This window comes from Chironomus tepperi, unplaced genomic scaffold, assembly GCF_022539635.2.
Source record: "Chironomus tepperi strain 1889 unplaced genomic scaffold, CSIRO-AGI_Ctep_v1 contig_461, whole genome shotgun sequence".
Classification (NCBI taxonomy): domain Eukaryota; kingdom Metazoa; phylum Arthropoda; class Insecta; order Diptera; family Chironomidae; genus Chironomus; species Chironomus tepperi.
Window position 1 is genome coordinate 308,846 of NW_027226583.1, and position 72,089 is coordinate 380,934.

Here is a 72,089-nt window from a genome sequence, read left to right on the forward strand (position 1 = left end):
CCAGTCAGTCAGCCAATCAGCCCAGCCATTCAGTTAGTCAGTTAGTCAGTTACCAAATCAGCTAGTCAGTCAGTCAACAAATCAGCCAGTCAGAAACCCAGTCAGCCAGTTCACCAGTCAGTCATTCAGTCAGTTAATCATTTAGTCAGTTAGTTAGCCAGTCAGTCAGTAAGTCATCCAATCAACCAATTAACCAGTCAGTTAGATAATCAGCCAATCAGCCAGTCAATCAGTTCACCAGTTAGTCAGCCTATCAATCAGCCAGTCAGCCAGCCAACCAGTTAGTCAACTAGTCAGTCAGCGAACCAGTAAGTCAACCAGTTAGTTATTTAGTTAGTAAGTCAGCTAGTCGGCCAGTAAATTAGTCACTCAATCAACCATTCAGCCAGTCAGTTAGTCAGTTAGTCAGTTAATCTCCTTTTATTGAAAAATTCGGCTAGCAAAATATTTATAAAAATAAGTTGAATTAAAAACAAAAGTGTGCGACAGCAAAGATGCGGGATTACCGACGAAAACAGAGAACAGACAACAAAAAAAAAAAAACTTTCGCATTGTTTAAAAAACATTTAATGGAAAATTATATTATTTTTTTTCCGCATACAATTTTTATCTCTTCCACATTGCCATGTATTTTAGAACTCACTTTAAAAAAATGAGAATAAAACATGAAAAAGAATGCCTTGAGGTTTCATTTTACGAGCAGCACAGAGAATGAAAAAAAAATATATAAAAAATTAAGCCACAAAAACACGAAAAGAGTTTAAACAACATCATCTGAACTATACATGGAATGAAAGCAGCAACAAAAAAAATTGTGTGTGTGAAGATTTCAAATGCAAGCTCTTATCTTTTAGATACCCGCAGGCCAAACTATCATCATGCTTTAGTATTTATTGTCATGATTTTTTTCCTCTTTTTCCTTCTTTCATTAATTTTTATACTCTTTTTTTACCCATTTCTTATTCACATTCTTTATTATCAGATTGAATTTGTAATTCAGTAATGTACATGAAAATTGGTATTAAAATTTTAAAGTTGGAAAATTTTTATGGATTTTTTGTGGTTTGAGCGCATTTTTTTGAGCCATTTACTCTGACAAAGGATAAAAAATAAATATCAGACCTTAAGATCCTTAGCTGCGTGTTTATATGAATTTCAAGACTGTTGAGAGTTTGACTAGTGAGGATTCGCCAGATCTCCTGCAACAACAAAGAATAGTGCTCTCAAAAGTAGATTTAAATGAGAACAACGCATATGAACATGCACACCTAGTTCTCAAGAACAAGCTCTCGAAAGCATCCATTTTGTCTGTTGAGGTTAGTGCTGCTGTGCAAGATATAAGCTAAAATTACTTGATAACACAATTAACTATTCCTTGGTAACCTTTGTAAGGTATCATTAGTACAATAATCATGGATTTGAGATTTAAATAGGCTTTTGCTATTCAGTCTTCATCCAATTCAGGAACTATTTGGTCTTCATCGAGTTCTCTTACCATTCGGAAAGTCTGATACTGTTATCCTATTTGACGGAACTACTGTTTACATCTATATACATGTCCTGACCATCTAAACCGATTTAGTCTGAGAACTGTAATGATATTTGCCTCTTGAAACAGTTAATATAGTTCGTCATTGTGTCTAGATCAAAAGTATGCTTTAAATGTCATAATAATAATTAAATCCTTCCTTTATAGTCCACAATTTGTTTACAGCCGTTTACAGTATACGTCTTTCGAAGACACTAAGGTCTTCTTCATCAGTTTTAGTTGAATTCTTGATTTCCGAGCCATACAGTGCATCGTCTTGTGCAACATCACCCTGATTTCTTTTGATAGATTCTTTGACTTAAGTAGATGCTTTAAACAGAAAGCTCCATATGTTGAATGAATTTGCTAGCGAACTCGGATAAATATAGGATATTTTTCAAGCAATAAGTGTGTTTTGACAAAATAAGCAATTGCCGTCAAAGTCCGTGATTTTCAAACAATTTGACAAAATTCAGTAGTTTAATAATTGAGACTTCTTCAAGTCGATGCAGTGAAGCCTTGTCATACAGTTTAAATTTAGATCTGAAAATTTCAAAATGTATCCTGAATCCGTGTATATTCATTTAATGTAAATATTGGATCAATAATAATCTAATAACCCATAATGCTTAATTGCTGTATCATCCATCCAAAATTCTAAAAATCCTAAATCTCGATAGATTTCGTCTAGCAAGTCTCAACACAAATTACATCAATCAACACACATCTACCTCTCGTAGACACGTAAACTCCAAAAATCTCAACTATCATCTATTTTAATGACACCCAGATCCCTAATTACTTCACAACAAATTTTGCAATTTTCCCATCAACATTCCCCTCAATTCTACAAAATCATCATCATCTACTCATCCAAACTGAAGATTTTAATCACATCATGCAAACAAATTATAGCTACAAAAAAAAATTCTACAGTCATGAATTATAACAGCGGGAACAATTTTATACTTTTTTGTGTGTATAAATTCTAACCTGGCACGTTGCAGTCATGGAAGATTAAATCCGATTGAATAAATAGGCTTTTTTTTCGGAATGAATACAAAATTCTCAATTCTACATCCAAAGTCTGACTGATTCAATCTAATTTTTGTATCTTAATAATTTCCTTCCTCTATCTCTCTCTTCCATTTCCATAATTCGTTACTCATTACGTGCATATTAAAAATTTTATACTTCTTTTTTTGTACAAATGAGATTACAGACAACCAACGACGTTGACATCGACGAATGACTTGGAAGAATATGTAAAGCAGTGGTGCACAACCTTCACACGGGATAAGGCTCACACCAGAGTTGCAAAACAGGTGCTTGTGACGACAAAATTCTTGATAATTTATATGGTTTTTCCTACAAATTATCAAGAATTTGTATAGATTTTGTCTGTCACAGGCACCTGCTTTGCAACTCTGGCTCACACTTACTTACTTAATTCCTTGACGAAGATGCACGAGGGTTAATTGCCATATTTAGAGTTTGTCGAAAGCTGGATTTGTGATTGAATAATTTCTGGCAGTTTCTAATTCCCATCAATTTTGCATCATTGTTCATAGAGTAACCCCATGAGCTCTTAGGTCTATCTAGAGATTTGTTTCCATCTATAAATTCAATTGGCTTACCACTTACTTGGCTTGGGCGCACGGAGTCACCATTGCCGTGCGTAGCGAGTGTCTAAAGGCAGCTCTATCCTCCGAAACCTTCTGCCAGTACTCACACGGCACTCAGTAGACCAAGTGTTTATAGTAGGATCAAAATTACATCCTTTAATGAGCCTTTGATGTTATTGTCAGCCTATTGCCTACAGGTAACATATGGAGACTTTGAGCAGCGTTTCTACTGCATAAGATTCTAAAAAGGATAGGTGACAAAGTTTCTCCTGTCGAGGTCGATGCTCGAACAAATGACCACTTGGTTGGTATCACAATAAGTAGATACCGAAGTGCGAAAACATTTCGTCACCAAGCCACCTCGACCTTGGTGGTAAGCCTCGACTAAAACCGCAGCTGGAGGGACTGTGATTAACAATCTAGTCTACCACACCCTTTAAACCTACAGTTTATAGTGGGATCCGAACCATTTACAAGCTCTGCACATTGCAAAGACACAAGTACGTCATAATACCTAATGTAACCTTCAATTTACTTACTTTACTTACTTGCGAAGGCGCACAAGGACCCATTGCCACATTTACAGTTCGTCGGAAGCTTGATCTGTCTTTATACCCTGCAATGTACCTAGTTACAATTCGTGTGCTCAATATTTGGTATAGAAAATCATCCAGAAACTAGTATATTCTTGTATACCAAACAGTGGAGACACATTAAGAGCCAAAGACCTCAAAACTGTGCACAACACACGAAGGCCTGCACACGAGCTTCGTAAAACACAGGTTCCCCAACACTGCCATAAAATAAGGTACGTAAGCACATTTCTTATTTAACTTGACTTGCTTTTAATGGGATTAAAAATAAAAATTTTTAAATTTTAATTGCAGAAATCGGTATTATATGCGAAACCATGTTACATGACAGGGAGAAATAAACATTTTTACACTGCTGAGCTACCATTTCCACTAACGAATGTGACGGCAATGAATGAAGATTATTTAAATTATTTTAAATATAATAAAAATTTTTTTGTTTGATGAGCTCAAACGGCATTTTATAAGCTGATTTTATGGAATGGGATTATGTGACATTTAGTACTGCAAAAAATATTTTAATTAATTCCATTCCGTTCGTTCCTTCTCATATCCATCTATTTTGTGTGATGTGTGTGCTGTGATGATGTTTTATGTTATGATTATGCGTATGGTTGTAAAAATAGAGACGGCAAAATGAGAGGCATGGGAATATCAGATATATGGATATAAATTTATTTTTCAGGGTTTGGCATGATTAGTTATGCTGTTTTTTGGTAATTTGTAAGATGATTTCATTGAATTGTTGATTAGTTCTTAATAATTCTTTAAGGTTGTTTAGAATGTCTTAAGTATTTATGAGTCTTTGTCACCATATCGACAACAGTTTATGATCGGCGTCTGATGGGAATGGAAGCAATATTCTCACAAAAGAGGATTACAGGCTTACTTTGTTGCCAAGGCAACTCGGTTATCAAGGCCTTTCTCTTACACTGACTTATGGTTTGGTACCCAAGATTTCATTATAATTAGACATAAAAAGAAGTGCCTGGTAATGATACCAAAAGGTTTTTAGAAGTTAAAAAACTAGGCTTGGCTGCATCCTCTTATTAGAACTCAAAATCTACTTAACTTCTAAATTGAGATTGTCATTTTTCAGATCAGTATGCCATAAAGACCATAATTTTGAGCCAACTCGACATTCTTTATTAGACCAGGCATATTACGAATCAGAGCTGTCCAAGACGGTAAAAGAGCTCGTGTATCACCAAAGAAATTTGTAAGGAAGCTGCCGATTGAGTATTGCGCTTTGTATTGAAAATTGGCAATTGGAAGCCAGTGCAGTGATAGAGGTCTTGGATCACAATTGATTTGTACGACCAGATTAGATAAGAGCCAGCTTAGTAAGACAAAAATTGACTGATCGGCTTCGCTAATTGGTAATGACCTTATAAGCCATAGAATCATGGCTCAAATACATATTTTCTTGATGTGTAAGTGTTATATGGTGTCAAAAATACGCAAATATGTAAAATTTGCCAAATTCAAGGACAGTCGGAACAAAGACGTAATTTTGTCCTTCGGATATCGTTAAATATTAAATATTTAAGTTAAATCATGTTTAGAGCAAGCCTAGAGTCAAACTAAAGCATGTAGTCCAACTTAGGCTCAGCCTTGGCCGAATGCTGTCAATATAAGACAAGATTTTTACAATTTACTATATCTACCATCTATCCTAATCAATTTCAACAATCTAGAAATGAAATAGTGACAATTAGTGTTAAAAATTGGTTAAAACATATCCCAGTGCACATACCACCTCCCACAAAGCCCATGAAATTTCCAATACCTGACAAATTTTTCATTTCAATTCACACAAAATACCGCATTAAAAATCTTTAATTTTATTTTATTATTTTTCCCAAAAAATAAAAATACTTTAAACACCCCATAAATTCCATATTTATTTTATTTAGACAACAGACGAGCCGAACACAACAGACTGAATGTTTTTATCATTTTTCTCATCCCTTGACATTTAATCAAATCAAATATCAATTCAGTGTATTTACGCCGGCACATCATTAAATATTTGAGCAATTCATGCTCTTTACAATATTTTTTTTCAGTTCCTTTTTCTCCCCCAATCAACATCATATGGTGTCATTTTAAAAATATAATATTTTCGATTTTAACACCAAAATTTCAATTCCAATTCATCTCATCGCCGTATTGGCTTCGTAATAATAAAAATATGTGTATTTTTCTGCATTTTCTATTCCTTGACTCTATTATTATTATGATTTGAAATGGAAGCACATTCGAGCATATTATAGCTGTACAGAAAATTGTTTAGTTCTTCCCTATCATTCCTATTATTTGATGGATGAAAAAATAAGTGTTATTTTTGAGGGGTTCGAAGCATATATAAAGGAAAAAATCTGTATCGTTCGCAAATATCACACACGTCTGATTGTTTGTCGACCCCGAACAGAATGAATTGGATGATGAGGATGAAGAATATAACAAATAGGCATTTTAACTATACAATCATAGGGGATATAAAGGGGGTGATATATAATTGGATAAGCAATTTTGAATGCTGCAATTTTTGGTGATTTTATTTATAGTCCATGTCGAATATTAGTGACACATACTCTGTAAAGAAATGGATTGGGTTAGAATTATTAGGGCGGATGATGGAAATATTCGTGGACAGAATATTTCTTTGGAGAATTTTTTAAAAGGATTGCTTCATTTTTAAAGTGTTGCTTTAATTTTAGATTCATCTTATGACGTACTCGTGTCTTTGCAATTTGAAGACCCTGCAATTGGTTTGGATTCGACTATAAACTGTTGTTCCAAATGATGTCATAGATTCATGAACCTACCTAATTACCTCGCTGGTCGTACAGATCAGTTTTGATCCATGACCTTCTAGATAGATTAATGAAGCTTTGTTTTTTTCAGCTTGTAATGTGGAGTTTTGTGTTGGATTTTAAACTTGAAGATTCGCTATGTTTCGTCAACTTATGCAAACCGACGATTTGTTTTGTCAATTTCATGAAGCTACGCTCTATATTGTGAACTAAACGAAGCGTCACTTTATATTATTAATTGATTAAAGCTTCAATTCAATTTAGCTTCATTTTTATAAATTTTAGATTTCTGTTATACTTACCGAAGCTATGCTTTATTTTGTCGATTGTATTAAGCTTTGCTTTATTTTATTAATCTCCAAAGCTACGCTTTATTATGTCTGTATTAATCGTCTCTGCTTTATTTTGTCAACTACGTGAAGCCTTGCTTTATCTTGTCAATTTAATGAAGCCTTGCTTTATATTGTCAGCTAAATGAAGCTTTGCTTTGTCTTGTCAATTTAATGAGGCTTTGCTTTAGTTTGTCAACTATATGAAGCTTTGCTTCAGTTTACCAACTTCATAAAGCTTCGCTTTATCTTATTAACTGCATGAAGCTTAGCTTTATTTTGTCAATCGAATGAAGTCTTGCTTTATCTTATCAACTATTTAAAGAATTGCTTTATTTTGTCGACTTATTGATGAATTGCTTTATTTTTCAAACTTCATGAAGCTTTGCTTGATCTTGTCTACTACATGAAGCTTTTCTTTATTTTGCTAGCCACATGAAGTCTTGCTTTAGCTTGTCAATTACACGAAGCTTTGCTTTATTTTGGTCAACTCCATTAAGCTTTCATCCGTTTTGTTAAATTAATGACGCTTTGCTTTACATTTCAAACTTCATGAATCTTTGCTCTATTTTCTCAATTTGAAGAAACTGCGCTATACTTCGTAAATTTCTTGAAGCTTCGCTTATTTGTGAAGCTACGATTATTGATGAATCTACGCTCATTCATTAAGCAACGCTCAATACTCTTCCAATTTCATTCATCTTCCCTTCTATTTTCTACAATTTACAATATCTAGATTCTATAAGGTCAATCAATAAAATCAGCAATAGCTAACAATACATAAAAATTCTAAGAACAATCAATAATCAATCCAATATCTAAAATCCATTAACGATTCCCAGAAATAAAATAAAAATCCTAAAAGTCATTCCATTTAATGCCTCACATTCAAAAACACCCTAAACATCAATCAAGAAAATTCACAAAAAAAATTCGCAAATCCCTTTCAATAATAAAACTACATTAAATATTCCACAATATAAATGCCTGCGTAAATGGCCTCAAATTAGATATTAAGATATAGCAACAACATCACATTGTTATGAGATTTGTGGGCGTACATTTGCGGCTTAAAATACCCTCCTTTATTCATAAATATGACACAAAAAAAAATGTTTTGTAGCTTGCTAAAATATCTCCTCATGTCATGCCATAAAGCAGCAGCAGCACATAGAATATATATTTTGAAATATTATCGCAAAAAAAAGAAATAAAAGTTTTTTTGTGGTAAGCCTGTATCTATCTTTATCTCCTCATTCACTCCTCTATCTTCTCACTATATATATATATACACACAAAATTTTATGTATGTCTTATAAACCCATTGTGGTTTTGTACGTTATTTATGACTTTTGAAGGAGATAATCGAAAATGAATGGTCAATAAAGTCATTTATGGTCTTTGAGATTTTGTGTACGTAAAATATATTTCAAAAAAATTTTTAACATATAATGAAGAATTATTGAATGAGTAAAATTTATAATAGATAGATTGTCGGCTCATAAGACCATATTTTATGCTTGCGGTTCTTGCAAGTCTCATTTATTGATAGACTTTACTACTTTATAAACTTAATGGATAGGTGTATTTGGGGGTTGTGTGCAAATGACGTCATGTTGAGGAGTTGAATTGATTTTTATGCCTAAATATGAAACTACAGAGCAGTCTGGACCTTTTGAGATACTTTTTCAGGTTTCAGAGTTCAATCAAGAACTGAAAGTCTGCGTAATATATCCAAGACTGCATGTATATATTTTATAGGATAGCCTTTCATTTTCATTGGGTTCGTTCAAGAACTGCAGGCCTGCGTATTTAAATTGCATGAATTGCAGGTCTACAGTTTTCTGTTGTACATTATAGCTCATCTAAAGCTAGAGGTCTGCAATTCCTGTTATCTAGATGTCCAGACCTGCAGTTTTCAACTGTACCTTGTATGCAGTTCATCCAAGACTGTAGGCCCCTGTTTTCTGTATGCAGGTTTGCAGTTTTAAACGAACCCTACTTTTTCATCATCGATAAGACAGTTATAAGATGGTCTGAACCTTATACGACAATAATTCATAGATGTGCAGGTTTAGGGTTTTACACAAACTCTTCTAATTTATCATTGACAACGGAGTTACAGGATGGGCTGAACACTTTCGGGACACTTATTCATAGGTATGCAGTTGTGCAGTTTGCGAATACACCTCATAACTCATCTAAAGATGCAGGTCTTCATTTTTACACGAACTCTACTAATTTATCAATGAGAAGGCTGTCATAATTTGCTCTGAACTTTTGGTGTGCAGTTTACGGATGTACCCTTTAGCTCACATATCATATCCAATGCTGCAGACTTATAATTTTACATGAACTCTACTAATTTATCATTGATATGGCAGGAGTAGGGATGATCTGAACCCTTTAAAGCACCTATTCAGACCGCTTATTCTCCCTTATCTTCCCCAAAATAGAATATTAGACGTCATTCACCAACAATTACCCAATACAATTTAGAATAATAACTTTTTAATGACATTGAAGATGATTATAGACATGAGTAAACCTCTCGACATTATAGTCATCATACCACTATTGACTAAAGTAAGAGTCCATGACAACTCATCACATGACAATGACTTAACTTCAATATAGAAATATTCATCAGCAACCGGAACTGCATCCATGTTTTGTGTGACATTTGCGCAGTTGAATGTTCCTTTTGTAATTTTACCACTTCTTGCGATGTAAATTCTATCATATTTTGGTCTGTACTGCTTAAATGCATTTTCAGTGACTGTTAAAGTCATGTTATCAAATTTAAAATCAACCATTTTATAGGAACCATCACGATATTTATAGCTTGTCTCGTCATCAATAAAGACATTTCCTGTTGCCTTAAGATCCTTATCGACAGCAACAAAAAGTGTTAATGGATCGTCACGCATATAAAATGATGACTGTCTTGGTTCCATTTTTCTTGGTATGATTGTACCGCCACGTTGAAAAACTGGAACTTTATCTTCACTAGCCTCAATTCCTTGTGTTCCTACTTTATCGTATTTCTTGTAATTATCATAAATGTCATACCAAATGTCTCCTTCGTCGGCGCCATTTGTTGATGGGAAACGGACAATTACGAATGTTGATTTTGGTTCCAATACGGGACTTACAAGAAGTTTATCACTCAACATGTATTGAGTGTCAAGATTAAAGATATTTTTATCATTTGGATATTGAGCCAACATTGGTCTCATAATTGGATATCCTGTCATTTCATGCTCATAAAACAGCGTGTACCAGAATGGAAGGAACTCGTACCGTCGTCGCATAGCATTTATGGCTAAGGTTTTTGTCTTATTTTTCCATACATACGGTTCCCTCATTTTTGTATTCCAACTTGCATGATTTCTAAAGAATGGCTGGAAGGCAGCAGCTTGTGTCCATCGAACAAAGAGGTCATCGTCAGGATCACCGAAAAATCCACCAATATCTGATCCACAGAATGAAATACCTAAAAAAATATTGAATATTTTAATAAAATTTGATCTTTGACTTATTACTGACTTTCATACCTGACACAGATATAGCAAGACATGCCTGAATCGATGCCTTTAAATAAGGCCAATCAGCTGTATTATCTCCCGTCCATACAGATGTATATTTCTGTGATCCAGCAAAGAATGAACGTGTAAGTATGAATGGACGATAATCGGCACTTCTTCTTGACAATCCATCAAATGTAGCCTTTGTATGTAAGAAGCCATATATGTTATGAACTAATCTATGTTCTACTTCTATTTCACCATTTGTATGAATATTATCTCTTGGGAATGTCTTTTCAGGTGAATCAAATACAGCCGGTTCATTCATGTCATTCCATATTCCAGTTTCAACTGAATTATCACTAAAATTATCAAGTAAATATTGATCAGCATAATATTTGCGTGCGACTGGATTTAAATAGTCAAGATATGTCGAATTGCCTGGCCAGCAGCTACCATAATAGTCATTTTTGGTATTAGTCTTTACCAGCATATTTTGGTCACGTGTCTCCTTAAAGAAGAAGTAATTTTCATCAGCCTTGATATGTGGATCAATAATATGAACTAAACGACGACCCGTTTCTTTTAATTTAGCCATAAACTCAAGTGGCTTAGGAAATGTTTTATTATTCCATGTGAAATATCTATATCCATCTGTATAATCAATATCAAGCCACATCGTGTCAAGTGGAATTAAATTTTTATCAAATTCACTAACTATATCGAGGACTTGTGTTGAGTTCATGTAACTCCATCGACATTGATGATAACCGAGTGTGAAAAGTTGTGGTAAATTACCGACGCCGGTGATTTTTGTGTATTGGCTGAATGCGTCATTTGGCGTTGGACCTAAGAAGACGTACACATCAATAATTCCACCTTCTGTGATGAAATGAGCTGTTTGTGTATCGTGGATGTCTACATATGTATCAGCTGAATTGTGCCAGAAAATACCAGATGTACGTCCAATTGCATGTCCATAAATGACAGGAACTGCACCATAATTTGGCATTCGACTGTCAACTTCATAAAATGTTGCATCATTTGTGAATAGATGATAAGGTTCACCATAGCTTGTACGTCTTAATGCGAATGTATCATGATGTTCAGGAATACCAAAAAGTATCTGCGAGTCAGCAAATGTAAAATCAAGTGCAACAGCTTCTGGTCCATTTGGTTTTGTATCAGTCATTCCCATATAAGTCTCTTCCCATGAATCAGGATCATCACCAGCTGCCGGTGTTACTTTGAACTGTAAATGCTCATAAGTCATAAGACCTTTACCATTTGTCGTAACAGTCAAGACACCATCACGATAAAAATCAATTTTAAATGGTGAAATTTGAAGCACTGCTGAATTTTTGTCACAAGTCACGTTCACTAAATTTGAGGCTTGATTAGGCACAACTTGAATGCTTTTTACTGTCGATTGATGATCAATGACTTCATTATTCAGACGGAATCGTCCATTTTTAATTGGAGCCTTCTCGTCAATGTCAAAATGGAAGGTATTGCCATCAAGGCATTCCAATTTCATGTGCAAAACATTTTGAGTATTTTTATTAATTATGTCCATTTTAACTTCATTTTCAGTGTATGAGACGGTGCTGAACACAATATCGAATGGAGACTTATTAGCCTCAATGTTCCTGCATCTCCTACAGAAGCTGCTCTGTTCACATTTTTTTGTCAAATTTTCCGGCACGTTAATAACAAAACTAAAGTTTACAGCACAAAGCAACAAAAACAGTTTAAACTTCATTGTTCAAATGACAATACCTAACTGCTACTATCAATTAATGTGAAATTTGTACTTATAGGCAATTTGGATCTTATCTCATTCTGTTGGTGATGAAACGCTGGGTTTTTAATTGCATGCTATAGCTACCTTTGGATGTATTTATAGCGATTTAAATTTACTCAATTTATCACTACTTTTAAGTCTCAATTTTCACACTCACATTGCGAAGTGTACAGTCAGGAGTGTTTGTGATGATATAAATAAGTCACTTAATTATCTAAGAGATTGTTTTTGTACTTTATTGTTGCATTTTAGTGATTTAATTGTCGATCAGATGACAAAAATAAATATTTTTAACGTTTAATCCATTTTGACAATGTCTAATGGCTATAAGGTGTTGAAAATTAATGGTTTGGTCGGAACCGTGTCAGAACTGGTCGGAACCTTGTCAAAACTGGTCGGAATTCTGTCTGAACTGGTCGGAATTCCATCAGAACTAGCCGGAACCGTTTCAGAGCTGATCGGAATTCTCTCAGAACTGGTTGGAATTCTGTCAGAACTGGTCGGAACCTTGTCTGAACTGGCCGGAACCGTTTCAGAGCTGATCGGAATTCTCTCAAAACTGGTTGGAATTCTGTCAGAACTGGTCGGAACCTTGTCAGAACTGTTCGGAACTCTGTCAGAACTGTTCGGAACCCTGTCAGAACTGATCGGAATCCTATCTGAACTGGGCAGATCCATACCCTTTCTCTGTGATTGACAACCTATATGCTGCGGCACACCAGTGTGTTGTCAAAATTCCTGGAAATGCAATGAACTGTATGCCGTGTGCAGTTTTGATCGAGACTTATCTCAAGGTTGCTCACCACTGCCTTATATAGACCAAAATCAGATTAGAAAGAACGCTTCATAAGCTAAGCTTGAAAATTACTTAAAATCCCTCATTCCTACTCATAACTTTTAAAATAGGTCCGTACATCTCAAGCTATGCTCGCGAGACACTAAAAACCATAACTGCACATCTAATTTGAGTTTCCTAATCTTTCAAGCGTTTGAAAAAGTGTGAGAATCTTCAAATATACCAATAATCTTCCCTACAACATCATACTGTCAGCTTATTATCATCCAAACTCTTCACAAACCAATTTCATCGAAATCATTACAGAATAAAGCTTAATAATAAATTAAACGTTATCATACCTCCTCATTAATCGATTCGTAACTATATTGTATGCAATTTTATTACTTAAAAACAATAATAATACCCACTTGAGTTGAATAGGATTCTTTTAGACATGAAGTTAGACTGCTTATCATTATCACCTAGTGAGTCTTGTTTACAAAAAGAAGTTTTGAACACTTGAAAAGATACAGGTGATATGCCACACTCAAATTTATAGGGTTAGTGACTGAATTGAAGAAGAGTAGATTAATAATTTTAAGTGAGGTGGATTGATTTTAGTTTTAGGCTGACATATATTTTGTATGGAAAAGGAAATTCGACTCCATACGAAATTCAAGTCGACTTCGAGCTCTAGTTTTATGTTGCAACATGCTAATGCGTCCCGAAGGTGTGTGAATGCGTAATATATTCTGAACAGAAACAGAGCATGAGTATACTGGCAAAATTGAGCACGCTCTGTTATATTGATTGAGATTACTCATTAGGTGATTATGCTCATTATCTGTCAGGGTATGTAGCTTCACTTAATCAAACATCTCCATGGACCAACGCCTTCTTCTCATGGTTTAACTACAAATCTAAGAAATTCAGAATCATGTTGGTGTGATTGTGACACAAGATATGTGTTTCCATAGCTATGTTTATAGTCTTAACTGCTCACATCCTATGTTCTTCGTGAAATCAGATCTAGACCTGGAAACTCCAGAATAAAGAGAATATTTCATACAAATTTGGGAACTTTTGTGAATATTAGGAATACTTCATTGAATTATTGGAATATTTGTGAATATATTTCGGAAATTCGAGCATAATATTGCCATTTAAATTAATACACATCATATAGTGATTGAAAGAGAGTCGAACCCACGTCCTCACAAGACAGCGATACAGATTCCCAGTTTGTTGCTTAACCACTCGGCAACAGAGCCATACTTGACCATACTATTGCACTTGCATATTTGACTATATATGCCTCGATACCCTTGATCCCACTCTACTCAGACACAAAAGATACAAAATCCATTTTACCATTTTATTTAAATTATTTATTGTTTTATTAAGTTAATCATGAAATTTAATTTCTACAAAAAATTCAACTAAGGTTTTGAAAATTCATCATGAACACAATTGAAAAAAAAAATTGTCTAAGTATATCTACTAAAAACCTTTAATTCTCCACCATCCTTAAGTCTAAAATAATATTATTAAGTACTTCAACTAGTTCCAAATTACCCAACATACTCTGATGATTTCCAGCAATTTTATGAACATTAATATTTTGAGATGAAAATTTCTTCAATTCATAGTCATCGCTGATGTTCACTAAGGAGCTTTCCGTAGATTTTAAGAGGCTTATTGGCGTTCTGTGTAGAGACGGTAATGAATTTTCGTTCACATCCAATGCTATTTTTGATCTATTAAACATTCCTTCATTGAATTCTTGAATATAATTTTGACTATAATCGAAATTGCTTTTTGATATGTCCTTGAACTTTTCAAATTGTTCCTTAAATGTTCCAAGACTTAGAATGTCTTTAATAACATTTTCCGACATTGACGGTTCCAATGCTTTAATTGACATGATGGAAATTCGTTCACGAATCTTTTCATCATCTTGAATCACATCCGACAGTAAATTTTCAGCCAATTTCTTAACAAAATGCGGCGATCCATCAATCATGACTAAATTTCCAGTTTTATCAAGTGATTCCAATATATTTGCAATTTTTAATGCAATCAACGAACCAAACGAATATCCAATAATCAAAAATTTCTCATTTTCAGAAAATAAGTCGATTATGTCATTCCATATGATGCTGAGTATATCTTGCAATGTTGTCGCATCATAAGATTTACTCAATTGTAAAATATAAGCGGGACATTGAAGCTTCTTACCGATTGAACTAAGCATGTCATTCGACATACCCTCAAATCCGGGAATTATCAATGCTTTTACTTGCTTGTCCTCGACTCTCGATGGAATTGCTACAACAATTTTATCCTTTGTCATCTCATCGCCCAACTGACTTATCATTAAATTTGCTATGTCAACAGTTTCCTTCTTAACATCATCTGTTGTACTTCCTTTCGTCTGTACACGCTTCTCAAGCTCACGTAATGTAAGTGATCTCAATTCTTGTGCTGAATAAAGAATATCGTAATCCCTTTCCAAAACTTGTTGAATCTCAACGGCAATTAATGAATCAATGCCAAGTTTTGACAGTGGTGTATCCATTGACAATGACTTTTTGTCACTAATTCCTAAAATATTTAACATTGTCTCGATAAAATTTCCCTTTTTTCCATCACCAAATTGACTCTTTGCGACAATAATGCTTGATACGATTGGCTCGTCCGATGTTACCAAGGCATCAATTACATCAAGACATGATGAGATTGTTTGTGGCAATGTACCGCCAATATTTAGATTGACATTCTTCTCTAAAAGGTTTGCAAGGATTCCAACAACACCAATTGCTCCCCATTGAATAGCCTTTGCCGGCAATCCTTGTCTATGTCGCTTCTCAATTATCCTTTCCATAATTGAATTGGACATTCCGTAATTACTTTGACTTGCATTACCACGACCGCATGAAATGCTTGAAAATATTACAAAATATCTCAATTTTGGACATAGATGTTGTGATAGTTCATCTAAATGTTTTGTTGCTATTGCCTTCGGTGCCAATGACTTTTCGAATGATTCGACTGTTTGATCTTCAAATTGTGCATCATGTAGATTTACAGCAAGGTTGAAAATTCCACTGACAATGCCCATACTTTTTGCTACACTTATTAACTCTTGACATCCATTTTTGGTTTTGATGTCGGATGTTGAAATGACTACTTTGCATCCATATGACTCCCATGTTCTGTGGATATAAGTATGGTATGAGATATTGAAAATTGGAAGGTATATCAATGTACCTGATTCTATATGCCTGATAGCTATTTACAATTCCTCTACTAGAACTCAACACCAGATTCTTACATCCCCTCAGCACCAATAAATCAGCTAATTCTAATCCAAATCCACCAAGTCCACCGACTATGATACATGATTCATTCTCATAGCAGTGAATTGTCGGAATGCACTTGATAGGCAATGTCTCAATGCTGCTTTCATTCTCACGAACTTTAACAAGAACTTTACCAATATGCTTTCCAGCTGTCAAGAATCTAAATGCATCCTCAATCTCATTTGCATTAAACACTTTATAGTCAATTGGTTTGATTATTCCTGACTTCATATCCTCTGCCATTTTATCGTAGATTCTCTGTAAATCAGAAATTTGTATGTTAGTGAATTTTTAATGGACATGCTACTCACCAGTCCAACTTTTGTATTGAATAGATTCTCAACGAACATCGATCGGAATCCAATGTCCTTTGCAAAGCATCTCATATCAATTTTTGTACGATTTACCATGTCATATTTTCCAATTTCAAGGAAAATTCCTTGCTTAGCAAGGCATTTGATTGATGCTTGAAGCTTATCACCTGATAGTGAATTGAGGACATAATTGACTCCTTTACCATTTGTTCTTGTCATAATCATACGTTCGAATGATGTATCTCTGGAATTTCCAATGTTGTCGGACTTAAGTTGTGGAAATTTATTTAATAAAAATTCTTTCTTCTCATCGGAACTGACAGTTGTAAATACTTCAAGTCCATATGCAAATGCGACCTGAATTGCAGCTTGTCCGACACCACCTGCACCGGAATGAATTAAAATTGATTTTCCAGCTTCTATATTTGCATGTTCAAAGAATGCCAAGTATGCTGTTGTGTATACAATTGGAACTGTTGCTGCTTCTTCCAATGTCCAATTATCTGGAACTTCCCACATGCATCTCATGCCATTATCCATGTATGCACTCAATCCACCAAATGTACCGGCTCCAAAAACTCTCTTGCCGTCACTGGACACGCCTGACCAGTCAATTCCTAAAATCTTCTGCTCATCAATCCTTGAATATTCAACATTTGGTGTGATTTGGCCCAATGCAATCATAAGATCCTTAAAATTCAATGTAGAGTAATGGATACGAACTGATTCTGGCTTGTCAGGCATAATTGAGCCTTGAATCCATGACAATGAGCTTAGATCTCCTTTTGATAAACATTTTACATAACAATCACTAAAATGTGGCTTCTCGACAATGTCATTGACTAAATCTAAATGCTTAAATGTACCCCAATTTCCATTCCTTAATATATTAACTGCAAATCCAAGTTCCAACTGTAAACGATAAAATGAATTTTCTAAACTAAATTTAGGTGCTCTGTCATCGTCAATAAAGACGCATCTTAAATTCTTTCCTATTTGTTCTCGACGTATGCAATTTATGAGACCAAGGATGCCTGATATGTTATCATTTTGTGAATATGCAATGACTTGTGAATTGTCTTTTAGTGCTGATTGTAAAGGTTCAAGCCATTCATTAACATTTGTGGTTATTTTGATGACTTTTGGTGATTCAAGTTTGTTGGACTTGATTTCTTGTAGGATGTAGATGAATGATGATTCTGTTGGATATCTAGCGATGATTTTAAAGCCATTAAAGTTTTTATGCTCATTTTCGAGTTTCTTGACCTCTTCAGCTATCAAAAATCCATCATTTTTCAAGCATGCCTTAACAGTCTCCAAAAACTTCTCATCACCAACGCAGTTCTTCTTTACAATCACATCCATGTCATTAAAATTAGTAATTTCCTTATCATCAACCTCAATATTATCCACATTAACATTATGCTGTGTCAATAAGGTCACATGAAATTTCATCGCCGGAATATCTTTAAATGCTTGATAAATAAACGAGCTAAAAAAGTCATCATGATCATCCTCATTGACCTCAACACATTTTAAATTTGTTGATAAGTTCTTCTCATGCAGCAATTGAACGCAAATTTTAGCAGCGTCACGTCTTGAAAATATTGATTGAGAGAAATTCGAGATGAATTTGTGTGTCTCGAGGACGGGTTTGGCTGTTTCACGTCGTCTTGATATTTCACTTCCATCAAAATTATGAATTTCAACGCCGCCAATTGTGATGGTTTTTGAGGCTTTATCGCCAAGAAATTCAAAAACTTTTTCTTCACTTTCCATTCCGTTAATCAGCTCAAAATGCTTGTCGGGATCGATGAGAATTTTACCGAAATATGTCGGCAGCACTAAAGCTCTCGTATCATCCATCAGGATAAAAACTTGCAGCAATGCATCAAGGAATGTACACCAATTATTATTCCATTGAACTTTACCCCACAAACCATCATCACGAACATCTTTAACGCCTCGAAATATTCCTTGATGATGATAACCACGCAACCTCATTTCCTTATAAAAGTCAGCCTCAGTCAGCACCACAGCATTTTCTCTTTCAATTAATGGCAAATTAATTGAATTAAATTCCGTCAATTTTTTAACATAACCTTGTGCTAAAATTGTTGACTTTTCAGTTACTTCAAAGTATCCTGATCCTCTATTAATACATATACATAATAATATGTCTTGATTCCTCTCCAAAAATGTTATTCTTGTTAGCTTAACATCCTCAAATATTATTTTCATTCGTGTCTTTAGATTACCAAACATTAAATTAAATGACTCCCATACAAGATATACTAATAGTGTACCGGGTATGAGGATACGTCCATCAATTATATGATCTTGTATGAAACTATAATTTTTATCATTTAAATTTATTAAAACATTACGTCGTTGATAATACTGATTTCGTTCCATTATTGGTACTGTAAAATTATCTTTATGATTCCATTTTATGAGTGGTGATATCATTGGAGTTCCACGTGAGACTGGATAATTTATTTTTGGATAAATATTAGCTATATCCATATCAATTCCATTTTCGAATAGATTTCCAAGTGAATTGAGTAGGAAATGTGTAGCATTGTCGTTATCACGTTGTGTAAGACTCACATATGTCGCATCTTTTTGTGAACGTTTAAGGATCGACTTCAGAAGTGCAGACGGTCCAATTTCCATTGTAATGACTTCATTTGGTAGCAATTCAATGACTTCTTGGAATAAGACAGTGTCTGTGAGATTTTTGACATGATAATCTGGTGATGAGTATTGTGACTCATTGTCATCCCATAAGACTTTCGGGTAGCATGTGCTGAGCCATTTTTCAGATCTCTTTTTTGGATCTGTTAGCAAAATATTCAGCCTAGCTTTAAATTTCTTAGCAAAGTCATCAAGGTATCGACTATGAAGTGCAACACCAGAACTTTGGACTTTTTTGACAAAAATTCCTTGACTTGCCAGTTCCTTAACAAAGACATCAACACTAACAGCCGGTCCAGTAATTGTCGTTGAATCAGCACTGTTATGGCATGCAATGTCAATGTCTTTTGGTATAATTTTCAATATCTCTTGATATCCCATTCCAACAGCAGCCATTGCACCATCAATATTATCAGAATTGACACTCGATTGACCGCGCTCATAAGCAACAAGAATTGTCTCTTCAGCTGTAAAACAGCCATCAGCATAAGCACATGCAATTTCACCAAGCGAATGTCCAACAATAAAATCGGGTTTTATGCCAATTGCTTTAAGTACATCAGTAAGGGCAATTTCAATCGCAACAATACCAACGTATGAATTGAGGACATTACTAAAAATATCATCATCATATGTCGTTATGATATGTTTAAGGTCAAGTCCCTTATTTGCCAAAATTTTTGCTGACTTATTGATTGAATTTGCAAAAATTGGAATTTTCATTAAATCAGCACCCATGCCAGGCCATTGACTACCAATTCCATTATAAATCCATACAACTTGTCGACGTTTACCATTAAAATTATGTGTATGTCTATAGATGCACTCAGCATTAATGGATGTACGATTTTGATGAAAAATTCCATAACCACGAATGTTGTTGCCCAAATTTGTTTGAGTTTGTGAATTTTGTAGTAATGCAATAAACTCTGTGTCTAATGGACGTTGAGTAATTTCATCAAAAATGGTATTCACAGCTTCTTCGGTTCTACCTGACCATAATAACAAACGATCGAGATTGTCGGACGGCATTCCGTTATTTAATTTTTCTTTTAAATTACGTTTTAATAAAATATGTGAATTTGCACCGCCAAGTCCAAAATTGTTCATTGATATGTAGTCACCACGTAAGTCCTCAACGTCTGTTACAACTTTAATTCTACCATCTTTAAATGCATCAACATCGGACCTTAATGACTTTAATTTTATATTTGGTGGAATTTGACGTCTTTCGAATGCTAAAACTATTTTTGTAAGTGATGCTATGGCTGAAGCACTCTCGGCATGTCCCATATTTGATTTAATTGAACCAACCAATAATGGCTCTTGTCGATTCTCGCAATAGACAGCATCAATTGCTGATATTTCTTCACAATCACCAATAACAGTGCCTGTTGCATGTGCTTCAACAAATTTCACCTCATTTGGACTTACTTTTGATTTTTTATATAAATCACGCATTAATTGCTCTTGCATGATTCTTGACGGAAATGATGAACCTTGCTCTTTAAAGCCATCGTTGTTGACACATGAATTAATTACAGTTGCATAGACTCGCTTTGCATCTTTGTGTTTTTGAAGGAAAATAATTCCAACTGTTTCGGATCTGTTGAAGCCATCGGCATGTTCGTCGAAGGAACGGTGCTTACCGTCGGGTGAAAGGACTTTACCTCTGGAATTGGGGGAAATTAGGGGTTAATTAAGTAGCTTACATCCTCAAGCGGAGCAGCCTGAAATTAGTCGATCATACGTCAAGCTATAAGCGTGCTATTTGTGGAACTTGCCATAAAATACAAGCACATAACTAGACATAATGTCGCTAAATCACAGCCTGTCCTACCCGATATCCTCGCCTACAATTCAACCCAAAACTCACCTCCAAAACTCTATAGTCGTTAGATATGACATCAATAAATTAGCACCACCAACTAATGCTGCATCACATGATCCATTATTCAGAGCATCAAATGCACAATTTAATGCATAAGCTGCACTCGAACAGGCACTATCGACTCTCAAGGAAGGACCAGTTAGTCCAAATACGTATGAAATTCGGTTTGGTAGGTAAAATCCGGCATTTCTGGAAAGAATTAAATTGAGGGATCAAATTGAGGTGCTGGGTAGAGACTTAGCTTGGTCTTGTGACCAGTCAAGTCAATGCTTGGTCTTGTGACCAGTACTTGAAGTCGAATCAGTTTCGCCAGCTTTAAATCCACTGGATTTTGAAAATTCAAGTCAACTTCAAGCTCTGGACTCATGTTTGAGGACCCAGGGTAGCTCCTAATGTCCCTAAGATAGATAATCACTCACCCAACCATTCCATATCCTTCTTTGGTCGGAATTTGATAACTATACACATCCTTAGCATCTGTCTCTGAGTTTCCAATAAAGACACCCGTACGACTGCCAATTAATGATTGAGGACTCACACCAGCATCAAGAATTGCCTCATATGCATGCTCAAGAAGCATTCGAATTTGTGGATCTGTCCAATTTGCATGTTTACTAAGTACTGAGAAAAATGCCGCATCAAATTTCTCTAAATTCTGAACTTTTCCAAAATGATGAGGAACTTCCTCATTGAAATTATCCCAACGACTATCCTCATCGTCAATCATGTCATTTTTATTGTACAAATTATGTTCGAATTCCTTAACATTTATGCTACGCGGAAATCGTCCTGATATACCAGATATGACAATCTCGTTGTCATCATTTGAGCCTTCCATTATGACACAATAAATTAATTAAAACTGTAGGCAGAACAACTGTGTGACTTTTTCAACGAATAATTGGAGAGTGACTAAAAAAATTTCTTTGAATTTAACTTTTTTTTACATCGTGGATGACTGTGAAGAATAAAAATTAATTAAACAAATTTATTCTAATTTGCTATCATGTGCTATGTAATGTCATTCTAAGTTCATTACTGATTTTTATTCACTATAATTTGCCCTATTATGAAGTTTTTCATTCAATATAAAGTCATACTATGTATATGCAATGTGAATGTTTGAGGTATGAAAGCAATAGAGCCTAATTGAATATGATAATTTGTTGGAATTTTGATTGTTTTGGAAATTTTCGTAGAAATGACGATTGGAAAGTTGAGGAAGGTCAAAATTGATGGTAAATGACTTGAAGTGGTTAATTTGTCAATACAATTCGACTATTCAAGGCAGTTATCATCTAGCTGGAATAGCACAAGACCTAACTGTCAAAAATTATGCTTTCATGGTGCAGAAAGACCACTACGGTACCCAAATGCGATCTCTTTGTATGTTAGGGAAATCAATTCGAAATCCGGCCCTAGATTAACATGATTCTGGTCGATTTGAATCCTGCATTAACTAAAAATCACAAGAATTACAAGCTAATTATCAATCAATTAACCGATTTATACTAATCGCTGTAATATACATCAAGAAACATTGACAATGATGATGAGTCATTCTTCGTATCCTAGTCTTAAATGTCACCTATTTATGATTCCTTGAAATTTCACTTATTCAACTACTAACCCCGAAAACATATGGCAGGAAAAAAGGTGAATATGCTGAAAATTCCAGTATCAGAATGATTGACTCAGGGATGAATTTGCTTAAATCTGACTCTAACCTAGACCTATGTCGAGCTTGGACAGATTTTTCTAAAAAGTAATACAAAAATACTTGAGAATGATCTTTCATTCTCCACGTGGAAGTTTAAAATTAGCTCAGTAATCAAAATAAATATTTTGGAGCCAAAAATTAGTCTAGAACTGAAAAGTATGCTTAAAAAAGTATATTTTATGCTCCATGTTCCACCCGGAAGTTCAAAATTATCCGAAAGGTCGGAATAAAATTTTTGGAACGGCTAAAAAATTTTGGGAACGGAAAATTTATAAACAACTGCAAAATAGGCTTAAATAAAGTATTTTTAATGCTCCACGCGGAAGTACAAAATTATCCCAATTATCAGGATAAAATTTTGGGAATGAAAACTGAAAATCTTGCAATAGGGTAAAAAATGTAATTTTTGGTCATTTTTCATTTTTGGACACTTTAAATGCCACAATAAAAAATTTCAGAATTTTTGGAAGTTTAAAACTATTCCAATGTTCGGGCTAAAATTTTTGAAATGGAAAATTTGTCAAAAACTGGAGATTATGCTAAAAAATGCATCTTCCATGTTCCACCCGGAAGTTCAAAATTATTCATTTGATCGGAATAACATTTTGGGAACGGAAATTTTAAAAAGAACTGCAAATTAGACTTAAATAAAGTATATTCCACGCTCCACGCGGAAGTTGAAAATTATCCCATTAATCGAGATAAAATTTTTGGGAACGAAAACTGAAAATCTTGCAATAATTTAGTCAAAAAATTGCATACCTTGAAAAAGCCCTTCCTTTTTACACTAGGAAGTTCAAAAAAATAATAAAATAAAATTGAATTTTTCTCAAATTCCAAATGATTGCTGAGTTCTTTAATTCAAAACACCTTTAAAATCTCCATTCCTAAAACAATAAAATCTTTCATAATATTAAGACAATCAATTCATCCATCAATCGAAGACAGACATCAATGAAAACATCCATTATCCACGCTAAATTCAAAATTCAAGGTTCAAAAGGCATTACTTTTTTATAGAACATTTTTTAAAATTAATGATTCACACAACCAGACACATCCAAAAGGGAATGGAATTAAAAAACAAAAGTGAAAAAAAGAATCAAAAAGTCATTAACAATCGGAAATTACGAAGCAAAAAAAGTGGATATCCATTCAATTTTTTATTAAAGGCACCACAAATGAGTTCCTAAAGTAGGTGTAAACGATATTGAAGACGCTAATAGCTTTTTTTTATCAAATGAAGTAATAATAATAATATATGCGAGCAGTGATTCATGACTACACAGCGAGCAGTGTTTCTTTTTACAAAATTGATTTCTTGTTTCTTCTGCCGCTGCTGTTCACGTCGCAGAAATATCACAATCTCGCTTATTTAATTGCCACTTATTTCACCAATTTATCTTGCTTGATATGGCAACAACAATTGTGGTAATAGCAACAATGAAATTGAAAGGTGAATACAGAGTTGATGGTGTTAAAATTAGTTGGATTAATGTCTGATGGACTGTGTGTTAATGCATGTTGGTGCTAAATGTTGAGCCTTTTCAGACAAAGACCATTCTTTCATGGTACAGTAATTACTACTATGGTACTTACTCTTTGTCTGTAAAGGAAAAAAGACACAAAAGCAATCAATCCGATCGTCAAGATGAGACAAATAGCACTTCATGCCACAAAAAGTACCAGAAACTGACTGCACAGTTCAATGGTCACTTATTACGATGTCCAAATAGTGCGGTGTGCTAGCAGAAACGTTGTACTGCTCGGGCAAGTGTTCATCTATTCTTGTGGAGGCTTTGCTTACACTAGTAGTACTAGTAGCTAATAAAATTGGGATGAATCAACAAGGAACCTGAACATTCGAGTTTATAAAATTGACTGACCGTCTGACATGGAAATAAGACTGCTCTGAAAAGCACGCATAGTGAAAAAGTCGAAAAAGAGTGTCTTCAGGCCGACGAGACCCTGACTTTGAATTGAATTCGACAAAATCCTACCCGAGACATTTCTTTCCTACTTTTTACGAACTGTGCTGCTATGGAATTGGTGTCAAAGTTATTGTTTATTGCCGAATTTCAGTCAAATATGACTGTCGGTGATGCAACCATGTCAGATTAAGGAGTGTTCCCTTTGGTGCAAGGGAATTCATTTTTTAAGATACAAAACTCCATACTAGTTGGCTTTGGATTAGGCATCATTCATTAAGAACTACTTCCAAATACCGTAATTTTGTTTAAATCTCACATCATGTCAGAGCCATATCGACATGTTATTGCACCATTCCAGCATATTGTAACACCACGCTATAGTCATGTCCGCATATTGTCACAACATGCTTGAGTCAAGCCGGAATAGTACTACACCATGAAAACGTCAAACTCGACATGATGTTACACCATGTCAGAATCATCCATGTCAGCATATTTCCGATCAATTGACAGATTTGTGCTATTCAGGAGGAATTCTTTGTTCAGGAATAGGTTTCACTACTAAACTAGATTCACATCAAATGCTACTTTAACACCAGAATCCACAAATCCTCCTAATCCATACAAAGACACCAACCCTGCCATAGATTCAATTAATGTTGCACACGAATGTTCATTTATCTTCGCTTATTATTTAATTTCTAAAGCCATTATAGCTAAGTTCTTTAATATACAAAAGAATTGAAAAATAATGTCTATTAAGAAAACTGTGTATGGAGTTAATCATTCATGAATAGTCAATTTAAACAGCACAAAATTCATAATTCTTATTCAAACAAAAAAACAACAATTTAAGATCATAATTTCCAATTTAAAAATTTTTTGTTATTCATTCATTCCGGAAGAAAAAAATTTCCGAATGAAAGGAAATAAAAACAAAGTTGTATTCAAAATTCATTTGCTGTAGAATATTAAATGAAAAAAAAAAGAATTAATTCAGAACATTTGGAATGAATGAGCTTATTCTGAGCTTAATGTAACGATTTTCATTAAAATTTTTAATTTTTGTATAACAGAATTGTAGTGAAATATTCAAATGATGTTAGTTAAAAATTTATTGTGGCGTTGATGTGGGAATTTTGTCAGGAATTAAAGAGTTTTTGGGGTTTTTAGAGTAGCTTGTCTTTGGCTGATACTTGAATATACTCAAATATTAGCTCTGTCACACTACATCATATGACAAGAAGTTGGTCAATTCTTTAATATGACTAGGGCATGTTTTATACGAGGAACTGGCCATATTCACTAGTAAGAATTCTCAAGACTGAGATCAAGACATAATAGTCTCTTTCTAGGTATTTATCGAATCCAAGAAATTTCGGTCTCAAAAATCTGTGAATCGAGTATAGTTGAGTCGATTTTTCCATACAACATCCGAATCGACTTCAAGAAATGTGGCTGGCAACTTGTTTACCGCGGAACACTGCGATACAAAACAGTGTGCAATTTTGGTAAAGGCCGCGAACCAAGATGTGCCGCGAAAAGTATAATGTGGGCCACCACTGATCTAATGGCTAGTATACCTGAGAATCCAATTTTATTAAAGTATTCTATAGATGTTCATGAAGATATCACATGAGTATATTGATAAACTAGTCACAAACTAGACAAGACCGAGCATAATCAGTCTCTAGTTATCAATTAAGATTGAAGAACTGACTCAAAATTCCCTCTCTATTGGACACGTCCATAGACAGACCTAGAGATGAGTTAAGTCTAACTGCGCTCCAGTATTCTGATATCTTATTTCCTGCAACATCGGAACATATTCTTTACATGCAAAGTGATGACTTTTAAGTACCATAGTGATATTACTATACCATGAAAGCATGCTCCTTGCCTGGTAGAGATTGATAATTTTTGACTCAGTTTACAACTCAAATTCTAATTTCCCATTCAAAAACCACAAAAAAATCTCACAACATTGTCCAATAAAAATAAAATTTAAAATTCCAATTAACACAGCTAAATATTCTGCAAAATCTGATAAAAATGTCCACAAGGCATGTCGTTTACATTCAGTATTTTTCCTTCATTCGAAACAACTTTGAATTTTAAAAATCACATTTCAAATTGATTTAAATTCATTCATTTAATTTTTTCTTACAATTCAAATCGTGAAATTGATTATGATCTCCTACTGTTTCACATTATTGAAATAATTTATCATAAAATAGACATCAAAATATAAACTAAACCTTAAAAAATGTTGTTTAATGAACTGCCTTAAGATTGAATTGATTTTTTGTATTTTACATGACTTTAAATAATTAAATATTTTAAATTGTGGAATTGCGTATTCGTGTGGAATTCCAAATCAGTTGTGTCGATTAAAATCTAATGCCTTATTTTAAATGGCTGTGGACTTAAGCTTGTTGGACGATAGATAATCTTGTGAATTGTAATTAGGGATATGTGCATATAAATGAGGAGATTTTGTCACAAAAACATGAAGGTTGTCATGTTGGAATGTGAAATTTTTATGCGGACTATGTTGCGTTGGAGATTGAGGATTAGCAAGCAGTAAGCAGCTGTGCAACTAGCTTTAGACATTGTCTTAGAGATGTTTTGGATTAGGATTGATTAATATGGACTTTTGAGTTTGCGATTGTGAAAATGAATTATTTAGTGCGTGACAGAGCTTATTTAGCATTTTAGAAGAATATGACTCAAAACTATGAATTATCTAGCTCAGTGTTGATCACTTGGACAGAGACTGTTGATAGAGACAGTGAAGCATTTGGTATTGGTAATTGGTAACAGGCAAGTTAAGGATCTTGACGGCTTAACGTGCATTTTTCGGTATAAGACATCAACTGATATCAAAGAGAATCTCCAGGTAAACCAAATCAGTCATATATGTCACTAAAAGCGTCCAGAAGCACTATATGGTTCGGAGTGATGGAATATGACTAGTACAGACGAGCATATGGTTGGTGTCTCAGAGAGGAAGATCCTAAGAATCATCTTAGGACCTAAGAAGAAAGTGGACCTTTATAAATGAAGGAACAATGCGGAGATACAGTATTGCATTTGGTATTAGAAATTGACAAGTGGAATTCATCGATAAGGCCAGTTTCAGGGTCTTGAGGGAGGCCATGGATCACAAATGATTTGTATATCCTGTGATATAAGTTAGTAAGTAATTGACAAAGGGCAGCCAGCAAAAGAAACTAGTTTTAGACGCCAACTGATGCCATAGATCATATGATGTAAAGCCAGTAAAGTAATAAAGTTAGTAGTGTTGTCCAAACTATGTACCGTGCTCTGAACAGCACTACTTTAGCTTCCAGACATCCAGAATTCTTAAACTGACTCATCCAAATATCAATAAAAATCCTCAATTTCTTCACAGCACCACCTCAATTCCAATTCAAATCCCAACAAAAATTTATGCAATAATCAAAAAAAAAATCTCTTTTGATTTCTAACCACAAAGCTGTATAATAAAATGTAGATGACTCTCTAAACTCAGCATGAGCTCATCAACAATCTCCAACACAGAAAAATGTATAAAAATAATGAATAAAAAAGTTTTTTGATTCACAAAAGAATTTAATTTGAATAAATTGTAAAAATTTGCACATTCACACAACAGCGAGAATCACCTCATTAAGGCATAGCTACCAATTTTTAATTTGATGTCAATTTGAATTATTTATTGTCTAAAAATATTTTTATATATTTAATGAAAAAATGTCGTAGACAAAAAAAAATTTATAAGAAATCCACTTAATGAGACAACAATAATCATTATGTCAATGAAATTGACAGGAAAGAAAATGATTATATGTATTTTATGTATGTACTCAACTGTATGATGAAAGTAAAGGAGAGAAACAACTGTCAATAAATATGAAGACTATATTCATTATGACAATATTTAAAATGAGTTGTTGAGTGTTTTAATGGGTGACTTCCTGAAGCGCATACTTTAGATTGATTTTAGCTAGTCATATCATTGAGATCCAGAGTGGCGGTAGGGTGATTTGTGGTTAATGATTGTTAAAGAGTAAGGCTATGTCAAACCTCTGCATTCAGATGGCATACAGTGTGTAGTGGAATCAGTGTCACTCCTATGATGACATTACTCCTTATCCTGTAGTCTGTAGTCAAAGGAAGGCTGTAAGCTGCATTCGCACTGTATATGATTTGAAAAGGGCTAACATGTAGTCTCCTGTCGAATCTCTAACCTATCATTGCAAGGACGATATTGCAATAATTAGGCACAAAAGTACCAAACCATTCCTTCATTTTGACTCACACACCAGTCCGACATCCTGCTTTTTGAATATTTGGACTAAATAAAGTCCATCAGGGCGGCCTTGTATTCTGGCCTTATAAGCTAGAGGTATTTCTGGCTATCTCCGTAGCCCCAAGTCTACTTTCAATATTGATGACATTAGCGGCCGTCCATTTGTTATGATACGCAAAAAGTCGACATTTTAAATCCCCAGAATCAGCCTAATCATGGCTTGATCTCGTACATACTCAGGATAAGAATTATCAATCCCGAATGGACATAAAACCATTAGAACCAGTCATCAACTAAGCACTGATCCTATTGATCCACTTGAATCGAAGGTTGTTAATAAAGCGGTTGATTTCTGTTCCTGTGCGAGAACGGCTCCTTTTGAAGCTAGACAATGACTTTTCTTTAACCAGTTACAACATATTTTTGTCAATTCAGCAGAATTTTACACAATATTCAGTCAATCTAATTACATTCAATCTCATAATTCAGCTTCACTTAGTCCTTTTGAAACTCAGTCTTCTTGACACCCAGTCACACTATTACAAGAAACCCAATTCCATCTAAAAACCAGCTCCAGAAAAAAATATTTTCAAGTAGTAAGGCAATAATAATAATATAGCAAGAGAGAAAAAAAAGTAGACAAAAAAAAGCATAAAATAAATATTTGAAGTTGTTTGTTGTTTACATTCTCGAATATCGTCTTTCCATCTTTCTCCACCTCTCAAAATATTATTATTATTGAAAGTCGTTTACTCGAGTTGAGTGATCGCAATCACTAAAAAATGTCTCGATGGTTATTTCTTATTTCCATTCCACTCTGTTGTAGACAAATATTGAACATTACATGAAAAAAAAGTAGAGATTCGTGTGGGCTACGCCATTGATTATTAATTTTTCGATGAAAATTTCTTTTTTTTTTTCGCAATATCAACATCGTTTTACTCTTTTTACCATGTCTTGATATTGTTTACACTATCGTCGATACAATATTTGCTCAAGAAAAATAAATTGAGGAATTATTTATTTGTACAAGATCTATTATCATCAACTCGAAGCTGGTAGACTCACGTATAATATAAAAAAATGTCAAAAATTACTTCGTGCGATAGCAAATTTTTGACTTATTAGCAGGAAAAAGTGGAACTGTGAATTTCTCCAATTAATCTGCTTGTCATGTCGACTTTCTTAATATTTTTGCTGGTTTTTTGCTGATAATTACTTGATTAATTTCATTGATTTGAATATTGATGGATTAAATAACTATGATTTGTGAGTGACTAAGGATATCCCGAGCGACACAAATAAAAATCATTGACTCTTTTTCTCATGGAGCCTTACAGACTCTCTTTAATGGAGCCTTACAGACTCTATGTCATGGAGCCTTACAGACTCTATGTCATGGAGCCTTACAGACTCTATGTCATGGAGCCTTACAGACTCTATGTCATGGAGCCTTACAGACTCTATGTCATGGAGCCTTACAGACTCTATGTCATGGAGCCTTACAGACTCTATGTCATGGAGCCTTACAGACTCTATGTTACAGAGCCTTAAAGACTCTGCGTCATGGATCCTTTAAGACTCTCTGTCTCGAAGCTTTTAGGACTTATCATTCAAAACCCTTTTATTAACATCAAATGATAGCTGCCTCTATTTGGCAATGTGATGTTCATAAGGCTGCCAATCAGAGCAGCTCAAATGAAGAAGACTGCGCAATAAAACTTTAAAGACACCACTAAACCTCTTTTACTAGCGACAAATGGAACTGTCTCTATTGACCAGCCATATTTAATCCACAAAGAGACAGCTTCTATTTGGTTCAATCGAAGCAGCTACTGTGTGACATCCACATGGCTGTAAATTGTGGCAGTTTCCATTTGGTGATGATAAAAGAGGAGGGTTTGTCCTTAATTGAGAGACTGCAGCCTTGGAGGAACTATTAGGTCCAGCTTGAAACTGCAGGCCTGTACATCTAAAATGCAGAGAATCCAGACCTATTGCTCTTTGCCCTATAAAACAGCTTTGACAGCACTATAAAACCTCCTTAGCAGAGCCTTCTTCATTTGTGTCGCTCGGAAATCACTAATTTAAATTAGAGTCTGCAATCTGATTAGTTTTGCAAAAGGTAGCCACAAATGGATTTAATCTGACATGCAAAATGGTTTTGCTGTTTTGTAGAAAAAATTTAAATATTTTAATTAGTTTAAAATATTTTAATCCTCTATAAAATGGACAAAAATTTAAATAGAAATCAAAGCAATCATTTTCTCTCAAATTTCAATAAAATATTCCAAATTATTCAAAATAAAAATTGAAGATTAAACCTTGAATTCCCTCTAAAGCAATCAATTCTAACAAAAATTTTTGTGACATGATCCATCAAAGTCCGATCTTCAAACTCATCCATTCAAATAAAATATCAAATTACTTTCAAGTAAGCAATTATTTCATCAGATCAAAAAAAATCACATGATTCAATTATACGAAAATGTTCTCATCATTAAAAGGTTACATCAGCGTTCAATTCACGTCGAATGATCAAAAGGCAAGTTGAAATAGTAAGTTAAAATTACAAACTAATTTAAAATGAATCTAGATGTGAAGATGTGGAGAGGAACAAATCATAAATTGAATTTAATGACACGCAATCAATTATAAATGAATCAAATTCGTCTTTGATTTGGGGATCATTTAGTTATGATGGTCAGTTATTAGATAGAGATACTGAGTGACAAAGAGACTGAGAGACTGAGTGATTGAGTACCAGTAAGACACAGAGACACAAAATAACTGAACGACAGAATTACAGAGACACAGAATGACAAAGTGACAAAGACACAGAATGACAAATTGATAGAGACACAGAAGTGACAGAACGACAAATATACAGACACATAGAGTGACAGAGAAACAGAGTAAGAGAGACATATAGAATGACAGAGACACAGAATAACAGATACACAGAATGACAGAGACACAGAATGACATAGACACAAAATAATAGAGACACAGAGTGACAGAGACACAGAATGACAGAGACATAGAGTGACAGGGACATAGAATGACAGAGACACAAAATGACAGAGACATAGAATGACAGAAACACAGAATGATAGAGACACAGAGTGACAGAGACACAGAATGACAGAGACATAGAATGACAGATACACAGGGTGATAGAGACACAGAGTGACAGAGACACAGAATGACAGAGACATAGAGTGACAGGGACATAGAGTGACAGAGACACATAGATTGACAGAGACACAGAGTGACAGAGACACAGAGAGCGACAGAGTCACATAGAATGACAGATTCACATCACTAACTAACAAACCCTCCCCATTGCCCAAAATTATTCACTTGAGTTCATTGATGAATTTATTCTCAAGTCGTTTTGTTATTCATTACGAAACACAAGATTTCTAAGATTCTTCTTCCTTTTATGGCTTCTACATTCTTATTATTATTCACTTAATGTCGAAAAAATGTTAATTCTCGACTTGAGAATTTGAACAACAAAAAGGCTTAACTTCTTACAGACGTACATGAGAATCAATGCATGATAATGAACCATTCAATAATTGAAAAATTGTAAGTGATTAATTCCAATACGTAACCATAATCTGCCTGGAAATTATCATTCTCATTAAATCACTAATTGAAATTTTTTTTTTGCCCCTTTTACTTTATAATGAGTCACATTCAGCAATGTAGAGACACATAAATGGGATTACTCATATTTCAAGATAAAAATTTCCTTTTTTTTTCTTCCACAATTCACGTATTATCATCTACAATTACGGCAATATATAGTATACGAATTATCATGTCGTTTAATGACAAGTATAAAATAATTTATGACAAGCAATTGCACATGAAACAAATATGAGGGAAAGGAAAAAAAAAATTTATTTAAGTAATTTTTATGAGATAACAAATCTCCATCATCTGTTGTGTACGAAACAGTAAAGACGTATGTACAGAAAATAAATGAAAATATTATCGAGTTAGGAATTGTATGAGAACTTGATGAGATGCTTTTGTGGCATCGGCGCAGTCGTTGTCTAAAGTTTCTAGGGTATTCCAACTAAGAGAGTTCAAATGGTCCACCAGACTGTATTACTGCCTGTCGCTGAAATAGTCTCTGTAACTGTCGCTGTAAATGCTGCTCTAACAGACTGACTGTCTGTCGCTGCGACTGACTCTTGTTCTGACGGTTGCTTTTTTTGACTGCTCGACTGTCGGACTGTATGTCTGTCGCTACAACTGTTGATCTGACTGTCTGTTGCTGTAACTGTCTCTCTGACTCTGACTGTTTGTCTCTTACTGTCGCTTTGTCTGACTCCCTGACTGTCGGACTGTTTGATTACCAGACTGTTTGACTGTCTGTCTGTCGCTGTATTCTGTCGCTGTATCTGTTGCTCTTACTGTTGTTTGGCTGCCAGCTAGATTCCTTAATTCTTTTTCTGACTCAACATGACGATACCTGACTATAGCTGACTCTACTTGACTCTGCCTGAATCTGCTTAGCTTTGCATTGCTCTGCTTATATCTTGTTGACTTTGTTTGACTACCTTTTTGAGCTTTGCCTGACTTTTATGACTCTAGCTAATCTAACTCTATGACTCTTTCTGACCCTACCTGGTTTTACTTGACTCTGAATCTCTGACAACCTGATTCTATTCACACTTCTGATTCTGTTTGACTCTTTCTAGTGATTAACTGTTATATCATACTCTCTCTGTCTTTCCCTAAGACTCTCTAACTCTGCTTCGTGATTCTGTCTGATTTACATAATCTCCCAGATCTTATTGACATGCTAGCCAACTGATACCAAGAATACCAACTCATCATTCTAAAAATCCAGCTACAAAGATCATCTTTTACGGCATAAAAGTCTAAAAGATTACATGTTGTATTATTAATTGAATTGATTCAAAAGATTACTTAATTTCATGCGGACACAAAGTATACCGGAGTCTATATCATCCTCAATCTACAATCAATATAATAAAATAAGTTTCTTCATTCATTATACAACTTGAGTCGTCGCATACTTGACAGAATACGATCAAAAAGATATAATTTATGAGTTATATATATTATCATATGGATGGATGCATGCATATTATTATTATTATGAAAAAAGTCTCGCTATTATATTATGGACATTATTTATCGATTATTTATCATAACTTCTTCTTCATTTTATATGAAAATGGATGTTTAATTCCATCAACCAAGCCCCTTTGTCGCTATATCCAATTTTTTTTTTATTTCTTTTTTTCTGTCTCGATTCGCTTTATTGCCAACATTGAGTGCTCTAATTTCTTCTCATATTTCTTAAATGATGAATAATGTTGTGAAAAATAAAATATATCATAAATTTACATAAATAAATGCACTTAATGACTTTACTAATAAAAAATTAGAAATTTTTCTTTTTTTTTGTTGTTTTGCCAATCAATTTGGAAATTTTTAAGCTCAGCAATTAGTGTCAAAGCAGTTGAATAAATAATTTTATGTGAATTTAATTTTTAATGATTTTTTTTTCATTTTCATTTTTTTGTTATTAGTGAATTTAGATTGGATTTTGTTGGAATTTGTTATGATTGTGATTAAAATGAATGAGCTTACTGTTCACAAAAACAGCTTTGAATTAGAATATATGAAAGTGAAATATTGGCATTCTATGCTTAAGACCATAATTCAATTCTAGAGAATTTCTGATCAGATTCGATTGATTTTCAATGTTCTAGCCATTCTAACTCTGTTTGTGCGCTCGGGACTTCCGAGGATTGAAATGAATCATCCAGGCATGTCTGAAGCCAGAACCTATTCAGAGTCACACCGACCTAAAACCGGATTTTTGATCGATTGACCGACTTGTGCTATTTTGCAGAGATCGAAGCCGCTGATTTTTTAATTCGACGGCGGCTAAAAATCGGCTTAGCTAAGCGGAAAAGTTTAGCCAGCTAAAGAAACGACTTAGCTAAGCCGATTTTTAGCCGCCGACCTAAGCGACTTCGATCTCTGCTATTTTGGTATACTTAATGTGGAATGGTACACTGTATTAAAGTGAAAATCGATTTCGGAAATTGTTGGCCGTTAGTCATACCCTTGTTAGTCCAAATGTGGAGCTTGTACCCTTCAGTCAAGGTAGTTTATTACCAGAAAATACCGCGAAATGTAAACACTTGATATTTGGTCAACTTCAGAGTCAGACTTCGGCTTGCTTAATATCAATCCTTGACTAAGATCTTTAGAATCAAAAGTCATCCGACCAGATGTGCCAGAGTCAGCTCTACTCGAAATCGGATTTTGGATCGATTAGCTCATTTGTTATATTCAGGTCAGAGCAGTGTATTAAATAACTTTGGTCCAATCACACAAAAAGAATGATAAATCTGTGAAAAATGTTAAATTCTTAAGAATCTCTTCTGAATGACCATTCAAGATACCCAACTATATAATTAAAAATCATATTTGCATTTAAAATTTCCATAAATTTATAACATGCCACTCAATAAACATAAATTGAACATCTTTTATATATATTCTAATAAATCTAGTGCCTTTAAAATTTATTACACCACAAAAAAATGAGAACGAGCAGATAATCCTCTTAAATATTCTCCATTGGAGATATGAAATATGATAAAATTTTTGTGGAAGTATTATAAAAAGTTTTTGTCAATTCCAACAAAAAAATTATTATTATCCATTCGTCCATGACTAATTTCATCCATGTCTCTGAGAAAAAATGTATAAAATGTTTTTACAAGCTGTAAAGGAAATGTTTGGAAATTATGTAACGATTAGTGCCAGTGGTGGGCAACCTGTCACTTTGTCTGTCTGATCATGCCTGACTCTACTTGATTCTTCCTGACCCTGACTGATTCTAACTGCATCTTTCTGACTATTTGACAATTTTCGACTTTGTCTGAATCTTCCTGAAGTTATCGACTCTGCCTAGAGCTGACTCTACAGACGTTCATTAAACGCGCCAATAATGCCCGTGCAGCCCCAGCCAAGGAAGTAAGAAGTAAGTAACACTAGTCCAGGCGACAGTCAAATGAAGAAGAATCCGCTATGGAGCTTTTAAGGCCGCCAAGTGTCCATATGGCTGCCAAATTTAAGCCATTTTCATGGTATATCCGTGCCTTTAATGTTCAAGTGGAAGGAACCTATTAATTCCGTTGCTCGAGTTACCCACCACTGGCTTAGAGAGATTGAGGTATACTTACTTACTTCTTAAAAACTATGCTTCGATGTGGAGTCTAGGTTGCTCCAAAAGCTCTCTATTTGACCCTATAGATGAACTTATCAGAAGTTTGAACAAATTATCCGTTTTCGTAATCTAGCTGATATTTTCTTTACCATCCTAGGGTGGCAGGTTCATTATTTGATTGTACCTTAAAGTTCGTCAGAAGCTCCAGGATTGCAATTCTGGAAGAATCCGTCAATTTTGTTCCAGAGCACAAATTGTGGCTCATGATTTTGCTACAAAATAGTGATAGGAAGGCTCTAGTTCGTTATTCTGTAACGTAATAAGCAAATAGTCCCTAAATAAGATTTATGTCAAAAGATAATGACGAACACAACTTCATTAATATCTCAACACTTTTTATTTCCTATCAATTAAGTCCTCTCTGACATTTTTTCACAATTTTTTTTTCCATCAATAAAATAGAACTGAAACATGATATAGACTCCATTCATGTCCATAAAAATTGATTCGAATAAATTTTTTTTATCCTCATGTATGCAGATTCATTGATTATTCTACAACAATCATAAAAATATTTTTATATCATATTTCTCATATTTCATTGCAAGTCGAGCCTAATTTTCTTCTATTTTTTATGGAATTATATTATTCCGTTTTTATTGAAGTTAAGACATGCGATGCGAATAAAAATATTGCTTCTATTATGGAAAAGTCATCAACGACTATAATTCACTTCTTCATCAGTCGTCGTCGTCGTTGTCGATGAAATGAGCTGAGCTAGCTGTTTTGTCCATAATTATCTGCCAAATGGAATCATTAGTATGTTATTGTGGATATTACTCACAAATATTAAATTCTTCTTACTTTTTCATATTTATAAGTTAACTGAGCTATGGAAAAATTCCTTTTCTAGCTGTAGATGTTTTACAATTCTTTGTAAGAGATAATAAAGAATAATATAAATATATTGTAAGCTATCCCGAACGACACTTAACTACTTACTTCGCGGCCCATTCAGATCATCTGTGATTCATGGCCTCTCTTAGTTGGCAATTGAAGTTGGCTTTATCGTTGTCTGTCTTCTGTCGATTATTAATATCAAATGTAACAATTGAAGCAATCCTCTAGTGGCATGCTGGAATCAAAAGTTGTCGTAATGGTTCCGTCAGAGCAATTAACCTGTGTATCAAAGCTAATGTTAGCAGGTGCTGCTCAGTTACTTGGGATTTATAAGATCACGCTTCAATTTAGACCTATATTTTATAGTGAAATATGATCTCAACTCATGACCTCTAACAGCAACCTAAGGAACCTCCTAAGGAACTTAGCATACCAAAAATGGCTTTTTATCTGACTCTGTTTCTGGTTCTTTCATCTAACTTGTACGCAGTCTTTCATTACTAAGTTCTAAGTCAGTTCTAAGTCACTCTTCTTTTGGATCTCTAAGACGTCTTCTCCCTTCCGCACTCCATCTTTGCTCCATCTAAGAATGGTGCACCAAACTTGTACTGCTGTCAAAGCAATCACAGTTTTTCCATACAAAATACGAGTCATCTTTGAGCTTTTGTATTAGATATGATAATGAATCTACAAATTAAATTAGGAATTGAACATCTTCTTTCACTTCATTTCTATTTATAGTCAACTAAAAGCTTCAAGGAGAAGTTGTAGTTTGCATTTTATATGAACTTTATTGTACATGCATATGCTAAAACCAGTCACCAACTGGACATTAACTTACCATTGACTAGATCTTACGTATTTTTGCCCATTCGAAAAGGAAATAAACTCAAATTTACATAATATATGACCATGTTGTCCCAACTAGACAACCAGACACTAGATACCCATTAATCACACAAAATCGTCACAAAGACACAAAGATGAACAAACAAACATCCAAACAAAAACAGAAACTTTTATAGAAAAACAGTAAAAACTATAGAACGTAAATGCTATTATAATAGACACAATTCTGATGTCTTTTTTGCATTATAAATGTCTTAAAAAAAGACTATAGAGAATTATGATAATCTCATACATGTGGTGAGTCTACAACATTTGGCTCTGCCTTCACTCGATGTTTCATATTGAATAAATTTTTATAAGGCATGGCATGGCATGAGAAGACAACACAAAAAAGTGCTGGTAGATATTTTTTTTGTTGTAAAGAATACAAAATACTCAAAAATTGAGGAAGGATTATATTCTGTTATACACAACAGCACACTCGATTATGCATGCCACTTCCAATTTCAATTTCCGATACAAATTCGATATTTTATTTTTAAGCGCGTCAAAAGGGGAGGAGATGGTGGAGGCACAAAAAAATGGAATAAAATTACCATTATCTTAAAATTCTTCTCTTTCACCTTCAATGATCTTACAGTACGTGCCTTTATACCAAAATGTACATTTGATTTTTTTTTTCATGTACTTTAAATTGTTTCTTCATTTATTTTAAGCTATCGGAGGTTGGAGATCAATCTTTGTGTTCTGTTTCATTTGTTTTCTAACGAAAATATTGGAAAAGAAAATACTTCCACGGAAATGATTTTGAGGATTACTTTTTGAATTGATGTGGATTTGAGTTTAATGGAAATTTGTCGATTAAAGTGGTTTGATGTGAGTTTGATGAGGAAGGAATGAAAGAATTGAATTGGATTTGATGAAATTCTATTTTGATCATTCTGGGGTTTATTGGTAGCAGGTGCATACTAAATACGAGATGGAATTATATAATAAAGTAGAATTTGCAAAAGCTGAATTTAAGGCATATTTAACTTGCGCAGGTGACAACTGAACTTGAATTGGGAATTGGCAAGTGGTAGCCAGCGATAGAGCCAGTTTCATGTACCGCCAGCGCAACAAGTAAGTAAGTGACAACTGATGGAACGTGGCAACCTGGGGACCAGAGTTGGCAGACATCAATTTTTTTTTATTCTAATGTCGCCCAAAGGAATAGCCAACTCTGCTCGTGATAGGAAGATGAAAACCTTTAGGACATTCCCTTTAGACATTAAACAATGGGTCCTTGTGCGCCCCAGCCAAGGAAGTAAGTTAAAAAAGATTCTAATCCAGAGTAACGCTTGACTTGCTACCAGATTTTTCTCATATATCGACGCCAAGAAGGTCTTTTGACAAACTGCAGGAAGAGTACGTCGGTGAATTTCCCAGACCTTTGGAAGATATATCCATCATGGAAGAGACAACCTGTGGCAAAGGTTGACTGGTTTCGGAGTAAGATGATTGACCTTGAGCTACACAACGTAGATATTAGGATACCTTTATATCGCCTCAGTGTCATCAAAACGTCAAAATGACTTAAATGTTCACTGATGATACCAAAATGTCTGTTTTTGCACCATTATTCCAGCGAAAAATCAAATTTGCTGCAGTGTGTCAGTCGAATAAGAAGAATTTGATAGCATGATTCATAGCTCATCATGTATGCAGCAGATAATAAACTTCACAATCTAATTTCCACCTCCCATAATCTCTTAACTATTTAAAAGTCATAATTCTACATACACAATATCCAATTACCTAATCTACATAATTAAAAATCCCCACGACTCTAAATTCACAGCATGGAAGTCTCTCGCGTCTCAAATCACTCGTATTTTGTATTCATTCATTATCCGATTAAATGAATGTTCTTTTTTTCTCAAATATCTCATTAGTTTATAGCTTTTAAAATTCTAATGAACAACGATTTCACATTAAATTGCCTTTCAAAACATGACTAATCATTTCCCCATATTTGCTATTCCTACTTCTTCCTTATTCTACCCTCAAAAAGAATGAAACACGAAATAATTTTGTGTATATTGCAATATTTTATGGATTATTGATTGGATATTTGAAAGAACTGAACAAAAGCACAAAAGTAATAAGCATCGAGAATTGAAAAACAATAATTAAGGTATATATATAGGCACATATATATGAGAATGTAATCCAAATTGAATTAGGAAGGTAAAAAATAATAATATAACCATTAAACTTTGTGTATATCGTGCATGAGCATTAAAAAAACCTATCAAATCAAAATCAGATAACGTTAAAAAAAAGGAAGGCAAAAAAAAAATATCTGAAAAGGAACGGCAAACAACAGGCCAGACCATAAATTTTTTATAATTTCAGTTTCATGTTATTCTTTGTTGCTGTTTTTTTTTTTGTTTTGAGGCGAACAAACGAGCTGAGAGCTATAAAATAAAAGATTATTGGAAAGTATGGATACAATTGTAAAATAATATTATTTAATAAATTTTTATGTTTTATGGTAAATTTATTGGGAAAAATGCGTTCAATTTGGATGCAGGAGAGAAAATGTAATAAAAATTACATTATTTTCGTGTTTACTGGAATCTACACTGTTGGATAGGGGTTCTGATGGTTTCTGAGAAAGAGTTTGAAATGAGACTTTTGAGGCTGTGTGAGAAAAATGAAGTTTTTGTGAATCTTAATGACTAAGCGTCAAGAAATGAGACTTTTGAGGCTGAACGTCACGAATGAAACTTTTGAAAAGCTTCAAAATGAGCATTTAAAGCTGAACGTCTAAGATGAGACTTTCCAAGCTGAACGTCAAAATTATACTTTTAAGGCTGAACGTCGATAATGAGACTTTTTAGGGTGAGCAACAAGAATGAGACTTTTGATGCTGAACGACAAAAATGAAACTATTGAAGCTGAACGTCAAGAATCAGACTTTTGAAGCTGAACGTCAAAAATGAGACTTTTAAGGCTGAACGTCAAGAATGAGACTTTTGAGGCTGAACATCAAGAATAAGACTTTTGAAGCTTTTCAAAAAAAAGACTTTTGATCTGAACGTCAATGAGACTGATTATCAAAAAATTAAGCTTTTGAGACTGAGTATCAAAAATTAGACTCTTGAGGCTGAACGTTAAGAAATGAAACTTTTGAAGCTGAACATCAAGAATGGGGCTTTTGAAGCTGATTGTCCAAAAATGAGACTTTTGAGGCTGAACGTCATAAATGAGACTTTTGAAGCTGAACGTCAAGAATGAGACTTTTGAAGCTGAACATCAATTATGGGACTTTTGAGGCTGAACGTTTAAAATGAAACTTTTGAATCTAATAGTCAAAACCTTTTGATCGATATTTTAAAACCCGGTCAAAATTAAAATCCCCAATTTTCATTTTCGGTACATTATTCATACAATTTCTTACGTGCTGCAAGATAAACAACAAGAAACAAAAATATATAAAGTACATGAAGCTGTTTTTGGCATGAACAAATAAATAAATAATTTAATTTTTTTTTTTTCGTTGCTTAAAGCAACAAGAGCAGACACAGTACATGTATGACTGAACTCATAACCAGACATATTGACTACAAAAAGCGCTATATGGGATATGATTGAGAGTCAAGCAATAATAATTCCATAATTTAATTCCCGGAAGGCTTCTTTTATTACTTTACGTTTCCAATTTCTTCTTATTCATCTTCATGATTATTTTAAATAATTTTTCTGATATTCATTTAAATGCAAGTAAAGTATATCCATAAATATATGTGAATGACATTTAACGAATTGTGACATTTGCTTTTGTGTGCCTTTCTTCTCGGTTCGGGCATTTTAATAGGAAATAATTTTTAAATCATAGATTATATCATAGAATTACTATGTCCAATGGATAGTTTTATTGCTTTGATTACTATTCATTCTCGGCATATAAGCATTAAATAAGAGAAGAAAAAAAAATTATAGTAAATTATGGTTCTGATTGTGCATGTCAAAACATGCATGTGGTTAGACTTTTTATTATTAAAATTATGGATATTCTCATTTTCTCTTTGATTATTGAATGCTCATTGGAGATTAAGAGCTTTGCATAATTAGTTGTGGGAATAAAAGGTTAGATTAATCTTCTCATTTATATGTTGTTGAACGTTCAATTATCGATGAAGCTTTGTAACTTTAGGTTGAGATTTAATTGTTAGCACAGCTGCTATAGCAATTTGGTATTAGTAATAAGTCAAGATCTGCTTTAAAGTCCTCGATCTTCATTATGAATATGGATTATTGCTGAAATTAATAACCTGAACTGGAAGATGCGTCAAATTTAGATTGTTTTTGAAGTATTCGTCAAAATCATCCATGATGTTGTCATCAGATCAACCTTACGTCTTACTGTCTTACGTCTTACTGTCTTAATTCTTGCCAAAGTTAGCAGAACTCTATTGTGGAAGCATCTCACTGGATTTCATTGGAGGTGACTTGTCTGATTTTTGGATTCCGGACTCTCAAAGTGCTGTAGATTCTGTCTTATTTTTGATGTCGTAGAATTGGCAGGACTTTGGAGTCCGTACTCCTGAAAAGCACAAGAGGCAAAAATAGGTCCTGGCCGATTTTTTGCATGCACCACCTTGACATGTTAAACAGTATCGGAGATCCAGTGGAGCCGTCTTTATCTGGAATTGTATGTAAATAATTCTAGACAACTTTGATAATCATTCAATTATTTGATTCTCGACTTATCGAATATTTGTATTGATTTATTGATTTCTGACATATTCTGAGCCAAGACATGACTGTGACATTAATTTGATTTAATTAGATTCTGACAATAAGACACCAGAATTTTTAAAGAATGTCAGCTAGATGCAAAAACGGAAAATTTGTTCAAACTTTGTGATAAGGCCTGTAACAGAGTCAGGTGGAAGGCGTTCTGTAAAAACCTATGCTCCACATCGGAGCATGGTTCCAGTAAGTAATAAGACACCAGACCCTAATATAATGTTCCGTATAGCATAGAGAGGATAATAAAGGAGGCTTGCTCGTGATCTGTACGGCCAGCGAAGTAATTTAGTATGTACTTTAATCATTCATGATTGAACTCTCTTGAGAGTAATCATAAGCATGTTCTTTGCATGTAAGGGTCAGCTGCCTCATGTACAACATTTCATTATGTGATCTGATCAGGTGATTTTGCTCATCTTGTAGACCTTAATAATTGCCGTACCTACAATCTCCATAATTTTTTCACAAGCTGCATTAACTACAAGCCGACATTTACTCATGACATTAAATTTCACATAATCTTGTTAATAGTATGTTGCCATCACAAATAAATTTTAAACATTTACATGATTAAATAAAAAAAAATTATCAAAAGGCTGTTCATGTTCATGTAAAAATCAATAACCGATAAATAAAACCAAAAAAAAAACAGCAATTTCCATTCTCAATAATTTTTCCCATTCTTTATCCCTCGTAATGAAAAAGCCACAAACATAATGTATAGATAGATGAATAAATAGATAGGCTGGTGAACATGCAGCATAAAAAAAAACTTTTTTTAATTTAATAGTCAGTTGTGTGGAAAGTACAATCGTGTTATCATGTTGTACACCATCAGCCATTCTCATTTCCACTCCCGAAAAATCTGAGTTTATTTTAACATTACTTTTAAATTAAAATTGATTAACCATTCATTATGAAAGTGAATACCTTTTGCACAATTGATGGTGATGATGATGATGATGATGGAGTATAAAGCCTCAATACGGTTAATCAATGAAGGCACAACATACTCGAGAATCTCTTCTTCCTTTTTCTCTTTTCATTTTTTTCATTTTCAAAGAATCATTCAGACCCGGGGCGCCTTAATATTCTTTTTTTAATACCCATATATCTAAAATTGAGCACATACTGCTGTGGTGTTCAATAATTCTTTTATGGCTTTAGTTATTATAAGCTCTTTCATGTTACATGTTCATGGATGAGTGGATAATTTTTTTTTTTAGTATTTTTTAATACATTTCTACGAAGGAGATTTATGATTATGCTGTGTGAACTTTTTTTAAGATGATGAATTAATAGCATGGATTGTGAGAAATCGATAAAATTAAAAAAATCAGAAAATTATTAATATCTTGAACATGAACAGCATAATGTGTTCGCTAGGGAACCGGTACGTCGATATAGTAAAGGCTAGATTCGAAGTGGCCTTGACGGGATCGTGACGGCTGATTACTACCCATTTTTAGAAGCTAAGAATATGGTTTGCCGCATTGTGCTGCTCGGGTGTAATGAAATAATTTAGTGGAATTGGATTCATTTAATTGCCTATCAACGCTTTATAATTGAGAATGCAGTAGTAAGAAAGATACAGAATAATGCATAACATCAACATATGAATGGCATCTTGTCTTATAGTCAAATAGCCCGCGATAACTCAGTGGTAGGAACATGCGACCAGAAATCGTACAATGTGGGTGCTAGTCCCAGTCGGGATTCATAATCATCATATTTTGGTCATATCCTAAAGAATTCAAGTTGAAACATGTTGTTCTTGCAAGTTTAGTTGTTAGAAATGTCTTGGAAATCACATTAGAGCAATTGTCAGCAATCATTACTTACTTACTTACTTCGATGGCCGTACAGATCAAGTGTGATTCATGGCCCCTCTCAGTTGGTTCCTGAAGCTGGGTCTATCGCTGGCTACCGCTTGCTAATAACCAATTCCAAGTGTGACACTAGCTTTATCGACAGCTTCCTTCCATGAGTTGACAGCAATCATTATGTCTACTTATTCTTATTACATATTATGCTGGAATTATAATTGTCAAGACTGTAATTTGGAGGTGCCTACACTGGAATCCGGACTCCATTGAGCTCTAAAATTCTAAAAATGCAACCTTAAATGGTGTTCGGACACCCAAAGTCATGTCAACACTGATTAGAATCTTTAGAATGGATAATTTTCAAATTATCATATGAAATCTCTCTATGGAGCTATGGTGGTGAGCAAAAGTGGAAAAAATCCAGCATCAGGTCGAAGCAAGGTCAATAAAAAGCAGAATAAAGTATTTATCTAACACCAGAACTTCAATTCCACTCGGTTTTTTGAATCAAGAATTCATACTCAACTTCTTATAAAATTCAAGTCGACTTTAAAGACTTTCTAACACCAAACAAAATACACAGCTGTCCAGTTGTCGAACGAATGTGTCTTCCTGGTTCAACTATAGTATTCAAACTTCTCATCATGTCTTGAGAAAATTTTAAAGTTATGTCTCAATCAAACAGTTGTTCTAATTATTAAAAATTCATTAAAAAAATTTTCTTTAAAAATAAACTTTTGGAATTCAAAATATTTAATGGATTTCAAAAATATTTAATAAGTGGCATTTGTGAAAAAATACAATTGTAATTTTATTATAGCATATCTTCATGCCTATCAATTTTAGTTGTCGTGTAATATCGAGACAGGCTAGTAGTCTCAAAAATATTTATTTCTTGAAAAATCAATAATGAAAAATTCGAGCTTATTAGTGATTTTTCCATGGATGTTCAAGCTTCTTCTACTCGATTTCATAACAAATCCATCAAAAGTTGAAGATAAATCGAAATTAAGCTCAAAATTAATCATTGGATTGAAAGTTTTTGCATTCATCTTCCTTAACATGAACATGCTGTTATTTGGACTGTCATTCGGGTCACTGATGTTCCAAAAGCCATTCAAAGCCAACGAATTTGTCATCGGATTTCTGTCATTTATGCACTTTTTCACGGCTGTATGCCGAAGTGTGATCATCATCATCAATAAGAATTATATTGTGAAAATCTTACAGCTGATTCCACAAAATTACACAAAAAAACTTACCGAAAATTACAAATTAAGGAAATTATTAAATAAGTTTAGATTTTATAAGCAACACTCAATGTTTCTTATCGTTTCTGTTGTATTTGCTGTATTAATTGTGACTATAAATCATTTTATAGATGATAATCATGACATCGAATTAAGTCTGCCATTTGACATGGGAAGTAAGTCAAAATATTGGATAACAATTTTCTGGATTCATGTTGTGCATGCGACATTTCAAATAACATGTTTGGTGATTGAAGTCTTTCAGTACGGCATGATAACAATTCTAGCAATTGAATTTAAAATTTTAGCACATAACTTTGAGAACCTTAAAGAAAATATCGAGAAAAATGAACAAAATAAGCTCAAATTGCCAACAAAATGGGAAATTAGAAAGAATCTAATCAAAGTTCTTGCAATTCTATCTCATGAGTCATCAAATCATCAGCACACAAAGCCAAAACGACAAATTAAGCTCAACGACCTTAAACCATTAATCGAAAGACACAACGAACTTTATAAGGCACGCGATCTACTCGAAGAAACTTTTTGTATAATTTTTCTCATCAGATTCATCCATTCGTCATTTGTGCTGTGCTTCCTGGCATTTCAAGTGACAATTTTCGACACTGATCGAGTCTTCTTCATCAATGGACTGTTAAGGCACTCAAGATTTATATTTTTTCAATGTTATTTCGGACAAATGATTAAGGATGCTGGTGAAAGCATATCGAATGCAATTTATCGGATCAAATGGGAGGACATTACGGATGAAAAGATTAAAAAGACTCTCCTTATTATCCTGATGAGATCACAAAAGTCAACAGCACTTCGGATTATTAAAACATTTGAAATTACACTTAAGCAATATGCAAATATTTTGATACCAGCATACATTTTCTATACATTCTCTGTTAGCCTTTCTGTTATAAGGTCATAAATTTATGACTGGAATTCTAAGTGACATAAATGAAGAAGGTTTCACTATAAATTGGCAAAGGTCTGTCAGCGATAAAACCAGTTTTAGACCTAGAAAGCACACTGGGTGGAAATGGTCGAAAATTCATTGATTTAACGCCGGAGTCATATTGTCCTGGTCACATTTCAAGCCATATGGATGGAAATATAAAACAAAGCTTTACCGCGGAGCCTTCTTTACTTGTGTTGCTCGAGAAAAATGTAAAAGTGATTAAAATACAAATTGTTTGTTAATTTATATGTAAGCTAGTTTACTGCCATTAAGGAGTCGACCTACTCGACATCCTATGTTTAATACAGTTTTATCGAAATTTTTTGGTATGTTCATTGTGTGTTAGGAATAATTTGAATTCTTAAATTTTTGACACTTTCATTGAGATTTTTAAGTTTTTATTCGCGACTTACCTGTGCTTGTTCTCCGGCACACCAGTGTGCCTATTGTTAGGATAACTCTGATTTAATATATGTCCATTCCTTCATATTTTGTAAATTACTCAATTACTCTTTTAATCCTCAAATGTATCTAACCTATCAACCAGCTAATGATGCAATTTCAAATAAGTGAATATTACTTACTGTTAATATTACGTTATAGTCTTGTGACGACAATCGAATAAAATTTAAAACATACAATAAACTTCATGTTTTTTAATTATTCATATTTTGACATTTTTAGTAACATTTTAATTAATTTGCTATTATATATTCATTAAGTAGGTCTATAATAATTAAAAAATTTACGATATATTCAAAATAAAATATTGAAGTATTTGATTTAGTCCTTACTATACTTTGAAGGCAATATAAGCTAAGTAATGAACTTTTTAACAATTTTAAATCTTATATCATTATTAAAAAATCCATTTTACTTGAAAAACTTCAAAAACCTTCAAGGATTCCAACAAAAATTTGTAAACTTCATTATATTTTTATTCGTAATCTTCAGTGCCAGCAACTCAATGTGCTTACTTTACTTCCTTAGCTGGAGTGCACGAGGGCCCATTGCCACACGTAGGAAATGTCTAAAGACAGCTCTATCCTTCAAATCCTTCTGCCAGTTCGGGACAACTCAATATACTCAACATAGCATTCATGCCAATAGTATTCATAATTCATAAAGTTGACCCATTTAGTAAAGTTCCCTTTTTTCAATATTAGTTGTCAAGGATTTGGCTATTTTTAAATCGTTGATGAGTGTTTACAAAGGAATGGATTGACAAGGAAAAGTTGAAAAATTGAACAGCAGGTCAGTTTCACATGGATGTAAAGCCGAAATAAAGGTTTAACATCAAGTCGAGTTCATCTCTGTCCAGTCGTCTAACGAAAGTTCCTTCCGGATTTATCTATAATTTAATATCAGAGTTGTTAAATAGGTGCTTTTGGAAAGGTGCTTAGCTGTGTCATGGTAGCTTTTGTATTTGTCTAGGCATTACTTATGGAAAAGCAGACACAGTTGCCTTCTTGTAGGCATGTTTAGCCATAGGCAATACCTAGACAAAAGGCACTGCCTAGTCAAAGGCGATACCTAGACAAAAGCAATACCTAGGCAAATGCACTGTTTAGACAAAAAGGTCCTGCCTGGCCAAAGGCAATCGTTTTTGGCTTTGCTTAAACACTGTCTTCAGTAGACATGCCTGTACCTAGGCAAACCCAGCGTAGATTTGAGTAGGTATCTAATGTTTCTTGCCTAGACATGTCGATTATAGGAAGTGTCTAGGCAAATGCAAGAACAATTGCCTTTGGCTAGGCAAGCCTACAAAAGGTAATGCATGTGATATATTTTTGATTTTGATAGAAAATCGAAAGGTTACAACTCTGATTACTATCATGTCTTGTGAAAATTTTAAATTTATTTCTAAATCAAACAGTTGTTGTAATTATTAAAAATTTATTAAATGATATTTAATGGATTCAAAAACATATATTAGCCGACATTTGTGAGACTGCTCAAGAATTTTAGTTGTCGTGTATTATCGAGACAGGCTAGAAGTCTCAAAAAAGAAAAGGTTTAGCACTAGAAACTAGAAAAAATCAATAATGGAAAAATTAAATTCGTTAGTGATGTTACAGTTCAAATCTTTTTATATCGATTTCATAATTATTATTATTGTATTAATATTTTTTATGGTCCGTATTTAAATTTAAAGACCTTTACTTTTCATCCAATTTTTACATGTTTCAAGGAAAAAGCCGTCTGAAAAGGACTTAAACTGTTTCAAACGGCATAAAAAAACCTTTTCTTTAATTCATTTTTTTATGTACATTGCATTTTAGTTTTCTTACGTTCCAGTTGTAACATAGCTAGTGTGGATTAAATTTTATTGAAGATATCTATTTCTTTAACGAAGTCAATCACTCTTTGCAATTTTTACTTATCGTCTGTCTTAAATGCGTCAAAATTTATTTTATGCTTGTCCAGTATTTGTTTATTCAGTCTGCAGTTGAATACATGTTGCACTGTGATCGTCTCTCCACATTTGCAAGTCGGCATGCTCGTCCGTTCTATTAAGTGTCCGTATGTCAGTCTTGTATGTCCAAGTCTAAGTCTAGTTATTACAGTTTGGTCCTTCCTATCCAGAAAGTTGATTGTTTTCCATTTGTCAATAGTCTTTTTAATGATTCCTAGCTTGTTTTGCCTGCCTATTTCCTGCCTATTAATCGCAAGTATGATTCTCTCATCATCAGCATGGCATCTTGAATCTTCAATTTTAGAAGCCATTACTTTCTACTTCATCAATGGACTATATTACTCAAAATTAATATTTTTTGAATGCTACTTTGGACAAATGCTTAAGGATGCCGGTGAGAGTATATCGAATGCAATTTACCGAAACAAATGGGAGGACATTACTGATAAAAAGATCAAAAAGACTCTCCTTATTATCCTGATGAGATCACAAAAATCAACAGCACTTCGGATTTTTAAGATATATGAAGTTACACTTAAGCAATTAACAAAAATTTTAACATCAGTATACCTGTTCAATATTAATTTTGAAAATTTTAAGGTCATAACTTATGACTCGACTTAAGACGCAGCCTCACACTGGCCTAGAGTCGGATTTTCATGTCACATCTGTGCTTGCTCTCCGGCACTCTATTGTGCGGACGATTCCTTCCGAAACTATGTTCCTTCCTTCACATGTCGTATATAACTAAATGATTCCTAAATGTACGTAAATAACTAAATGGTACGCTCATATATAAAGTTCTGCAAGTAAATCAGCTATTGATGCATTTTCACATGTTACTTTCTGTTAATATTAAGGTGTAGTATTGTGACAACAACCTGAAAGAATCAAAATTAAATTAATATTTTAAATAACATTTGTATAAATTGTATAATTCATTAAAATATTAAGAATGTTACCTACAAAATTAGAATTAATGAAATGTATCGAAATAAAAAAAAAATGTAAAAAATTAAGTATTTGGCTTAGTTCATATTGTACTGTTCGATGGCTAATAAAAAGAATGTAAATTTTAAATGCTTCTGATGTTAATTTTATTATTTTGTTAAATTTTATTTTAGGATTCTTCTCAATAGTTCAATTAATCCCCGGAATAGTCAAACGATTTTTCATCATACTTAATTTTAGGACTTTATGTGACATTCATGAATCTTTATTCCGGTCACATTCTGTACAAAATCACATAAAGTATGTCACACAAAAGCTCATCAAAACTTTCAAATTATATCGAATTTTGTCAATTGCAATGTTCATCATGTCCTTTATCGCATACATGATAGTAAGGATCATTCATCAAGATGTTAGAAAATAGCCAAGAGGGTCCAGGAGTATGATGCGCAATACATACAACCAGTTGTAATAGCCTCTCGAACTCAAGTTCCTATCTTCGACCTTCTCATGGAGGCTAATCGATTTAACTGGAACAAACAATGAGGGCTTTATAGTCATGTCTAGATGTCTTAGTTGTCCAGTCATTTCTATATGTCATCAGCTGCCAACCCCATCTCAAGGCTAGGTAAATGTCACTAACTGTAGCTCACTTATAACTAATATGTGAACAAAGAGAAATGGACGAAACTTAATGGTAACGGAAGCCCTACGATTCACAGTGGATCAATAGGATCTAATCATCATCATCATCAAAAAAAGCAACAATTTTTCACATTCTTAAGGTCATTGGGATATACTCACAGCATTCATAATGACGTATGCAACTAATTAACCTATTTAAGTAAGTTCCTTCTTTTAAATAATTCAAAATAAGTTATCAAGTATGACTTTTAACTTTTATATTCTGAAATGTCATATATGTAGTCCTGACACCATTTCTCGAAGGCACCAAATAATTGTAGACTGTTGAAACTTTCTTAGAAACTAAAATAATTAAGTTATTTTAAAAAATACGACACTAAAATTTTAATTATTTTTTTGGCATTCATTTTATATTACTTTATTTCATATCCATATAGTTAGAAATTTCAGGACTTGCTGGTTGTAAAATTAAATTTATTAATGAAAATGAAGAATATTCTGATAATTCATCCATATCTGTGGAAGTTTCTCCTATTTGACTTTGTATTAAATTCATCAAAATTCGAGGAACAAAAGGCAATCAGGACTAAAATTAAGTTTTGGTTCAAATTACTTCTGTTTAATTTTCACATACTAAATATGCTGCTTTTTGGACTCGTTTATGGATCGTGGATGTTTGACACGCCGTTCCATGTTGAACATTTCATCTTTGGATTCTTCTCATTCTCACAATTTGGATCTGCAATCTTTAAAAGCTTGATAATTTTCATTAAAAGACGGAAAATTCACAAAATTTTGAAGAAATTGCCACAATTTTACAGCAAGGAAGATCAAGTGCATTTTAAAATTAAGGGAAAAATGAGAATTTATGAGTTTTACAGGATGCGATCACTTGTTATGCTGTACATTACAATAGCTGCATCACTTGGTGTTTCCGCTATTCACATCGTCCAGAGAAACTATGAATTTTCAGAGAAACTTCCTTTCGACACATCAAATGCGATTGTTCGGTCGATTTCTATTGTTTGGATGCACTTGGCTAATATTACGTACCAGACAACGAATGTAGTCACTGAGATGTTTCATTATGGAACATTGACGATTTTGTCAATGGAATTTAGAATTTTGGCTTATAATTTTGAGAATTTGGGGGTAAATCGAGTAGCTAAGTCATCAGCAAATGGCACAGAACCTTCAACATCCAAAACCAGCAAAAGATCAGCACAAATTAAGCTAGAAAACCTAAAGCCACTCATCGATAAGCACAATGAATTATTTGAGATTCGTGACAATTTATGGGATGTCCACAACTCATCATTTCACATCAGATTCATTTTGTCATCAGTCCAGTTATGCTTTCTAGCATTTCAAATTACAGTCAGGGATGATGGACGATTCTTCCACATTTCAGAACTAATTAAGAATGTATTTAACATTTTCTTTCAATGCTACTTCGGGCAAATGTTAAAAGATGCAGGATTGAATGTAGCAACAGCAGTTGAACGCATTGAATGGGAAAATATCAAGGACCTTAAAGTAAGACGATCACTTTTGATGATCATCAGGAGATCCCAAAAGTCAATAGGTTTAAAAATATTTAATACTTATGAAATCACGGTTGAGCAGTTCACGACAATCTTGACGTCAGCATATTCATATTATACATTGTGTCTTCATGTATTTAATTAATTATTAAAAAATATGTGTGAAAATGTACATCTGAATTATAATAATATTAAAAATAGGGATAATGAATATAAATTACAACTTTTTTGTCTTGAATACTCAGTTTTGTGTCAAAAATCGACATGAATGCAATATCTTCATATATTTGGTCCAAAATTTCACTTATTGACTTCATTACTGACACATCAATTTATGAGAATCAGCAGACATTTCAGCAAAAATGGAAGTGGACAGTGAGACGTGTCGTGTGCTACTTCTGTATTACTATTATGGTTGTATACTTCATCATACCAATGTTCATCATGTTCGGAAAGCCTTTCAAAATCAGCCATTTTACTATCGGATTCATGAGTATGATCCACAACTGCACTGCCATCGCCAAATGCTTAACAATTATGCTCAATAGAAAGGAACTTCACAAAGCTTTTATGATTGTGGAACCGGCATTTTGTGCAAAAGGACTAAAAACCTTAAAAATCAGGAAGATCGTAAGGATTTTCTCAATGTATCAGAACTACTCAGTTATTGCTTTTGGTGTCACAAGCTTATTGTTCATCTCAGTCGTGATTAGTCGCGCATTGACTAATAAGATTGATTTTATTGGAAATTATCCGTTGGACACAGAAAATCCAGTAGTATATCTAATGGCAGTAATATTCACAATGTTCGTTCCTTTTATATATTTCTTCGTGAACACCGTCACTGACGTCCTTATTTATGGATTGATCACCAATTTGTCAGTTGAATTTAACATTTTGGCTTATAAATTTGAGTATTTAAAGGATGAAATTAACAAGAAACGGAATAGACAGCTAATTGTAGCACAGAGACGTCTGAAAAACACAAAGCAACGAAATGGCAAGCGAGTGACTTTTAAGCAGGAAGACAGCATAGCGGGACATCGATCATCAAAATTCCAGACTTCAACAATCAACTCACAGACATCAAATTCAAGTTCCAACTCAATACAGTTCCCTTTAGAAATTGATGACCTAAAACCCCTAATAGTCAGGCACAACCAGCTATTCGAATGCCACAGGATACTAGATAAGACATTCAGACACATTTTCCTCCTAAATTTCATCATAGCTGTGCTGCTTCTTTGTTTGGTCGCATTTCAAATCACAATCATTAGTGACGATCGGACATTCTCGATTGACATCCTAATCAGAGACTTGCTTAAAATTTTCTTTCAGTGCTACTTCGGGCAAATGATTAAGGATGCTAGTGAGAGTGTACTGGAAGGAATTGAAGCGATTTTGTTTGATAATCTTGAAGATCGAGATGTGTCGATGTCAATTTTGCTGATTTTAAAGAGATCACACAGGTTGACAACATTTCGAGTCCTTAAATCATCGGAAATAACATTGGAACTGTTTGCTACAATTTTGGCAAAGGCTTATTCTTATTATACATTTTGTTTGCGTATTTATGGACGGAATTAATTAGGGAATGAACGTGTTTTTGGGGAATGTTCGACAATTATGGATTATGGGTATACGGAAATATGGGTTCATGATTTTGTTGCAAGGCATTACGGTGGGGCAGAAGTGGATTTATGTGATTCCCGAACGTTCTTTTAAGAGCAGAGTCATCTAACAGGAACGCTACTAAACATGCTCAAATAGTAAATTTAACAGCTATTAAGAATATGATCGGAAAGCACATTGCGTAGTAATGGCCGAAAACCTGATGTCAGACCGACTTGACTTTGGCCTGAGGCTGGATTTCATCAAATTGTGTCTGGACCAAGAGCTATAAATAAGATCCAAACCAGCTACAACATTTGCTCCAACGTGTGTTTAGATTTCCATGGCGTGTGCCTTCCAAGAAGCTCATTGTCTGCTAAAGGTGAGACCTTGGCTTGTTCTGTACACCCTCAAATTATCACAAACTATAACAATAATAACTCTAAATGTCATATTTCCTATTTAAAAATGTATAAAGCATAACAAAAACGAATATAATTAAGAACTTAGAACTTAGAAAATAATATAATTAAATCTGTCATTATTGTCAGCATATAGTGATAATTAAAAGTGTTCTTAAATATCAAAGTTTTAATTAGTTTCAAAAAATATATTTATTCTTTATTCATATTTCAACCGGAGTAGATTTCCGCTTCTATAACTTTATTGAATTTGTTTAGAACATTCTATTCAGAATAGCATAAATAGATTAACCCGAACAGTACAATGTGTTCGGTGAGGAACTATCAAGCCACTATAGAAGAGGAAAGTGGAGAGGTTTCATAGACAGCATCATCATTGCTGATTTAGACCCAATATTATGATGAAAATTGTTGTTCACCGCATTGTACTTACTTACTTCCTTGGCAAGGGCAAACTGCTGGATTCGTCGGAAGGATTTCAGCCAGTGACTAATTCCCAGATTTTTGCAGCATCGATCAAAAATCTTGCAAAATTCCGGCAAAAGACCGGTGTTACTCTGTTTTGTTGCTGGCTCCGGCATCATTAGAGTCAACCCAATGGTATGCAAGAGTGACACCGATCTGGTGCCTAATTTTTAATCGATTAGTCGACTGGTGCTATTCGGGTATCCCGAAATGCACTCGACATAGAAATGGTCGAAAATCCAGCTCCAAGCCAATTTGAATCTAGCTTGAGCTGAATTTCTACGAATCTACCTTGAGATCAGAACAATGCAGGCCTAGGACTTTCCTTTCGTCCATTTCTACATCATGCGCTATTCGGTAATATTTTATTTATCAATGCCATCTTATCGGCTGTAGCTACCTTATAATTAACTTCATCGTCATACTTTTCACACATATTTTTTAACCCAGAATGTCTGTATTCTTCTGTCAAGCCGGTAGTGAATTATGAAAAGAAGTATTTTAATCGCCAATGGATATATGTGGAAATATCTTCAACTTGACTTCATCTTAAGTCACAATGGCTTCAAGAATCAACGAACAGTGAAAAATAAAATCAAATTTTTACTGAAAATAATCACTTGTAATTTGCACATATCCAACATGCTGCTATTTGGACTAATCTATGGATCATGGATGTTTGACTCTCCATTTAATGCTGAACATTTCATCTTTGGATTCTTTGCATTTTCACAGCAAGGCTCAGGAGTGCTTAAATGTTTGAATTTTTATGGAAAAAGGAGGAAAATTTTGAAGTTCTTAACATCAATGCCGCAGGATTACGACAGGAACGACCAGGAAAAATTCAATGTCAAGCGACAAATGTATGTCTACGGACTGTACAAAAGCAGATCAATGTGGATGTTTTACCTCACGATTTTTCTATCATTATGTGCCACTGCTGCTCATCTTTACTATAAAAATTATGAATTCTCAAAGAAGCTTCCGTTTGACACATCTCACATGGCAGTTCACTTAATGACTGTATTTTGGATGAACTTGGCACACATTACTTATCAGATATCAAATGTAGTCATTGAGATCTTTCAGTATGGACTCATGACAATCCTGTCAATGGAATTTAGAATTTTAGCTTATAAATTTGAGAATTTAAAGTCACTGATTGAGGAGAAAAATGAGATTGAAGTGAAAATTAAGCAAGTTTTCCCATCCGAGCCATCAACCTCAAACAACATTAATCAACCAAAAAAGCGATCAGCACTAATCAGACTTCAAGACATCAAGCCACTTGTTGACAAGCACAATGAACTCTTTGAATTCCGCAATCTCTTACAGGATATCCTCAGTCTATCATTGCACCTTAGATTCATTTTATCGTCATTCCAGTTATGCTTCCTGGCATTTCAAATCACAAAAAGTAAAGAAAAGTATCTGTTTGTAGCTGAAATGGTCAAAAATTTACTCAACATATTCTTTCAATGTTACTTCGGTCAAATGTTAAAGGATTCAGGACATAGCATTGCAAAAGCAATTGAACGCATGGAATGGGAGAATATCAAGGACCTTAAAGTAAGACGATCACTTTTGATGATCATCAGGAGATCCCAAAAGTCAATAGCTTTACGAATCATCAATACTTATGAAATCACGGTTGAGCAGTTCACAACAATATTGGCGTCAGCATACTCATATTATACATTGTGTCTGGAAGTTTTTTAATTAAAATATATGTGAAAATGTACAGCTGAATTAAAATAATGTTACTAGGGATATTGAAAATGATGATGAATTTTTAATTTAGTTATATTATGAAATGAGGTTTTTATAGGCTTATAAAACGTCGAGTTGAGGGAGGATTTGAAAAACTGATGATGCAAACTTTCAAAAATCACTCTTCACAGCTGTCAAAGGACATGATTTATTTGACTAATTGTATGTTTAGTTCTAAAGACTAGACTAATGTCGTCTAAATATGAATTGTCGTTGTTTGAGCTATACCCCGAATAGAACAAGTTGGTTATTCGATCTGTAGTCCGACACCAGGTCAGATTGACTCCTAAATAGCAGATGACGGATTTAAATCGTAGTCGATACCAAGCTAGAGTCTCGTAGATAGCTAGAGACACGTTAAATGATTTATTCTGTTTAGGGACATACAACTAGTTGGTTGTGATTCATTTAGCCGCTTTCTGCCGAAATATTCGACAGATTTTAGAGTTTTCTGACGTTTTAGGCACTTGAACTTAACTTTTTGCCAATTTATTATAAATGACGTATTGTCGATATGGTCCCAATTGGGTATTGCTGTATGAACGTGAATTAATACTTTATTGATACAGACTTATTTCAGAGATAAATTCCAACAAAAGGAATTAAAATTGTTTAATGAATTCCAATTCTTCTTTTAGGGACTTTCACCTACAAGAGTAGTAAAAAACCAAATGGTTGTCATCATCATTACTTCGGAAATTTAGCATCAAAGGTCAACATTATTAAAAAACTCGATGAAAATAAAGTGACACATAAAATAAAATTAATTCCTTTTTTTCAGATTACCGAGAATAACAATACAAAAAGAGAGAAGAAAAGAAGAATGAGGAACAGGATTTAATGACGTAATTCGGCAAGAATGATTTTAGTTCTAAGGACTAGACTAATGCCGTCTCAACATAAATTGTCGTTTTTTGAACTATATCCCGAATAGAAAAAGTCAGTTATTCAATATATAGTGAGCCAACAAAAGGTCAGATTAATTCCTAAATAGCAATGAAGATTTGAATCGTGCCAGCACCGCTTCTTTCTTTTAAAGTTACGTCAATTTAAATTGAAATTATGATATATGTGAACTTTGTGACATACAACTAGTTGGTTGTGATTCATTTAACCGCTTTCTGAAGAAGATTCGAGAGATTTCTAAGTTTTCTGACGTTTGAGGCACTTGAACTTAACTTTTGAAGGCAATAATTGCCAATTTAATATCACTTTTTAAGATGTAAAGTAGAAAAGTCAACAGAAATTAGATCGGATTGAATTGGTCTGAGGTAATTCAATCGATTTAATTGCTTCAAGCCAAATGAATACTCCTCCCTCAAATGCGCTACTGATTGATCAATAAGCTGACCCAAAAAGAATAGAAAAATCACACGATCGTATAAAGCGAATTAAGTACAATCCAGTGACCTACAGGAAACCTTTCGACTTGAAAGTAATTTTAAGTATAAATTCCAACAAAAGGAATTAAAATTGTAACTAAATTTTTAAGTTTCATTCTTCCAATTCTTCTTCTTAATCCTCTTTCACCTAGGTCAGTCAACGAGTCATTAAAAAACCAAATAAAAATTTTTTCCGTCATCATCATTACTTAACACAAAATATAAATAAACCATCGAACCATGAAAGGAATCAACATTATTAAAAAACTCGATGAAAATAAAGTGACACATAAAAAAAAACTTTAATTCCTTCTTTTCATGTAGCCAGATTACCGAGAATAACAATACAGAAAAGAGAGAGAAGAAAAGGAAGAAGAATGAGGAACAAATCTTTAAATAGCTAGCGTATTTCGGCAAGAATGACTTTATGAAGGAGATAAAAGAAAAAGAGAAATGAGATGAGAAGAATGGGACTCAAAAAAAGACGGGGACGTACATATATGTATCTCAAGTCGATAATACAATAAAGATAATTTGATGAATTAATTTCGGTTTAAGAAGTGAGCCAACAAAAGGGAAAAAGATTAATGCACAAAAGACCAATGGATCTTTAAATGTGTGTCTCTCTCTTCGCTTCGCTTCTTTCTTTTAACCTTACTCTTCCTTCAATTTTTATTTATTATTGTATTATGCCATATATGTGAACTTTGTACACACCAAAAAAGCATCAGGCGAATGCCAAAAAAAAAATTGTTTTGATGCCCGAGCTGGATGGAATTTGGTTGAGTTTTAAGGTTTTGGTTTGATCACTAGTCTGACGGTCCCTTCTGCCGCTCCCTTCCCTCATCCCCTTCCTCTATGAATACCTCGCTCTTTCACTGATTGAGCTTTCACTGTTAATAGCCGGCGCACGGCATAGAAAAGTCAAGGAACCTAGTTCTAGATCAGCATGAGTCTCATTTGAGGTTGATTAACATCGAATCATGATCCAAGCCAGAATGAACCAACTCCTACCTCAAATGCGTCACTGATTGAATAAGCTACCACGGCATGAGTTAGGTTTGATGCCGATTCACGACGAATTGGCACACGGCTGAATATTCCTTCAAACAGGACTGCACCCTCCCTGCAAAACTGAATATGTCCCTGGATTAAGTGAGCTACCGAAAAATGCATGGCGTAAAACAGTCAAGAAGTTCATCTCTAGACCGACATGAATCTAGTGTCCCATCCATTCCGGTTGTATCGGATGATTCAGTGTAAGCTGCCGGAAGGGACATGCTGTTGAAAAGTCGAGAAACTTACTCCTAGAACAGCATGAGTCGATTCAAGTGGAATCTTACTCAAAACCAGAATGACACCCACTTTCTGGATGTGCCACTGATCAAGTGAGCTGCTGGAAGGCGCAAGGGGTAAAAAACGTCGAGAAATCATACTCCAGACTGGCATGAGTGTGCTGCCGAAAGGCACATAACGGACAAAAGTCAAGAAACCTACTCCTAATCCGTCATTAGTCTGGTCTGAGGCCTAATAGAATCTACACATAGAATCTTACCCCAAGCCAGAGTCACACTAGTCTGACTGTGGATTTATTCATAGTCAGGCATAGTCATACACTGCCATGGCAAGTTGAATAATTTTAAAATTCCAGAAACCTCAATAATCCTCACAAAAGAACCACCTATTGCTCGGGCAGCACCAAAAGTCTCTTAAAAAGAAAGATTACAGACGAAAAAAGAACGAAACGAAGAATGAAAATAAAGATAAATAAGACGAGGAAATACAATAATCTTAAATTTAATAGACATCATTTTAGGCATTTTAAGTTTGTGCTGAGCTGCTAGTGAATTGTGTGGCATTAGTTGCTACTAATATATTTTTTGAGCTCTAATATATGGTCTTTATGTCAATGAATGAATATAATTCATAAATAATCCACAAAAAGTGTGATTTGGGTAGAAAAGCAACTCCAAAAAATTCGACTGGAACCGCAAGTTAAATTAATGAAAATCTCCTCTCGTTTCTCTATGACTATACAAAATTTATCTATTCATAAATTTTACAATATAAAAGCTTAAGCACTAAGCTGTTCCAATTTCATGAGATTATCAATAAAAAAATTTGAATTTTAAATGACATGTAATCGCTTTTTCGTTGAGGCTTTTTTACTTCTACTTCCATAGATATGTAAATGAATACGAGAAAATTAATTAAAAAGTATCAAGTTATTTTGTAAGAAGTAATTTATACAGGTTTAATGATTATTTTGGAATTAGAGTTTGTCAGTTTGACTAGTAATTGGTTGATATATATTTCAATATCTGATGGGACGTGCTGTGAAATCTTGTAATTTAGATGGGGAATTAGTTATAAATGATGTAAATTAGAAGGTAACTTCTGGATGAAGCATCACACAACTCTGAAATGCGCTGAAGCCGATACTTTGTAAATATATTTGAGGAATGACTAAGTACGACTCGGTACATCATGGTTCAACTCGGTACAGCATGATATGACTCGGTATAGTAAGGTACGAACCGGTACAGCACGGTACGACTCGGTACAGCATGCCAAAACTCAGTACAGTATGGAATGACTCGGTACAGCATGGTACAACTTGGTACAGCATGATCCGACTCGGTACAGCATGGTAGGACTCAGTACAGCTTGGCACGACTCAGTACAGCATGATACGGCTTTGTATAGCATGGTACGACTAGGTAAAGTTTATTAGGACTCGTTATAGCATGGTGTGACTCTGTAGAGCATGGTACGACTCGGAACAGCATGAAACGACTTGGTATAACATGAAACAACTCGGTACAGCATGGTATGACTTAAGACAGAATGGAACGACTCGGTATAGCATTTTTTTAGCTTGGTACAACTTATTATGAATCGGTACAGCATAGAACGACTAAGTACAGCATGATATGACTCGGTACAGTCTAATACGACTCGGTACAGCATAATTTAACTCAGTATAGCCTTGTACGACTCGGTATAGCTTTGTACGACTCGGTACTGCATATTACGAATCGGTACAGCTCGGTACAGAAGATTCCAGCGGTGTACCTATACAGTATCGTAATATCCCATCATCGAAGAAATCGACCCTTATTCTTAACATTAGACATCATTCCCGTATTCCCTTCCCAAAACTTCCATCAAACTAGCACAAAATCACATTTCCATTCAAATCATTGATTCCAATTCCTAATTATTCTCGTGCTGCGTCAAAAAATAAATTAAAAATAAACCGAAAAATTCCCTCTTTCCAATTTACTTTGTTGCCAATGAGAAATTTAAATTGCTGAACCCTAATTTGATCTACCATCCGACTGTCCTCAGGTCATCAATTTTCAATTTAATTACTTTTTTTTGGTTCCTCCGTTTGTTCCGTTTTTTTGTATTTTTGTGTGTTAATGCTAATCATAGTATTTTGATCGAAGAAAAAAAAGGTTAAATTTGGAAGGTAAAAAAGAATTTTAAATTTGAAATACATTAAAGATTTTTCATAGCCCGAAGACGTGATACCTGTCTATTTAAGCTCCTTTTAATATTATCCTTTGAAGATGAAATAATAGATGAATTTGAATTGAAATGTGATTGAGTGATGAGTTTGTAACTTCCACGTTTTGTTGGAGTTTTAGAGGGCAGATGTACTATATAGTCATTTATTCTTGAGATTTACAGGTCTAACTAGAGTTTCTCGATGCTTTGGTCTCGACGAGTTTTTCAGTCCGAGACTGAGACCCAGACAGGGACAGAGATCAACACCCAAACCGAGATCGACACCCAAACCGAGATCAAGACCCAAACCGAAATCGACTCCCAATCCAAGATCAAGACTACATCAAGATCCAAACTGAGACCGAGACTCAAAACGAGACCGAGACCCAAAAGGAAACCGAGACAAAACGAGAATTCTCAGAAGTCTCGGTCTCAACATCCAAGACTTTTGAGATTGGGTCTAAACTCGATCTAAGATTTGGAGATCTTGATCTCGGTCTTGAGCAGGATTGGGAAGTCTTGGTCTCGTTCATAAGAACCCTTTAGGTCTAACAGATCACTTAATTGAGAATCATAACCTCCCGTCTTTGATGACCTTTCAAACTGACTCTTTCGCTGCTTTTCACTTGACGATGTCCAATCCTAGGTACAATCTGAAGGATAGAGTTGTCTTTAAACAATCCCTACGTGCGGCAATGGGCCCTCAAGACCCCCAGTCAAGGAAGTTAGCAAGTAGTAAGCATAATCCAATCAATACACTATTGAATTACACTAAATTTTCTCCAACTATAACTTTTTATTCATTTTCATAAAGATTCACAAAATTTCAATTTGCTCCACCAATGATTTTCTTGATGCCACTGAAATCAGTGCCGCATTTACCAAACCATGTCTTCATGCTCGAGCAAGCTTTCTCATTTGTTGGTTTCCAGGCAGCAGTTGGGCAATTCTATAAGCAAATTTCCAATATTCTTAATAAATCAATTTAAATAACTGTAAAAAACCTTACAGCAAATGAATCCAGATGGATGCAAGTAAACAATGCAACATACTGTGCATCACAATCTTCTTTTTTGATGTTAAATGGTGCTTTTGAGAAGAAGTCAGTAACTTTAGTAAGATCACTCATTAGACCCTTTTGGCAATGATCAAAGGCATCTTTTAGTGGCTGCTTCCAGAATTCGACATCTTTTGTGACATATTTATCGACCATTTTAAGGAAAGCATCTTTGTCTACTGTGTTGTCTTTTACTAACTTCATGTCGTTGAAGATTATTTGTGACACTTTCTGTAAGGAAATTAAATGGATTTTTTAGAAGATGTATAATTGGGTAAATATGCTTAGATAGTCAGGGATATCCAATTTTAGTCAGGAATATTGAGGAATAATGAGGTAAGTCGGAAGTAGGACTATTAATTGTTGTACAGAAATGTATGGGCTACCAGTGTTAAGTAACGACGGATAAGAATAGCATGTCTGAATTTCATGCATTTTAGATGCGCAGGCCTGCAGTTTTCGACTGTATCTTATAGTTCGACCACAACTGCTAGTCTGCAATTTTGGACGGATCCTACTAAAAAGCCTTATTGCTAATAACCACCAGAAAGACCCAACACAGCTCCCAAAATATCAAAATAATACTCACACAGACAACTAAGTAGCTATTTTTTCCATCAAGTGACATATTTTTGACCATTTCTTGAATTTTCTTCTCGATCGCAGCTTCAGTTATGTTTGGAAATGTACAACATGCCTACAAATTGAACAACATCCATGTTAGATCATTGCACTAAAAGTTTGTGAAAAATTCAATGAACTCACATCAAAATTTCCATTGACTTCCGCGGGAGCTTGATCACAATCACCAGCGAGCACTCCATACTGGAAATGATAAAGTCTTTTGATTACTTCAGACAAACTCAAGCAAATTTCATGTTTTGTCGTAAAATGAATTAAGAGATGCCATGAGGGCATCAACGCAACACTATTTTACAGCTCTAAATTTTTAGGCATTTTTTGAGCATTCATTAATAGCTTGATAAAGCAGTCATTTGAACCCAAATAGCACAAGTCAGTTAATCGATCCAAAATCCGACAAAAGGTCATGACTCTGGCATTCTGATTTAAATTTCATGCATCAGACTCAGCCGACCTGGAGCAGGATTTTTGATAGATTCTCCAATTTATGCAATTTAAGAGAATCCATATAGGCTCATTTTAAACTCTGACTTCTATGTAGCTTCCATATGAATTACAAATGGGAACTTGTGCATCTCTTGTATAATAATCATCAATACTTACACTTGTAAAAGCAACAATAAAGTTAACAAAAATTAAATACTGTAAAGCCATGTTGTTTACTTTATCACTTTCAATATAGTGTCTAAATTCAAACTGATAATCGACAGATGAATATTTCTGCCTTTTAATACCCAAGTTGGTGGTCAACAAATGAACTGGGTTTGTCCAATATCAAATATAAGTATTGTAATCAATTGAAAATAAATACACATTTGTTTTTGTAAAGGTTGGAGATTTTTTTGCAGCAGTTTGTTAAAATGATTGGTAATTTTACTAGAATGATGTCATGTAAGAGCATGCCTGAAAGGTATGTGAAGTAGAAAATGCTATCGACGTGGCTATAGATGAACATAATTCAAGCTTGAGGTCAACCTGAGGTCAGATTTGCATGGGTTCGCAGAATTCGGTTCAATTCTAGAGTCACTTCGGCCTGAATCAGCAATTCATGTATCCAACCAGCTTATCATTCCATAATAATGCCAGACAAACCACAAAAATTATAATAAATCTCACAACTTTTTGCTGCGTCTAAATTGCTAGGTGATGACTCTTATTGAAATTGACTTTTTTTTTTTGCAGACAAACTATGAATTGAAGTTTATCATCCATTATTGAGCGTTTATGTTTGTTTTTTATAGATCATTATTGAGTCACTACCTTGAGTTGTCAATTGCGATGACGAATGGCATTGACAGTGAAAAATGAATTTTGAATGATGGTCATTTGGTTAATGAATAATGTTGTTTGATTTGGTTTAATTTGATTTATTCTGATTAATTCTGGTTTATTAAGCAGCCATATGGATGTCACATAAAGGCGGCTCCAATTAAAAGAGCTTCAGCTGAGTCTTCTTAATTTATGTTGTTCGGGATTGTTCCGAACGGCACAAAATCAGAGTTAATCATTAAGAAATCCGGCAACAGGTCGACGTGACTCTTTCTTAGTGCCAGATTCGATGACCATGTCAAAGTCACGCCGATCTGGTGCCAGATTTTGGATCGATCAACCAACTTGTGCTATTCGAGTAATCAGGGTATTCTGCTGTCCGGTCACAATAGAATAAAAATTCATATTTTATTCTACAATATTAAGAATCTAAAAGAATCCTCATTCAAATACAAACCCCATAAAATCAACGTGGAAGTATCACTCCTCCCTCATTCCTATTCCCTTTTTAAGATACACAAAAAATATATCTCATTTCACTCAGAGGCTTAATTTTCAATTTATTTAGGAAAGAAGAACAACAAAAAAAAATGTGAATGAGTAAATGATTGAATGGAATTGATGAGGATGAAGGCAGAAGGTTGAAAAATGTATAGAATCTTCAATAATTATCTACTATTTTTTTTTATTGTAATTTAAGGGTTCTCTTCTCGCTCTACCAAACATTTTAAATCTTATCTATCTTAAATGTGTCGGTCTAATGACGTCTCGTTCACCTCCTGCTTCTCTCATCGTCATGATTATCGTTTTGGTTAGAAGAAATAAAAAAAAAGACAATACGAATTGGGATTTTTTAAGTGAGGAGGTTTTTGGGGAATTGATGAGGATTAGGCGCATTTTGAAGGATAGTGAGGTTTTGTAGGTAGGCGATTAAATGAATCTCAATCCATCTTATGGATCTCATGGAGATGGATCTCATGGATCACAATTGATCTGAACGGCTAGTGAAGTAAGTAAGTAAGAGGTTAAATAAGTCTGTTAACTATGATAAAGTCATGATTTCTTGAAGATTGTACTGTCAGTTCTGCAATTAATGAGTCTAGACTTGATGAGGCTCATACAAACTGTAAAAATTTGAAAAAATTGGCACCAATCTTAATATAAACCTCGGAAGTGAACATTTTAGGTGATAAGTGACAAAATGATCACAGAAGTGACAAACCTTGTCCCCTGAGCTGTCTCCCTCCTTATAAACTGTATTTCCTAAATTACTGCGCTACGTACTGTCTCAAAAGGCATAATTATGATTTAATCAATCCCTATGCTGAATCTTACTCTTAGAATTGAGAATTATTAAGTGATATCTAGCAACAGATTCTGCGAAAACTAGCAGAAGGTGCCGTTTTGGCCGGAAACAGAGGCCAACCGTTAATAAATCGGTTGGCTACTGTTCCTGACCAAAACGGCAACCGTTAATAAATCGGTTGGCTTCTGTTCCTGTCCAAAACGGCAACTTCTGCTAGTTATTAACGCCCTACGATTCACAGTGAATCAAAAAGAACTAATCATCAAGTGATATCCACTGAAACATGAGGCTACAGGTGACTGCTAAAGAAGGTCCTAAACCACCATAGATCGGCATGGTCATCAACAAGAAATTGATCAAAAATACCCTTAAAAATTCAAAATCCTAATAATTTCAAATCCCAAAATGCCCAGCAATCCCAAAATGCCCAGCAATCCCAAAATGCTCACCAATCTCCAAGAAAATCCCACAAAAATCATGCTAAATAGAGATTACAAATTTCTGAAATAAATATCAAGAAGGCAACCCAAATAAAAAAAGATGTTTCATTCCCTCTCCTTAATTTATCGCTTTTAAAAAGAGCTCAATAATCGGCCCAACTTCTTATTCTTCATCTCTTCTCCTTCTTCATGTGATTGCGGTTGAGAAAAAAAGAAGGGAATTGAGAAACGTATCATTAATATATTTAAAATTACATGAAAGTAAAAAGTATAAAAAAAGAGCGATAAAATCAGTTGTTAGAACTTTTTTTCCTTGATTAATCACGTTTTACAATTAAATTTTTTTAACCTTTTTTCTGATTAAGGACAGACATGATTTCATTTTCAATCTCGTTCTATTACACATTTTACACCTTAAAAAGTAATCCAATATTGATTCTGTCAGAGTGGCGAACGTATGTAATATAATCATGAGTTATTTCATAGGTACTCTAGTACTATGACTCATAGCACGTCATCATTGAATCAATTTAGATAAGATAAGAGATTTGGATGTAATCGAAGAAGAATAGTTGTTGATTGGGGAATTAAAAAGGGCTTATGGGTGATGGAGATGATGAGGTATAGTCGTGTAATTGAGGTCATAGCTATTGCGAATCTTAGAAAGTATGCAAAAAAATTGCAAAAAAAAAATTATTTGTTCACTTTTTAAATGCTTGATTTTCGAGCGATTTCTGATGAATTTTTCAGTTATTTTGACAATTGATGGACATTATTAGGCTAACACACGGAGGAGAAAAAGCTGAAATTCTGTTCATAGACCAGCATGAATCTGGCTTCAGACTAGATTCAATTGAATCCAACCATAGGCCAGCATGTCTCTTTGAGCTTTAATTTAGATTCAATTGAATCCGACTTTAGAGTCAAGTCGGTCTGGGGACGGATTTTCGGCCGTTTTTAAATCGTGTCATTTCTGAGTTGATGTCAATTTAGTCAGAATCTTGCATTGAATTCCTTCAACATTTCTAGTAACATGATTTACTGTGAATTGTTTGATTTTAGTGATAAGATTTCAAAATAAAGTGTGAAATGTCATGAAATGTATGAAATGTCATTGCTACTTACTTACTTGCTTCGCTGGCCGTACAGATCAATTGTTATCTATGACCTCCCTCAGATGTTGCCTAAAACTAGTTCAATCACCGGATACCGCTTGCCAATTTCTGATTGCAAATGCGATACTATCTTGATCGACAGCTTCTTTCTATTAATTCTTTGGCCGTTTACATGACCATTTCAAATGTCATTAATTATAACATTTAGAGATAGTTTTAAGCTACCAGACGGATCTGTTGCTTTACATCCCAGCTCTCAAGGGTGTATGATTGCTGAGATTAAACAGTTCATCTAACGATGCAGAAAACATTCCAGACAGTCAACTAGTCAACCACCCTGCCAAACAGTCAGTCTACCAATGTGAAAGTATAAGCATTATTACTCCAATAATACGCTAAAAATTAATTTCTATAGTATTCCTTATAAGTGCACAGTCTACAAAATTGAATACTTAATCCAGCATCAAGAAGACTTGACCCATCTCTCCATCTCTAACTAAAAGGTCACGTAGCAACGGTATCTTACCAACCTATTCAAAAGCATCTTAAGTATTCATTAAACAAAAATCCTAAAATATTCATCTACATTGTAATTATCAATAACGATTATGATAATTTTATAATTATTGAATCCCATTCAATGTTAAACCTCAGAAATCTTTCTAAAAAACTCACAAAAGGTCGACATTTAATCCATTCAATCTGAATTCATTCATTTCACAAAATTTATTCAGCCATTCTAATACTTTAAGTCTTAAAAAAACACTAGATAATCTATCGAAATAAATTGCAGCTCCTATATTAGGAATTAATAATTAAGATAATCATTACCAGTACAGACATAAAATTTATGTTCCACAAAAAGAGATTATCACTAAATGTCTTATAATCATTAAGATTAAGTCTGTCATATACAATACAAATGCTAATGAATATGATGTGAATAAGGAAATTCTTAGTATTATGTCATAATCTCCAACAGAAGTGAATGGCACACAGGAAAAAGGCAAACAAAAACAGAAACGATGAATGTAAATAAGATTTTTTGGAAGTAAGACAAAAAAGTTATTTTTGGAGATTAAAATAAATGCAATAAGTCGCTTCTTTTGAAGAATTTTTAGCAGACCTTTTGTAAATCTCAAACACATGATATGCCAATTTATGGATTCGATATGGAATGGATGATAATGCAAAATATTTGGACATGGATATTGATCAAAACTAGGTCAAGTCGAAGGTTAAAAGTGAAATTTTTGGAATTTTTGAGTGATGGATTTACAATGTTAGGCTACAAATTGTGTCTTTAAAGCTAGTTTGAGTTATCTTCATGATATTTACTCGAGCAGCTACTAGAATGAGCACAATGCAGTCACTAGGGAGTCTCTATGTTGAACCGATGACTGCATGGCGTGAGGACACCCTGACGGTTACATGATGGTTGATTTTGACCTATTACTACTTACTTACTTCCTTGGCTGAGGCGCGAGGACCCATTAACGAGCATATGAAATGTCTGAAGACAGCTTCTATCCTTCAAAACTTCTTTGGATATTCGACCTAACGTGACCTTTTGAAATGTCATTAATTATAACATTTAGAGATAGTTTTAAGCTACCAGACGGATCTGTTGCTTTACATCCCAGCTCTCAAGGGTATCTGGTTGTTGCGATACCACGCTTCAACCAGCCACCCAGCTAGGTCCAGCCAGTCAGTCATTCAAAAATAAATTATAAGCATTCATCCTTTCTAAAACGCGCTAAAAATTAATTTCTATAGTATTCCTTATAAGTGCACAGCTAACAAAAATGAATGATTAATCCAGCATCAAGAAGACTTGACCCATCTCTCCATCTCTAACTAAAAGGTCACGTAGCAACGGTATCTTACCAACCTATTCAAAAGCATCTTAAGCATTCAATCCTAAAATATTCATCTACATTGTAATTATCAATAACGATTATGATAATTTTATAATTATTGAATCCCATTCAATGTTAATCCTCAGAAATCTTTCTAAAAAAAAATATTCACAAAAGGTCGACATTTAATCCATTCAATCTGAATTCATTCATTTCACAAAATTTATTCAGCCATTCTAATACTTTAAGTCTTAAAAAAAACACTTCTCTATTTTAGATAATCTATCGAAATAAATTGCAGCTCCTATATTAGGAATTAATAATTAAGATAATCATTACCAGTACAGACATAAATTTATGTTCCACAAAAAGAGATTATCACTAAATGTCTTATAATCATTAAGATTAAGTCTGTCATATACAATACAAATGCTAATGAATATGATGTGAATAAGGAACTTCTTAGTATTATGTCATAATCTTCAACAGAAGTGAATGGCACACAGGAAAAAGGCAAACAAAAACAGAAACGATGAATGTAAATAAGACTTTTTGGAAGTAAGACAAAAAGTTATTTTTGAAGATTAAATTAAATGCAATAAGTCGCTTCTTTTGAAGAATATTTAACAGACCTTTTGTAAATTTTAAACACATGAAATGCCAATTTAAAGATTTGATATGAAATGGATGATAATGCAAAATATTTGGACATGGATATTGATCGAAAGTAGGTCAAGTCGAAGGTTAAAAGTGAAATTTTTGGAATTTTTGAGTGATTGATTTACAATGTTAGGCTACAAATTGTGTCTTTAAAGGTAGTTTGAGTTATCTTCATGATATTTACTCTAGCAGCTACTAGAATGAGCACAATGCAGTTACTAGGGAGGCTCTACGTTGGCTACGTTGACTAAATGGCGTGAGAAAACCCTGGCAGTTGCATGATGGCTGATTTTATACTTCTGATTTTTACTATTACTACTTACTTACTTCCTTGGCTGAGGCGCGAGGACCCATTAACGAGCATATGAAATGTCTGAAGACTCTATTCTTCGAAACCTTCTGCCAGTTCGGGATATTAAGGACTCTAGCGTCCTTTTCAACACATGCAATCCAGGAATTCTAATAGGATTTTGACCTATTATTACTAAAAGTGAAGCTTAATGGACCGTGCTCTTCCAGACAAAGGATATGTTCGTAAGTATGCTCACAAAATTGAGTATGTTCTATAATATTGAGCAGGTATCCTCATAAGCACGCTCATTTTGGTAAGCATCCGCATTGTCTGTTAATTTACAATATTCAACTCAAAATTCAAGCCCGAACAGTTCAGTATGGTCTTTAGAGAATCGCTAAGAAGTCACATTGCCGGCAAGACTTGGAGGTGTCCAAAAGGCATCATGATGGCTGTTTTGGATCAACAAATTCCAAAACAGTCTATTCTTAAGCATATTAGTTGTTCGTGCTAATAAGCGTTACCCACACCTGACTTTACTCTTAAGAACACGCTCTTTGTCTGCTAGCATTTCCATTCTAAATATATTCTCGACTCATATTCAATTACACAGCAATAAACCCAAAATAAAAATCCATTAAAAACTTATAAATCACGAACCAAATGCAAAAGTACTCAATTCATCACAACCGGCAATCATCCATAAATAATCAAATAATCTCAAAGGATTTCATCCATCCAGAACCTCTTATTCATCAATTCAAATAACGATTTCTATAGAAAACTCTATAAATAGAGAATAGAAAACTCATGAGATTAATTTAGATTTCATCATAATTCATTAAAAATGAAGAATATTTCCTGAATGCTGAACAGACACAAAATGAATCCATAGAAATCTATAATTTATATAAGATTTTTATCTATTTCGGTCTATCCATTTAAGGGACCAACATCAGAACATAAACAACATTTAATAATGTTAACAATAATAATTTTTTTTGTTTTGTATTTTTTTGAAGAATTAAATGAGTAATGAAGTTTGTGGAGTCAGTGGGATGAAAGCGCATTTTTTAGATCAAAATTAAAGAAACTTTAGAATAAATTGAATAATAGATTCGAGCGGCACAACGTGGCAAATTGCATTTTTTGTTGTAATAATGAATCGAAACCAGCCATCATCATGCTGCCGGGACAATTTTGCGTCTTATCGTTAATATGGTGATGTAGCGATGCCCTACCGAGCATACCATGCTGTTTGGGAGAAGAAATCATCCGGCTGGTTCATTCATTAGGTACCTTACATACCATTCGAGCTAATTTGACAAAAATCGTATGTTCCGGGTAGACTTCCGAATATTTCTAGCAGAAGAAGTCGCTAATAAGCGGATATGAAGGTAGTTTTTGGTCTCAGTCTTGGGCATTACATATCCCCAATTGACACTAGGCATTAATGTTCAACTCAGAGTCGGCAGGACTTTAAAGTGAAGTCCGGACTCCAAAGTCCTGCCAACTCTGGTTTAACTCAGGTGCTGGGGATCAAATACCTTGTTAATAAGCCTTGACCGAAACTGGACGCAGCATACAGTTCATGGCATTTTTAAATGCCATTTCTGAAGGATGTGTGCCGCAACGCACAGTTTAAACAACACTAGTCTAGCTGATAACTAG

At 34.1% G+C, this 72,089-nt stretch overlaps 4 protein-coding genes across 4 annotated transcripts; 1 reads left to right on the forward strand and 3 right to left on the reverse strand.

Annotated features, from left to right (window-relative positions):
* Window positions 1–8,381: 8,381 nt before the first annotated feature.
* LOC139099136 (neutral alpha-glucosidase C-like) lies at window positions 8,382–12,222 on the reverse strand. The gene is made up of 2 exons (XM_070651535.1): window positions 10,452–12,222; window positions 8,382–10,390 (listed from the first exon to the last, which is right to left on the reverse strand). The coding sequence occupies exons 1-2, from the start codon at window positions 12,181–12,183 to the stop codon at window positions 9,390–9,392; spliced, it is 2,733 nt and encodes a 910-aa protein (XP_070507636.1). The 5' UTR covers window positions 12,184–12,222; the 3' UTR covers window positions 8,382–9,389.
* Window positions 12,223–14,404: 2,182 nt separating this feature from the next.
* On the reverse strand, window positions 14,405–22,163 carry LOC139099037 (fatty acid synthase-like). Its single transcript, XM_070651431.1, has 5 exons — window positions 21,687–22,163; window positions 21,253–21,456; window positions 16,677–21,048; window positions 16,274–16,623; window positions 14,405–16,218 (listed from the first exon to the last, which is right to left on the reverse strand). Exons 1-5 carry the CDS (start codon window positions 22,103–22,105, stop codon window positions 14,514–14,516), a joined length of 7,050 nt encoding a protein of 2,349 aa, XP_070507532.1. The 5' UTR covers window positions 22,106–22,163; the 3' UTR covers window positions 14,405–14,513.
* A 33,952-nt stretch (window positions 22,164–56,115) lies between these two features.
* Window positions 56,116–56,832, forward strand: LOC139099058 (odorant receptor 85c-like). Its single transcript, XM_070651456.1, has one exon. The coding sequence runs from the start codon at window positions 56,116–56,118 to the stop codon at window positions 56,830–56,832; it is 717 nt and encodes a 238-aa protein (XP_070507557.1).
* Window positions 56,833–62,544: 5,712 nt separating this feature from the next.
* LOC139099085 (uncharacterized) lies at window positions 62,545–63,541 on the reverse strand. The gene is made up of 3 exons (XM_070651482.1): window positions 63,425–63,541; window positions 62,788–63,066; window positions 62,545–62,727 (listed from the first exon to the last, which is right to left on the reverse strand). The coding sequence occupies exons 1-3, from the start codon at window positions 63,473–63,475 to the stop codon at window positions 62,605–62,607; spliced, it is 453 nt and encodes a 150-aa protein (XP_070507583.1). The 5' UTR covers window positions 63,476–63,541; the 3' UTR covers window positions 62,545–62,604.
* Window positions 63,542–72,089: the final 8,548 nt, after the last annotated feature.

Excerpts from the sequence above, each read along its gene's own strand:
- LOC139099136 (XM_070651535.1), bottom strand. The coding sequence starts at position 12,183 with ATGAAGTTTAAACTGTTTTTGTTGCTTTGTGCTGTAAACTTTAGTTTT. Across the intron at positions 10,391-10,451 it reads TCTTGCTATATCTGTGTCAG|GTATTTCATTCTGTGGATCA; the intron begins GTATGAAAGTCA and ends ATATTTTTTTAG.
- LOC139099037 (XM_070651431.1), bottom strand. The coding sequence starts at position 22,105 with ATGGAAGGCTCAAATGATGACAACGAGATTGTCATATCTGGTATATCA. Across the intron at positions 21,457-21,686 it reads GAAGGATATGGAATGGTTGG|AAATGCCGGATTTTACCTAC; the intron begins GTGAGTGATTAT and ends AATTCTTTCCAG. Across the intron at positions 21,049-21,252 it reads ACGACTATAGAGTTTTGGAG|AGGTAAAGTCCTTTCACCCG; the intron begins GTGAGTTTTGGG and ends CCCCAATTCCAG.
- LOC139099058 (XM_070651456.1), top strand. The coding sequence starts at position 56,116 with ATGGCAGTTCACTTAATGACTGTATTTTGGATGAACTTGGCACACATT.
- LOC139099085 (XM_070651482.1), bottom strand. The coding sequence starts at position 63,475 with ATGGTCAAAAATATGTCACTTGATGGAAAAAATAGCTACTTAGTTGTC. Across the intron at positions 63,067-63,424 it reads ATAGCTACTTAGTTGTCTGT|AAAGTGTCACAAATAATCTT; the intron begins GTGAGTATTATT and ends ATTTCCTTACAG. Across the intron at positions 62,728-62,787 it reads TCCATCTGGATTCATTTGCT|AATTGCCCAACTGCTGCCTG; the intron begins GTAAGGTTTTTT and ends ATTTGCTTATAG.